At 36.8% G+C, this 72,089-nt stretch overlaps 2 protein-coding genes and 2 pseudogenes across 2 annotated transcripts; 3 read left to right on the top strand and 1 right to left on the bottom strand.

Annotated features, from left to right (window-relative positions):
• Positions 1–1,607, top strand: part of LOC148691230 (uncharacterized) — a 2,821-nt pseudogene extending 1,214 nt beyond the window's left edge.
• Positions 1,608–27,330: 25,723 nt separating this feature from the next.
• LOC148691231 (uncharacterized) lies at positions 27,331–28,158 on the top strand (annotated as a pseudogene).
• Positions 28,159–36,919: 8,761 nt separating this feature from the next.
• On the top strand, positions 36,920–39,194 carry LOC137712237 (uncharacterized). Its single transcript, XM_088684786.1, has 4 exons — positions 36,920–37,735; positions 37,860–38,015; positions 38,134–38,265; positions 38,814–39,194. Exons 1-4 carry the CDS (start codon positions 37,151–37,153, stop codon positions 38,928–38,930), a joined length of 990 nt encoding a protein of 329 aa, XP_088540912.1. The 5' UTR covers positions 36,920–37,150; the 3' UTR covers positions 38,931–39,194.
• A 9,554-nt stretch (positions 39,195–48,748) lies between these two features.
• On the bottom strand, positions 48,749–49,402 carry LOC137712236 (uncharacterized). The gene is made up of 2 exons (XM_088683953.1): positions 49,268–49,402; positions 48,749–49,102 (listed from the first exon to the last, which is right to left on the bottom strand). Exons 1-2 carry the CDS (start codon positions 49,400–49,402, stop codon positions 48,749–48,751), a joined length of 489 nt encoding a protein of 162 aa, XP_088540079.1.
• Positions 49,403–72,089: the final 22,687 nt, after the last annotated feature.

Consider the following 72,089-nt stretch of genomic DNA (forward strand, 5'->3'; position numbering starts at 1 on the left):
TTTGACTTTTTCTAAAAAGTGATTCCTCTTATTCAAGAAAGAGGAAAAGGAATGGATGCTGCGAAGGTAGGAAAAATGAAGGAATCCATCAGCAAATGTGAGAGAGAAGAATAGATGCTGCAAAGGTAAGAAAAATGAAGGAGACCATTAGCAAATGCAACTCAAACCCTTCAATTATCCACACCCCCTCTCTCGCCTTCTTCAAGTCCTATCTCCAAAGATATGATCAACTTTGTTATCTTTGTATACGATTGTATACAATGGTATATTGATTGCATATTGAGAGGATGGGGTGGGTGGCTGAGACGCTAGAAGGAAGGAATGATGGGTTTCTTGGAGAAAATAGAGATTGAGAAATAAAGCTCGAGTTGCAATGTGGGGAGAGAGAAATAGAAAGTGTGGGGTTGAAAAGAAATCCTAGGGGTAGAGGTAGGATTTTGTTATGCTTACCTTTCATTCTCAAATCCTACAAAATCTCTTATTGAAGGAAATCTTTCTAAATGTATTTATTTTTGAATACCTATAGATTTGCATGGTCTCTATAAAAATCTTTTAAAATCCTAGTTGACTACATCAAGATTTTAAAGTCTTTTAAAATCCTTTAATTGATTACCCTTGTATTTGAATGGACTCTTTTAAAATATTGTAAAATTCTAGTTAACTACACCAAGATTCTAAAATCTTTTAAAATTGTTTAAAATCATTCTAAATTAAGATAATTAAACATAATATTATTGCATAAATACATTAACTTTTAGGTGTTAAATTAGATTATTACTGTGTTTAAATCGGTGGGTTGTTGGCTACTCTATGTACATGAAGAGTATGCATGTCGAAAAACACTAGCAGACAACTGACCCCGCACACGTGGCAGATTTGCACGCAATGACGAGACCGGCGAGATTCTCAAAGCCGCATGTTCAAGTACCAGAGAAGAAGACGAAGATGAGCTCTGGGTAAAAATATTTTGTTTTCACATTTCAGTATTTGTTAAATTTCCTCGGTTAACTAGTACCAACAAGTTTGAACAGCTAAATTTATTTTTTCTTTTAGCTATTAGACAATGACATGGTACTATCCATGTTGTGAGATTGAGAATTTAGACACATTTGGTTCAAATGTATGGTATTCAGCAAATTTATTTGACAACGCAGGTCTGGCAATATAATATTACCTTGTGTATACTTGTTTAAGCTATATTATGACAACATGCTAAAAGTTTGACCATATAAACTACTAAGGTAATTAATCATAAACTTACATGATAATATAATGTTGATTATTTAGCTTAAATTATAATTTGTGTGACTAAGAATTTGAACACATTGGTCATGTTACTCTTGCATGAATGTGTGATTTATGTTTATTGTTCACGGTCTGACAACTACATGTCTAGTAAGAATATTACTCTATATATACGATTTCATTACTTTTTTGTATGTTAAATTATACAATTCATGTTATTGCGATAACGTAGAGTTAGTGAGGTTAATTTTGTGCAGGTTGAAGGGTTCAATGTAGAAGAGGAAGAGATGAATGCAACAGTAGAAGGAGGACAGTTTATGAACAATTTTGGAGCTACCCAGTTTCAGTACTATGGATTTTGAGTTTTGATAAGTTGAATACAACAAAAGGATTTTTAGTAGGAGCTTTTCTAGAATATTTAGGTTTGGACCACAACATGACTAAAAAGCCTTTTTGTGTAAAAGCAAAAGAAGAATCAAAGAGTTTCTTTTGCTTTTCCTTCTTTTATATAGTGAAATAAAACACGTTTTAAGCTTAACGTTGCAGTTGGGTAGTTGTAGGTGTGATGCGAATTATATAAGCACACAAATTAAAATCTTCTTTTGATAATTGTAGTATATGTATAAGTAGGGATCGTTCTAAACCGGAGATTAGGAGGGATTGCTAAATCACTTGAAAATTGAATCAAAAGCGTAAAACAAAGGTTAAAACACTAAACTAGACTCAAAGAATGCAAAACTAAACACTTAAAACACTAAAACAAACCAAAAGACTCAAAACAGCACCAAAACACTCAAAACTGCCTTAAAAACACAATCTGGGCAGTTTTGAGCGCTTACACTAATTTGGACGAATTTGGGTGATAAATTGAATCGAAACACTTAGAAACACAAACTAAGACACTTTCTTACTAAATTGAACACTAAAGTAAAGGGGGATTTAGTTTTTGACGAAATTAAACAAAATTCACAGATTGTAATAAAGACAGAATGTAAATACGAATTTGATGAAAATATGGATGGAATGCTAGCTAGAAGGTTCTTCTCCACACATGTCACACTTGCATACAAGATGATTTTCAGTTGGTCTTTCGATGAATCATGAAACTCAACACCCCGGGTTAATTAGGTTCGCTTAAATTAACCTTCAAGTTCTCCTTAAGTTAATGAATTGGATGGGACAGCGCATACACAATTCAAAACATTCTCCAAAAGTCCTTTACGTGAAAAGCACAATAAAGATACAATCAAAGGTCATTAAGCAACATGAAAACTATAAGTGTTGACGAGGCATTCGTTACTATGATGAGCATGAAACTAGTGCCAAGAATTCATTTAACGCGATCGTTTATAAGCGACCTCCACTACTTGTGAATATAAGATTGTAACTATTAGGTGAAACTCACTTATATTCTAGCATCATATTCATGCATGAAAACTAAGTGTGCACTCTCAATAAACATACACAAATAACTTATCAATCAAGCAGTTAAACAAATTGAATCCACAACTCATGAAATTCCAACCGAAGGTAATCAATTTATATTGCAAGCATAAACATGGTTTCAAATCACCCCCTAGCTAACTAGGGGTTTAGCCTCTCATGTTCATAGAAAGAGAAAAATTGAAATTAAACATAGAGAACAAAAGATTGATTACACCTAGAACGCCCAACGAATCCACTTTGAATTTCTGCACGTTTCAAGCTCCTCTTTCTTCTTCTTCTTGCTGCGGCAGAGAGGGTTTTAGGGTGAGTTTGGATGATTTTCTGGGTTGTAGATGGGTTTAGGAAGGTGAAGGGTTGCGGCAAGGTTTGTGGAAGGTGTATGGAGGTTTGAATGGTGGTTGCAATGGTGGGAATGGTTGCGGCAGAGATGGGAGGTGGCTGGAATGGAGGAGTTGCGGCAAGGGGTTTTTTTGGGTGATGGTGGCTGCGGCAAAGGGAGAGAATGTGGCTGAATGATGAAAAAAATGAATGAAGAGAGAGCTAGGGTGCGGCTAGGCTTTAGTTTATATAGGGTTTCAGAAAATAAAACCCTAGCTTATTTTTATTAACTAAAATTTAATCAAAGGCTTCTAGAATTAGGGAAATCAAATCAGAAAATTAAAAGGAAATTGGTTAATAGGTGCGGCTAGGGTTTTATTTGAAAGGGAAATAGGTTTAAGTTCAGAAATTAAAGGGAAAGGTGCGGCCAAGAAAAGAGTTAGGGTTTAGGTGCGGCTTAGGGTTTAGTTTAGGCAGGAGCATGTGTTTTAAGTGCATAACCTAGGACAAAATTGCCCCCCTTTGCACAGCAAAGGAAGGGAAGAAGGGGAAACCCACGACAAAGGTTTGAAAGTGGGCTACGGCCTTTGTTTTGTGTCCTAAAGTGCATATAAGGCCTTCAAAGTGGCTGAAAAATACGGACGTTTAAGATTAGGAAAGGTTACCAAAATGGGAAACCTAGGGTTAACTTTCCTACTTCAAGTAGGAATCCTTGTTGAAGCAGAATCCATCGTTGTTCAAGTCTTCAACTCATTCATTCCTCTTTTGCTCCAAAAGACTCCAATTTGCATCTTCTTGCACACTTTGGCTTTATAATCTGAAAATACACAAAAATGACTTTAAACACTAAAATAACTAAGGAAACACAACATAAATGCACGAGAACAAGCTAATTAAGTAGCATGAATATGCTCCTATCAAATTCCCCCACACTTAGCTTTTGCTAGTCCTCGAGCAAAACAAAACAACTAAAGAAAACAAGACGAAACAAAACAAACAAAACATAACCTAAACCTTCCAACGTTTGCCTCAGGGATTTCCAATGAAACATGACATGTCAAAGATCATTACTCACATAGCTTTTAGTCTTCCTTCCCCTTGAGCACATACTTAATCATAGTCGCCATTCACTAGTTCGCATTTAATCAATTAAAACACATTTTGAATGTAGTAACATGCCTTAGAGAATTCCCTCAATTCCTCACCAGTTATGCACTCAATTTTCACTCAGATTTTCTGACTACACACCCTACAATAGTTATATATGTGAGAAGATTGATGTAAACATGAAAGACTAGTACTCACATACGTTATAACAAAGAAAGCAATTTCTGGAGTAATTAAACATGTTTAGATATGATCTCATGAATGGAATGCTACTACTTAGATGTGAGAACCAGTGACACCATATGCTCATACCAAATTCAAACTCCACAATTGAAATGCACAACATTCAAGATAGAAGCCAAGGGTTGTAACGGGGTTTGGGGTATTGGCTAACAAGGAAAGATAGGGATAAACAAAAGTTCTTTAAGCAATAGCAAGCAAAGTAATGAATTAGGCACTTAGAATTCCCTTTAGAACGCAAAAATCAACTTTAAACACCCAAGGGGAAGTCACACAAAACTTAGGGCCATATTCAACTTTTTTGGTCCCTTTCTTCAACAACCAACACTTGTGAATTCATTCTCACTTATTTTCAATTCCTTTTCTTTCTTTCTTCTTTTTCACATTTTTTTTCTTTTTTTTTTCTTTTTCATGACTTTTTTTTTCTAGCCGTGCCTATGGCACAACAACTCACATCAATAATCCTTCCCCCACACTTATTTTCTGCAACACATTAATCAAAAGGAATTCAGTCATGCTTACTATGCTTCAAGAACAAGGGTACGGATGGTCCTAATCTAGGCTAGGTGAGGATAATATGGGATAACAAAGAACATGGGCTAACACGGCTCAATGGGGTTAAACTTAAACACATAATGAATTAAGGGCACACGGCTATTTGGCTTCGATGGTGGTCACTACACAACTTCATCTTGAATATGTGTTATGCAATTCAATAACATGCTTTGAATGAAATTGGCATGAGTTCTAGCATTTGGAACTAAGTGATGAAACGCCTTCTAAGTAGTAACCAAGCAATGAATAATGAGATCATGCAATGACTTTTAGAAAACAATGATGCATAGATTATTACTCTCCAAATAAACGTTTAGGCTCAAGTCTCACAGGGATGTAGCGTTAGTTTGAGTTCATTCCTTCAAGCATGTTACAAAAACTAATTTTTCTTTATGATTACATGTGAATTCGTAAACTATAACTACAACCAAGCATAAACCAAAGAGTATATCAAACGTCCATCCATGTTTGTAACTTTCTTTAACCATCATGCAATTAAAAACCAAATCCTCATCATTGTGTTGGAAGGTACCCTACGACACAAACAAACAGACAAAAACAACTCTTTTTGGGTTTTTTAAAACAATTTTTCAAATTTTTATGGGTTTTTCGGATTTTTAAGTCAACACACACTAAAACACTCTGAAATGGCTTAAAAACACTTAAAAACAGCTAAGAACAACATTGGAAGTTATGGGTGATAAAATCCCACGAATTTGCATCAACAACATTAGTTACCCCCCCCCTCCACACTTAAATCAAACATTGTCCTCAATGTTTCAAGCCTAAAATCACACCAAACAAAAGTAAACACACAAACAGCAACTAAACACACTAAGCATGGCAGAATGTAAATAACAAAGAGAAGAGGTTAGGGACGCAAATCTGGGTATGAAGTGTGAATGCCATCCTCTCCTTGGTGATTGCATGGGTTGCCTCCCACGAAGCGCTTGCTTTAGCATCTTGCAGTCGGACGAGCGTATGCTCATTCCCCATTGGAGCCCACGGCATGCAATGGGATCTCCTCCACAACATGCTCAACAAAGTTCTCGTAGTAGGGTTTCAACCTATGGCCATTCACCTTGAATTCTTGTCCAATTTTCAAACTTTGTATTTGGACTGCACCATGCACAAAAACATTAGTGATAACAAATGGACCAACCCACTTAGAACGTAACTTATCGGGGAATAATCGAAGACAGGAATTGAATAACAGCACTTTCTGCCCGATTGAGAAGGTTTTGCCTCTAATCATCTTGTCATGGACGGCCTTGGCCTTCTCTTTGTAAATCCGGGCATTCTCATACGCCTCATGCCTAATCTCTTCAAGCTCGCTCAATTGTAGCTTCCTATGGTTTCCAGTCGTGTCCACATCCATATCGAAGGTCTTGACCGCCCAATGTGTCTTGTGTTCAAGCTCCATGGGTAGATGGCATGGCTTTCCATAGATTAGCCGAAATGGGGACATACCAATGGGCGTTTTGTAAGCCGTTCGATAGGCCCACAGTGCATCCTCCAAACGCAAGCTCCAATCTTTTCTATTCGGCCCAACGGTCTTTTTCAGGATTTGCTTTATTTCTCGATTTGAAACTTCGGCTTGGCCACTTGTTTTGGGGTGATAAGGTGTGGAAACCTTATGCATCACGTTATACTTCTTGAGCAACGCCGCAATGGTGCGGTTGCAAAAATGAGACCCACCATCGCTTATGAGCACTCGAGGCATCCCAAATCTAGAGAAAATGTTAGATTTTACAAAATCTGCAACAACTCTAGAATCGTTAGTTCGGGTGGCTTTAGCTTCCACCCACTTTGACACATAATCAACGGCAAGTAAAATGTAAATAAAACCAAAAGATATAGGGAAAGGACCCATAAAATCAATACCCCAAACATCAAAGATTTCAACAACAAGGATTGGGGTTTGCGGCATTTGGTCTCTTTGGCCTAAACTTCCGGTCTTTTGACATCGATCACATGTTAAGCAAAAAGCCCTAGCATCTCTAAACACTGTAGGCCAATAAAAACCACTTTCAAGAACCTTAAACGCTGTGCGTTGTGTGCCAAAGTGTCCACCACATGCATATGTATGGCAAAAACTCAAAATGGAATTAAACTCAGATTCATGAACACAACGACGCACAATCTGATCCGGGCAGATTTTCCACAAATAAGGGTCGTCCCAAACATAAAAACGTGCATCCTTTTTTAGTTTATCACGTTGGGCCTTGCTTAAGGTGTTAGGAACTTGCTTAGACACCAAAAAATTGACCAAATCGGCATACCAAGGGGTACTTACCTCAACAGACAGAAGTTGTTCATCCGGAAACGTTTCTGAAATGGGAAGGTCCTCTTCTTCATGCACCATTCGACTTAGGTGGTCAGCCACCACGTTTTCACATCCCTTCTTGTCCCTAATTTCAATGTCGAATTCTTGAAGTAGGAGCATCCAACGAATGAGCCTTGGTTTGGCCTCCTTTTTGGTGAGAAGATACTTCAAGGCTGCGTGGTCAGTGAAAACAATTACTTTAGTACCAATTAGATATGATCTAAACTTATCTAACGCAAATACAACCGCCAAAAGTTCTTTTTCGGTTGTAGAATAATTCAATTGAGCATCATTTAAAGTGCGTGAAGCATAATAAATAACATGCGGCTGTTTGTTTTTCCTTTGGCCCAAAACAGCTCCAAGGGCATAATCCGATGCATCACACATCAACTCAAAGGGAATGGACCAATCTGGTGGAGTGATGATTGGTGTCGTGGTGAGAGCCTCTTTTAAGTGCTTGAATGCCGTGGAGAATGCATCATCAAACTCGAAAACCACCTCTTTTTGAAGCAATCGGCATAGTGGCTGCGCAATCTTGGAGAAATCCTTTATGAAACGCCTATAAAAACCTGTGTGACCAAGAAACGAACGAACCTCTCTAACCGAAGTTGGAGAGGGTAAGTGACGAACAAGGTCTACCTTAGATTTATCCACTTCAATGCCTTTTTCAGAAATAATATGTCCTAGAACAATACCTTGCTTAACCATGAAGTGACATTTTTCCCAATTAAGCATAAGATTTGTTTCAACACAACGTTTCAAAATTAAGGTCAGATTATTTAAACAATGATCAAAGGAATCACCAAACACACTAAAGTCATCCATGAATATCTCAATAATTCTCTCAACATAATCAGAAAATATGATAACCATACACCTTTGAAACGTGGCAGGAGCATTGCACAAACCGAATGGCATGCGTCGATATGCAAACGTTCCAAAGGGACAAGTAAAAGTGGTATTTTCTTGATCATCCGGGGCAATAACAATTTGATTATAACCAGAATATCCATCAAGAAAACAATAAAATGAATGACCCGCTAACCTCTCGAGCATTTGATCTAGGAACGGCAATGGGAAGTGGTCATTCCTTGTGGTGGCGTTTATCTTCCTATAATCAATGCATACACGCTAACTGGTTATGATTCGGGTGGGCACAAACTCATTCTCCACATTCTACACAACCGTCACTCCAGATTTCTTGGGAACACATTGGATAGGTGAAACCCATCGGCTATCGGAGATGGGGTAGATCACTCCACAATCAAGGAGTTTGATTATCTCCTTCTTCACCACTTCCATCATCGGAGGGTTGAGACGGCGTTGAGCCTCTCTAGTTGGTTTGGCCCCCTCCTCAAGAAATATGTGATGCATACATGTTGTGGGACTAATACCTTTGATATCGGCCAAGGTCCAACCTAGGGCAGATTTGTACTCCTTCAAAACACGCACTAGTTTCTCTTTTTCTTGTGCTGTGAGTGATGAAGAAATAATGGCCGGTAAGGTCTCCTTTTCCCCCAAGAAAATGTACTTCAAATGGCTAGGTAGTGGTTTGAGATCAAGGGTAAATGCCTGAACTATGGATGGAAGCAACTTGTTAGTCGAAATGGGAATTGACTCAAAGTTAGAAAACTTACCCTCGTGCTTAGGCAATGACTCAAGGGCAGCAACCAACTCAATACATTCCTCACTAGGATGCACGGCATGCAATTGAGTGTGTGTGCCGTGGGCTAGCAACAGTCCCCCTCCCTTGGTTTTGAGTTCCATGCTTCGTGTAATGACATTTTCAAGTGCATCGGCGTTCAACTCTTCAAGGTATCCCTGCGCCAAAGAGTCAATTATGTCAATGGAGAAACATGAATGATCCTCACTAGGATACTTAATAGAATCAGAAAGACTAAAATTAACAACTTCCCCATCAAATTCCATGGACAAAGTTCCATTAAACACATCAATCTTCGTCCGAGCCGTCTTCATGAATGGCCGTCCAAGGAGGATTGGCAATGAAGGAGCATGGTCAGATTCATCCATCTCGAGCACATAGAAGTCCGCCGAAAAGATTAAATGATTTACCTGCACTAACACATCTTTCAAAACTCCTTTTGGATAGACATTAGATCTATCGGCCAATTGTATGATCACACCATCATTTTTCAATACTCCTAGGTTTATAGATGCATAAATTGAATATGGCATAACATTTATAGAAGCACCTAGGTCTAGCATGGCAGATTCAAAACGAGTGTTACCTATAACACAAGGAATGGTAAAACTACCCGGATCTTTGCATTTGGGGGGTAGTTTGCGTTGCAAGATGGCGGAGACATTTTCACCTACCTTTACCACCTCTTTGGTCGACATCCTCTTCCTAGTGGTGCAAAGCTCCTTTAAAAACTTGGCGTACCTCGAGACTTGCTTGATTGCATCCAAAAGGGGTATGTTTACTTGAACTTTCCGAAATGTCTCCAAGATGTCCTTCTCGGCTTCTTCTTTCTTTGTTTGCATGAACCTACTAGGAAAAGGCATATTCGAAGGAAAAACATTAGTAGGAACCGAATTTGACACATTCTTACCCTTTTTGGACAAATTGGACATTTTTGGATCACTAGAAGCTTGCGGCAAAGGTGTTTCCACCTTTGCCGTGGGTTGGCTTGCCTCCTCCTCTTCAATTCTCATTCTTTCATACTCGTTAGGACCTGATGGTGATGGTGTAGGACCTACCCCGACTTTTTTTCCACTTCTCAAGAGTATGGCCTTTGTACTTTCGAAGCCTCCCTTTGGGTTTGGAATGGTAGAAATAGGAAGTTGGCCTTGGTCACAAAACTTCCCTACAAAATCTGCAATCTGCCTAATTTGTTTCTCCAATTGATCCACCCTCTTATCTTGGTTTTGCATGGCTTTGGCTTGATTTTCTTGCCCTTAAGACAAATTAGTTAGTAACTTAAGAAGTGTATCATTGTCTAGGGATGTACCTGATGCATTTGGGGCAGATTGTTGCGGAGCATGTGTGGGTGCGTATGGCTTAGTGAAGAAACCCGGGGGTTGTTGTCTAAAGCCTCCTTGTTGTGGTGGTTGTTGGGGCTCCCTCTACTTGAAGTTTGGGTGGTCTTTCCAACCTGGATTATATGTGTTAGAATATGGATCGTTCCTTGGTTGGTTTTGGCCTTGAAATCCAATTGCATTTGCGCTTTACCATCCACCATTTTCAATTAGTTGTGGGCACTTCTCAGAAGCATGTCCTTGGATAAAACACACTCCGCATACAATTGGTCCTTGCATCCTCATCCCTTCGGCCATCTGAGACACAATGGAAGTAAGATTAGCTAATTGTGAATGAATGTCGGGTGTGGAACTTACCTCATGAACTTGCTGCCGTGGGGGTCCTCTTTGGCCTACTCCTTCGTATTGTTGAGCGTTCAACGCTCGATTAGCAATTAAGACCTTGGCAGCCATGGATGTCTTGTCCACCAATGCTCCACTCGCTGAGGCATCAAGCATTTGACGTTCAATTGGTAGGAGCCCCTCGTAGAAGTATTGTAAAAGTAACTTCTCCTTCATCTGATGCTGTGGACAAGAAGCAACAAGTGATTTAAAACGTTCATAATTTGTAGGAAAAGACTCACCTTCTTCTTGCTGAATTCCACTTATCCTTTTACGTAAAAGGATGATTCGAGAAGTTAGGAAAAACTTCTCCAGAAATGCCCTCTTCATACTCTCCCATGATGTGACGGTTCCGGGAGCAAGTTCATACAACCAATCTTTGGCTTTGTCCATTAAAGAGAATGGAAAAGCCTTCATCTTCAAAATACTTCCATCGACGTTGACGGGAGTCATGCTTGAACACACCACCTCGAATTCTTTCAGATGCTTGTTCGAATCCTCCATGGACAACCCATGGTATTTCGGAATATGGTGGAGCAAACTTGACTTCAACTCGAACTCTTCGGTCTTCCCTTGGGTAGGTGGGGGATATTGGATACACAAAGGTGCGGCATTATCCAATCCCGAAGCAGAAAGCTCCTTGAGTGTCCGGTTGTCCATGGCCATGCCTTGTGGTTCTTCAAAAATCCTTGTTGTGGCCTCTCCTTCCTCTTCTAGAACTTGTTCTTCAAGGTCAGGTTCCGGGCTTGGTGGATTTGATTCGTGTTGCTTCCTCTTTCGTCTCAAAGTCCTCTCGAAATCGCTGTCAAAGTCCAAGATATGCTCACGAATCGATTGAGAACTCCGAGTCATACACTAGTACCTAAAACAAGAAAAAAAAAAACAAGGTCAGAAACTTTAACAAACTAAACTAAACAGAAAGTAACGATGCAAGGGATTAGCTAAGTTGCTAATCCCCGGTAATGGCGCCAAAAATTTGATGCGAATTATATAAGCACACAAATTAAAACCCTCTTTTGACAATTGTAATATATGTATAAGTAGGGATCGTTCTAAACCGGGGATTAGGAGGGATTGCTAAATCACTTGAAAATTGAATCAAAAGCGTAAAACAAAGGTTAAAACACTAAACTAGACTCAAAGAATGCAAAACTAAACACTTAAAACACTAAAACAAACCAAAAGACTCAAAACAGCACCAAAACACTCAAAACTGCCTTAAAAACACAATCTGGGCAGTTTTGAGCACTTACACTAATTTGGACGAATTTGGGTGATAAATTGAATCGAAACACTTAGAAACACAAACTAAGACACCTTCTAACTAAATTGAACACTAAAGTAAAGGGGGATTTAGTTTTTGACGAAATTAAACAAAATGCACAAATTGTAATAAAGACAGAATGTAAATACGAATTTGATGAAAATATGGATGGAATGCTAGCTAGAAGGTTCTTCTCCACACATGTCACAATTGCATACAAGATGATTTTCAGTTGGTCTTTCGATGAATCATGAAACTCAACACCCCAGGTTAATTAGGTTCGCTTAAATTAACCTTCAAGTTTTCCTTAAGTTAATGAATTGGATGGGACAGCGCATACACAATTCAAAACATTCTCCAAAAGTCCTTTACGTGAAAAGCACAATAAAGATACAATCAAAGATCATTAAGCAACATGAAAACTATAAGTGTTGACGAGGCATTCGTTACTATGATGAGCATGAAACTAGTGCCAAGAATTCATTTAACGCGATCGTTTATAAGCGACCTCCACTACTTGTGAATATAAGATTGTAAATATTAGGTGAAACTCACTTATATTCTAGCATCATATTCATGCATGAAAACTAAGCGTGCACTCTCAATAAACATACACAAATAAGTTATCAATCAAGCAGTTAAACAAATTGAATCCACAACTCATGAAATTCCAACCGAAGGTAATCAATTTATATTGCAAGCATAAACATGGTTTCGAATCACCCCCTAGCTAACTAGGGGTTTAACCTCTCATGTTCACAGAAAGAGAAACAAAATTGAAATTAAACATAGAGAACAAAAGATTGATTACACCTAGAACGCCCAACGAATCCACTTTGAATTTCTGCACGTTTCAAGCTCCTCTTTCGTCTTCTTCTTGCTGCGGCAGAGAGGGTTTTAGGGTGAGTTTGGATGATTTTCTGGGTTGTAGATGAGTTTAGGAAGGTGAAGGGTTGCGGCAAGGTTTGTGGAAGGTGTATGGAGGTTTGAATGGTGGGAATGGTTGCGGTAGTGATGGGAGGTGGCTGGAATGGAAGAGTTGTGGCAAGGGGTTTTTTTGGGTGATGGTGGCTGCGGCAAAGGGAGAGAATGTGGCTGAATGATGAAAAAAATGAATGAAGAGAGAGCTAGGGTGCGGCTAGGCTTTAGTTTATATAGGGTTTCAGAAAATAAAACCCTAGCTTATTTTTATTAACTAAAATTTAATCAAAGGCTTCTAGAATTAGGGAAATCAAATTAGAAAATTAAAAGGAAATTGGTTAATAGGTGCGGCTAGGGTTTTATTTGAAAGGGAAATAGGTTTAAGTTCAGAAATTAAAGGGAAAGGTGCGGCCAAGAAAAGAGTTAGGGTTTAGGTGCGGCTTAGGGTTTAGTTTAGGCAGGAGCATGTGTTTTAAGTGCATAACCTAGGACAAAATTGCCCCCCTTGCACGGCAAAGGAAGGGAAGAAGGGGAAACCCACGGCAAAGGTTTGAAAGTGGGCTAGGGCCTTTGTTTTGTGTCCTAAAGTGCATATAAGGCCTTCAAAGTGGCTGGAAAATACGGACGTTTAAGATTAGGAAATGTTACCAAAATGGGAAACCTAGGGTTAACTTTCCTACTTCAAGTAGGAATCCTTGTTGAAGTAGGAATCCATCGTTGTTCAAGTCTTCAACTCATTCATTCCTCTTTTGCTCCAAAAGACTCCAATTTGCATCTTCTTGCACACTTTGGCTTTATAATCTGAAAATACACAAAAATGACTTTAAACACTAAAATAACTAAGGAAACACAACATAAATGCACGAGAACAAGCTAATTAAGTCGCATGAATATGCTCCTATCAAGGTGGTATAATATTTCGGTTCGAATCATTTCAAACTCCTCTCTATACATGTGGTAATGAATAATATAATCTAATTGTTTCTGTCAATGTTATGGTAGTTTGCATTCACATGCATGCATATCGTTCTTGTAATCGCTTATTTTTAGCTATACCACCTGAAACTCAATGTTGATCCTCATTTTGTGCCCTGTAATTCAAAAGTCATTATTTTACTCATTGAAATTTAAAATTCGTTCAACTTTGACTTGTGGACTCTCTCTTCTCCCTGAAACTTATAGGTCATCTCTTAAAACATATGTGAGACCCAACAACCAATAAGAATATGCCACATTTGTAATAAATTTGATTACAAATCTTCCTTATGCATTAGTATCCAACAATTAGAGAATATTAAGCTTAAAAGAAATTGAATAGATGAAAAAAAATAAAAAAGAATTGTTTAGCTTGGTGCACCCAAATCAAACCCACATTAGAGAATAACATATCTAAGACAACGTAGGGCGAGTTTTGAGTTTTATAAAGATGACTTTCAAGTTTCAGGGATCAAAATGGAAGCAAAATCGATTTCCAAGAGGCTAAGTGAAGCGAACTTTGAGTTCTAAGGAGTAAAGTGACGACGTCTGAGTTATAGGGACTAAAGTGAGATTAAAATTAAGTTATAGGGGGCATAGCTAAACATAAACTGTCTATATTTGTATACTACTTTTTTTTTTTTTAATTATTTTTTTTTACAAACAATATTATCCACACTATAGAAGAAAAAAAAAAGGGGGGGGGGGGCTTAGCCTTACAATGGGTTAGCATTTGTTCACTACTTTTTAAGTGATGATGAGAAACACTATAGTGTTGATTATCATCATATGAGTGTGATTTAATTTTTCTATGAACAAAGATATCCAAATTTTAACTCATTCAACAATATGTGGCCACAAGTCACCACCATCTTCACCGTCCAAAAAGAAGAACTGCAAGCTTTAAGATACCATTTTCAATTCAATTCAATACCCTTTTGATAATGGATTTCCATATTATATAATATATGTTTGAATTTTAGATTCAGAGACAACTAATCTTAATGTTGACCTTGAAAACCCCAGTTGACTGGTGAGAGCTGTTGAGAGGTTCCATATTGCTGTGATAACCCGTCCCGAATTATAATATATTTTGTCCTCGATAGCATGGAAATGACTTTTATGCCCTTGAACGTTGATTATGTTGTCTGAATGAGCTTAGGGTTTGGGACCAATTCTTTTCCTTCTTAAATATTTGGACCCAATTGGAAGTTAAGATTTTTGTTTGTTTTGTTTGGTTGCCAACCTGGACCACACACACACACACACCTATTAACCTTTTTTCTCTCTCTCCCTCTCGGATTTTTCTTCCATTTTCGTACAACTGTATAAACGACCTCTCAACCAACTTCATCACTCACGAATTGAAGTTGTGGAAGTCGTTTACATGCTCCTTGCAAGCTCAGGAGTCGAGCTATAGTTTTGATTGGACCTGAGGACTTGTACAACTCGAGTTATCTGATCTCCGGTGAAGGGTGAAAATTTCTCTGACGTGATCGCGAAGGTTTTAGGTAGTTTTGAGACTTAAGAAGGTTCTATTCTTTCTTTTCTAGCACTTTGGATCAATTTTAGAATAGTTTTGACTTACGAACACTTGGGTTTATCGAGTTGGAGGGTTTGGCCGGTTTTCACAAATTTTTTCGGTGAGATTCCATTCGTTTTAGGTCCTAAAAGTGGTAAGGATGTGTTCATCTCATCCTAAGCTTCGTTTTGGTACGAATTTCAGGAATTTTGGTTGAGAAATGGATGAGATATTAAGGTTTGAAATTTTCCCAGAATCCAGCGATAACAGCGGTGGCCGGTGCCAGAATCCAACGAACCATCAAAGAAGGAGAATATTCATTCAATTTTGATGGAATATGCTAACGGCATCAGGTAAAATTAACGGTATATGTGTTATTTAACGGAATTTTCCTTAACGCCTTTAGGAATTTCGTCTAGTGTGCCAGGCACTTGCCTGCACATGGCCGCGTGTGTGGCCGTGCCTTGGATGGTGCGTGGGAACTTAGAAAATTATTCTAAAAATACGGGGATGTTCGTGGGGTTGAGTAGGTCATGTTGGTATGTTTAATCACCCCAATTGAGAAATGTACGATAAGTTATTACCTAGTTTTGTATATGTGCTTAAAAATAACGTTAAAATAGTTGTTTCGCATATAAGTGAGACTTTTCCAGAGGACAAGCGCAGTCAAGCGAAACTCAGGGGTTACGACCCTTCCACATATCAGTGAGTGGGCTTTTGGTTTTCAGTCTGTATATATATATGCTTGGTATTTTTCCCAGAAACTCATTTAAATGGACTTATGTTTTGAAATGCCATGCCAAATATTTTATACTTAAAATATGCATTTATTAGTTGCACATATTTATGTTTGATGCTGCAGAAGCTCAGGTAAATGCCAGGTGAGTTTATAGATTGTGGATGTGAGTTGCATGATTATGTTGAGATGTATTATAGCTCATAAACCTGCACCCTAGTGTTAGTGCTCCCGCCCATGGTCAGGGCACAGTCCTTCATGTGATGTTCACCTCCCGCACTACACGCTCACCTTAGATCCAAGTTAGGTGCACAGTCCTGTCGTACAAACCACTATAGGTGGTTTCGACTCGTAGGTGACCCGTGATCATTTGCACAGTCTTCACATGATTGTAGGACTTGGGCATATTTATTTACACCTAGTCCTATCGTACATACCACTTTAGGTGGTTCCGACTCATGTGCAGGCATACTTGTTGAGCTATTAGTTGAGCCATACATGTCATATTACATGACTCTGGCTAGATGGATGAACTATAGATTCAGCCGTACAGGTCATATTTAGTGACTCCGGCTGACATACCATTTGCATTGATTTATATTACTTGGCTTACATATATTATGCTGAGATATTTGACATGGCATATATGTGGATTTTGCTATTTCGAGCATGGTTTTGACATACGTATGTATTCTATTTTCTAGGAAATTATACAGGTTTTATAGTGAGGGTTTATTACCTTTGACAAGTGAAATGGTTTTGAAAAGCTTTGTTTTTGCCCACTCACACTTTCTGTTTTGCGCCCCTCCACATTTTAGGTAGGAGTGCTTGTTGGCTTACGAGGAATTGATGGCGGTTCTGACATATTATCACTAATGTAGGACCACCTCTGGTATTGTATAATTAGTACTTGTCCTGCTGGACTACACTTAGGCTATCTATGCTCTGATTATGGTATATCACACTTAATTATCAGGATTGCACTTTTATTTGTTTAGTGTAAATTAGTTAGCTTGGTTCTTAGTTATTCACATTTCTTTATATCATTATCATTTCTACAGTGCGCACATGGCTATGTCATCCTCACGTGATGGCCAGCACGCCTTGATTTTGGTCGGGGTGTGTCAGTTTGGTATCAGAGCCTAGGTTTGGCAGTCTTGCATATCTTATGAATATTCTAATTATTTTGGTGTCTTCTGTCAGAACTATGCCGCCTCGTAGAGAGCCACGTTCCTCGGCCGAGTCTAGTTTCCCCGATATTGCTCAATGAGGGGAAGCTATAGCCAATGTTATTCAGTCTTTGCTTCACCCTCCCCAGAAGACTCATTTAAAGACTATGTCTAATCTGAAATTGGATAAAGTTCATGGGTAATGAAGGACATAAGGGAATTGAGCAGTGGCTTAATCATCTTGAAAAAACTCTCGATGCAGAGACAGGGAAATCTCCCTAAGGATAAGTGGGCTGAGACGACTACCTGGTTTTTAGGTCAGGAGTCTGCATCTTGGTGGAGACAAGAGTCTCATCTGTTATCACTAGAGGAAGCTGCTAATTGGGAAGTTTTTAAATGGTTATTTCAAAAGAGATTCATTTCTCAAGAGCATATAGATCGCAAGAAGCAAGAATTCACGCACCTGAAACAAGGAAAGATGACAGCTAATGAGTATTATAGGAGGTTTATTGATTTGTCTCGCTATCACCCGGAGATTGTTGCTGATCCGGTGGAGATGCTCCGTCGTTTTAGGTTGGGTACTCAAAATAAGTGGTGTTCTATGGCGACCACAACTCCCTGTGCTACTTACCAGGAGTTTTATGAGATTTTGCTTCGAATTGAAGATTCAAAGAACATGCCCAGTGATAGCGAGGAGGAAGAAGAAAAAGATGGTAACCATAAGAAAAATGATAAAGGTAAGAGTCAAACGTCTCAGGGACCTCGTCAGACTCAAAGGTTTAAGAGAAGTGGTGCCAATTCCAATTCTTCTAGCGGGGTTTTGAGTTCCACCGGGCAGAGAAGGGGTGGTAGATTTTATGGAGGTTCTCGTTTTCTGAGACAAAGGGATTCTGGTAGCATAAGTGATAGGAGCATATTTAGGCGACTTACTTAGCTTGTTTTCGTGCATTTATATTGTTAATTCATAGTTGTTTTAGTAGTTTAAGCCATTTTCGTGTGTTTTTAGGTTCATATGGCTAAGGAAGCAAAAAGATGCATTTTGGAGCATTTTGGAGCAAAATTGGACTTGGAATGGATAGCTTATGTTTGGAGCAAAAGGAATGGATGAAATTTAAGGATTCCTAATCCATTGCAGCCACATGCACCCATAATCATTCACACCTTGCAGCCACATGCATTCACTCTTCATAAATCAGCCACATGTACATTCAATCATTCACACCAAAACCTTGCACATGCAATCCCTTTAATTAATTCAACCTAGCTGTCATTGCACATGCATTCACTCTTTAACCCACATGCATTTCCACCCACATGCACTCCCATTCTTTAATCCATTCAGCCACAAGACATTATCATTGCACCACATTCAGCCATTCCACATGCTATTTCAGCCACATGCACTCATAATCATTCAACCAACTTTGCACATGCATTCATCATCATAACCTAGCTGTCATGTTCCCTCTTTTTCACCTATAAATAAGCATCCATTGCAGCCACAATTCATACACTCTTCCATATTCGAAAACACCACAGAAATTGGTCCCTTGGGGCCGTGCCCATCACACCATAATTCCATCCATTCCATCCATATTTCAGCCATCAATCCATTGCATCCATAATCTCCAAAACTCACCTTAGACCTTGTACTACAACAACGAGGAAGAGAAGAGTGCCTAAACGTTCATACAATTCAAGTTTGAGTTGTTGGAATGTTTAGGTGTTTCTTTGATTTCAATGTTTAAATTCAATTCTCTTTGTTTTGTACGTATGAGGAATGGAAGATAAGAGTACCTAAACGTTCATACAATTCAAGTTTGAGTTGTTGGAATGTTTAGGTGTTTCTTTGATTTCAAAGTTATGAGGAACTAAACCCCCCTTGGCTAGGGGGGGATTCGAAATATATGTTTATGCTTGCATTTTGATTTGATTACTTCTAATTGCGTTTCATAAGTTGTGGATTCAATTTGTTTAACCGTTTGATTGATAACTTATTTATGTATGTTTATTGAGAATGCGCGCTTAATTTTCATGCATGAATATGACGCTAGAATATAAGTGAGTTTCACCTAATCGTTACGAACTTATATTCACAAGTAGTGGAGGTTGCTTATAAACAATCGCGTTAAACGAATTCTTGGCATAAGTTTCATGCGTATTCCATAGTAACGAATGCCTCGTCAACACTTATAATTTTCATAGAACGTAATGATTCTTGCTTGTATCTCTATTATGCAATCATGTAGGGGACTTGTGGGGAATGTTTTGGGTTGTCGTATGCAATCATCCAATTCAATAACGTTAGGAAGATTTGAAGGTTAATTAGTGCATCACGGTTAACTTGGGGTGTTGAGAATTAATGGTTTATTGAAATGCATTTGGAAATCATTTTATTATGCAAGTGTAATATGTATGGAGATGAACCCCTTAGCTATTCTATCATCCATTCATTCCATTTCATCAATTTCATATTTACATTCTGTTTTAATTGCAATTTGTTCATTTAATTTAATTTCGTATAAACCTAAATCCCCCTTTACTTTAATGTCAAATTAGTTAGAAATCAATTTAGTTTGTGTTTTTAAGAGTCTTGAGTCAAGTTACAACTTAATTTCGTCCAAATTTGTGTTTATACTCAAAACTGCCCAGAAAGTGGTTTTTAGGCAGATTTGAGTGTGTTTGTGCTGTTTTGAGTCTTTTAGTTTGTTTGAGTGTTTTAAAGTTTAGTTTTGCATTCTTTGAGTCTAGTTTAGTGTTTTATATTGTGTTTTTACGTTTTTGAGTCAAATCCAAGTGATTAACAATCCCTCCTAATCCCCGGTCCAGAACGATCCCTACTTATACTTATACTACAATTGACAAAAAGAGGGTTTAATTTGTGTGCGTATAATTCTCGCATCAATAGGTGCTCCCTTATGCTGCAGATGTAATAATAGACATTTTGGGGAGTGTAAGCGAGGCAGCAACGAATGCTATACTTGTGGTCAAATGGGGCATAGGGCTACTCATTGTCCACAGAATTAGTAGAAGCCCCAGTTGCCTTCCTTATCACAGCCAGTTCTGATCCAGCAGGTTTCAGGACTTAGTAGTTATGCCTAGACTGGTCGTGGGGGCATTTATCATTATCAGGGTGATGTAGCTCCTTATTCCACACGGCAGTATTAGTATCCACATAATGCATATTATAAGAGTGGTTACACTTAGTATCCTAGAGGTTATACATCATGTCCTCCCTATTCAGCTGGTGGGTCTCAATGGTATCCTAGATGACAGTCCAAGCACATGGAGGTTGCTTCTAGTACTGCAAGACCATCGAGACAACCTAGTCAGCCAGGTCAGGGGCGTAGTGTGCAGGGACGTGGTAATTGGGCTAGCAGGGGTTAAGAAGGATGACCACAGGCTTAGGGGACGTATTCACCACATTACACTGCAGGATGCTCAAAATAATCCTGATTTGATCATGGGTACGTTGAATATTCTTGGCCATTATGCTAGAGTATTAATTGATTGTGGTGCTACGCATTCTGTTATTATTGATGTGATATCTAATAGCACTTAAATTAAACCCTCTTATTGACAATTGTAGTAAAGATGTAAGTAGGGATCGTTCTAGGCCGGGGATTATGAGGGATTGCCAATCTACTCTAAACTGACTTAAAAATACAAATCTAAACTTAAAAACATAAAATTAGGCTCGAAAATAGTTAACTAGACTCAAAGAACTCAAAACAAACTAAAAGGACTCAAAACAACACAAAACAAGAAAATTGACTCAAAACAGAAACTAAAGAACGATTTGGACGAATTCTAACTTTAACTTGACTCAAAACACTTAAAAACACAAATTGGACAGATTCTAACTAATTTGACACAACAAAGTAAAGGGGATTATGTTTTTGACAAATTTGAAGTAAAAACAAATAACTTAAAGACTTAAACAAGTTTGACACGAAATTGGGTGAATGGATGGGTGATAGGCTAGCTAGAAGGATGGGTGATAGGCTAGCTAGAGGGTCCTTCTCCACACATGACACACTTTCATACAAATTGATTTCCAGTTGCTTTTTCAATAAACCATGAACCTCAACACCCCAGATTAACTGTGAACATCACTAATTAACCCTCAGATTTTCCTTAAGTTGGATGGGATACGCATCGGCAACCAAATTATTCTTCAATAGTTCCTACATGAACAACAAAATAAAGATACAATCAAAGATCATTAAGCTTTGTGAAAATCATAAGCATTGGCAAGACATTCATAACTATGAACAGCATGATACTCCTGCCAGGAATTTACTTAACACGATTGTGACTAGCAACCTCCACTACTTATGAATATAAGTTCATAACGATTACGTGAAACTCCCTTATATTCTAGCATCAAATTCATGCATGCAAATTAAGTGTGCACCCTCAATCAACATACAAGAATAAGTTATCACTCAAGCAGTTAAGTAAATTGCATTCACGATTTATGAAATCACAACTGGAGGTAATCAATTCATATTGCAAATATATTCATGGCTTTGAATTCTCCTCTAGCCAAAACAAGTTTAGCTCCCCATGTTTGCAATTAAACAAAGAAAACTTAAATTAAACATTGAAAACAAAAGATTGAAGAAACGCTCCAACAATCCAATAACCTTGAATGGCAGGCATGTCTCCAACGGGTCTTTTCTCCTTCTTCTTTGCTGTGGCACAAGGTGGTTATGGTGTGAAATTGGGTTGTGAAGGATGGATGGTTGAATGGTGAATGGTTGAATGATGAGGAAATTGTTTTTGTGCGGCAGATTCTATATATTTTAGGGAAAGGATCATGGCTTTAATTAAATGTTTTAGGAAAGATTTGGACCCCAAATCCTGAAGGAAAAAGGGTAATTAAAGTCAGAATCCAAGAGAGAAAAGGGAATAAGGGTGCAGCAAGGCATAAGAAATAGGAAAGGTGGTGCCTTGCATGGCAAGGGAAAGGGAAAGGGAGAATTGGTGCGGCAAGGACTAGGAAAAGGATTAGGCATTCTAGAACATATATTTAAGTGTCCCAATATATTTAGGAATCCCTTTGGCAGCTGGAACATAAGTAGGAAAAGATTAGGATTGACTAAGTCAAAATAAGGAAATTTGACTCATGTTTCCTTCTTTGTTGCTGATTCCTTGTCTTCCATGTCTTGAATTAATTTCTTCAACTCTTTAGCATATTCCTAGCCCTTCTTGAACTTCAATTTCGTCCATCCACCTAACTCCACGCATATGTTATCCATTCCAAGCCCAAAACTGCTCCAAATTGCACTTTCTTGCCACTTTAGCCAATTGGACCTATAAACACACGAAAATAGCTTAAAATACTAAAATAATTAGGAACTAACAACATAAATGCAAGAAAACAAGCTAACTAACCCACATAAATATGCTCCTATTGATTTCCCCCACACTTAGCTTTTGCTAGTCCTCGAGCAAAGCAAAACAAACAAAACAAACAAAACACAATCTAGACCTTCCAACATTTGCCTAAGGGATTTCCAATGAACATGACATGTTATATCTGCCCAAAGTATTCAGGTGGACCCTCAAAAGGTAGCAGCTGTTGAGAATTGGGAGCGACCACAAACCATCATGGAAGTACGGAGTTTCCTTGGTCTAGCAGGTTATTATAAATGGTTTGTTAAAGAATTTTCTATTATTGCATTACCACTAACGAGGTTGACAAGAAAAGATGTTCGATTTGAGTGGGACGATAATTGTGAGCAGAGTTTCCAGCAGTTGAAGTATTGTCTCACTTATGCACTTGTTTTGGCGCTCCCAGATGATAGTGGTAATTTTGAGATTTACAGTGATGTTTCCTTGAATGGTCTGGGTTGTGTGTTGATGCAGCATGGTAGGATGATTGCTTATACTTCGCGACAGTTGAAGCCTCATGAGATGAATTATCTTACTCATGATCTTAAATTAGCAGCCATTATCTTTGCCTTGAAGATTTGGAGACATAATCTTTTTGGTGAAAAATGTAAGATTTTAACAGATCATAAAAGTCTTCAGTATCTTTTCACTTAAAGGGATCTTAATCTTCGACAACGAAGATGGATTAAATTGCTCAGTGATTATGATTGCACGATTGAGTATCACCCTGGTTGTACAAATGTGGTGGCAAACGCACTTAGTAGGAAGTCCCAAGGCTAAATTAATGCTTTATATGCTTGTTGTATCCCTCTTTTTGTAGATTTGAGATCCACTGGAGTGAAGTTAGGGGTGGAAGATCGGGAAGAAGCTTTGCTTGCTAGTTTCCAGGTTAGACCATTTTTAATTGATCGTGTGCTCGAGGCTCAGATGAATGATGAAGAAACCCAGGAGTTAATTCAGGCTTTATCACGGGGGAAAAAGAAAGATCTTAGAGTTCGGGAGTCTGATGGTATGCTTATGCAAGAGAGACGAATGTACGTGCCGAATAATGCTGAATTAAAGAAAGAAATTCTTGATAACGTGCATATATCGGCATATGCAATGCATCCTGGAGGTACTAAAATGTATCATACCATTCGACCATTTTATTACTAGTCTGGCATAAAAAGAGAAATTGCTGAATATGTGAGTCGTTGTGTAATTTGCCAGCAGGTCAAGGCTGAGAGGAAAAAGCCATTTGGATTGATGCAGCCACTTCCCGTTCCACAGTGGAAATGGGAAAATATTACCATGGATTTCGTGTATAAACTTCCTCGTACAAAAAATGGTTATAATGGTATTTGGGTGATTGTGGATCGGCTTACTAAATTAGCGCACTTTATTCCAGCAAGGGAGAAATATTCTTTAAGTTGAGTAGCTGAGTTATTCATATCAAAGATTGTTAAATACCACGGGGTTCTAGTTAGTATTATTTCTGATGGGGATCCTAGGTTCACTTCTAATTCTGGGTGGCATTTCAGGAGGCTGTAGGTTCGAGGTTACTTTATAGTAGGACATATCATCCTCAGACAGACGGGCAATTTGAGAGGACTATTCAGACGTTGAAGGATATGTTAAGATATTCTGTATTACAGTTTGGCGACTCCTAGCATCATTGGTTAGATTTGATGGAGTTTGTCTACAATAACAGCTACCATTCGAGCATTGGTATGTTATTTTTTGAGGCACTTTATGGTAAGTCTTGTCGTACGCCATTGTGCTGGTCGGAGGTTGATGAAAGAGTATTGGTGGGCCCTGAGATTGTAGATGAGACTACTCATAATATTCAGGTAATTAAGTCTAACCTGAAAGCGGCCCAGGATCAACAAAAGAGTCTAGCAGAAGCATGCCACTGACCAGGTGTATAAAGTTAGTGATTGGGTATTTTTGAAGCTATCACCATGGAAGGGTGTAGTACGGTTCGGGAAAAAAGGTAAGCTAGGTCGTAGGTACATCGGACCGTATCAAATCACCGAGCAAGTCGGTGAAGTTGCTTATAGGCTTGGGTTGCCTCCAAAGTTATCTAAAGTGCACGATGTTTTTCATGTTTCCTTGCTTCGTCATTATGTCTGAGATCTATCACATGTGATATCTCCTCAACCATTGGAAATTAATCCAGATTTGACTTATGACGATGAGCTAGTGACGATTTCGGATTAGAAAGACAAGGTTTTGAAGAATAAGATCGTGCACTTAGTGAAAGTTTTGTGGAGAAATCACTCGGTGGAGGAAGCTACCTGGGAGATAGAGAATCGTATAAAGGATTTGTATCGACGCTTGTTTTATGATTATTAGTGGATTGTTATGTTATAGTACGAAATTTCGGGGATCAAATTTTCTTAAGGGGGTAGGTTGTAACAACCCGTCCCGAATTATAATATATTTTGTCCTCGATAGCGTGGAAATGACTTTTATGCCCTTGAATGTTGAGTGTGTTGTGTAAATGAGCTAAGGGTTTGGGACCAATTCTTCTTCTTCCTAAATATTTGGACCCAATTAAAAGTTAAGATTTTTGTTTGTTTTGTTTGGTTGCTAACCTGGACCACACACACGCACCCGTTGACTATTTTTCTCTCTTTCCCTCTCAAAATTTTCTTCCATTTCTGTACAACTGCATGTACAACCTCTCAACTAACTTCATCACTCATGGATTGAAGTTGTGGAAGTCGTTTTCATGCTCCTTATGAGCTCAGGAGTTGAGCTATAGTTTTGATTGGACGTGAGGACTTGTATAACTCGAGTTATCCGATCTCCGATGTAGGGTGAAAACTTCTCCGACGTGATCACGAAGGTTTCAAGTAGTTTTGAGACTTAAGAAGATTCTATTCTTGCTTTTCTAGCATTTTGGATCAATTTTAGAATAGTTTTGACATAGGAACACTTGGGTTTATCGAGTTGCAGGGTTTGTTCGGTTTTCACAAATTTTTCAGGCGAGATTCCATTGGTTTTAGGTCCAAAAAGTGGTAAAGATGTGTTCCTTTCGTCCTAAGTTTCATTTTGGTACAAATTTCATGAATTTTGGTTGAGAAATGGATGAGATATTAAGGTTTAAAATTTTCCCAGAATTTGGCGATAGCAGCGGTAGCCGACGCCAGAATATGGCGAACCATTGGAAAAGAAAGAGAATATTCCGTCAATTTTGACGGAATATGTTAACGGCGTCAGGTAAAATTAACAGTGTATGCTGTTATTCAACAGAATATTCCCAGACGCCGTTAGGGATTCCGTCCAGCGTGCCAGGCACCTGCCTGCGCGTGTGGCCGTGCCTTGGCCGGCGCGTGAGGGCCCGTGGGAACTTAGAAAATTATTCTAAAAATATGGTGATGTTCATAGGGTTGAGTAGGCCATGTTGGTTTGTTTAATCACCTCAATTGAGCAACTTATGAGAAGTTATTACCTAGTTTTGTATATGTGCTTAAAAATAACGTTAAAATTGTTGTTTCGCATATAGGTGAGACTTTTCCAGAGGACGAGCCCAGTCAAGCGAGACTCGGGGGCTACGACCCTTCCACATATCAATGAGTGGGCTTTTGGTTTTCAATATATATATATATATATATATATATATATATGCTTGGTATTTGTCCCAGAAACTCATTTAAATGGACTTATGTTTTGAAATGCCATGCCAAATATTTTATACTTAGAATATGCATTTAGTAGTTGCACATATTTATGTTTAATGCTGCAGAAGCTCAGGTAAGTGCCAGGTGAGTTTATAGATTGTGGATGTAAGTTGCATGATTATGTTGAGATGTATTATAGCTCATAAACCTGCACCCCAGTGTTAGTGCTCCCGCTCGTGGTTAGGGCACAGTCCACGTGATGTTCAACTCCAGCACTATACACTCACCTTGGATCCAAGTTAAGTGCACAATCCTGTCGTACAGACCACTATAAGTGGTTCCGACTCGTAGATGACCCGTGATCATTCGTACAATCTTCACGTGATAGTAGCACTTGAGCGTATTTATTTACACCCAGTCCTGTCGTACAGACCACTTTAGGTGGTTCTGACTCGTGTGCAGGGCATACTTGTTGAGCTATTTGTTGAGCCGTACAAGTCATATTACATGACTATAGCTAGATGGATGAGCTATAAATTCAGCCATACAGGTCATATTCAGTGATTTCGGCTGTCATACCATTTGCATTGATTTATATCATCTGGCTTACATATTTTATGCTGAGATATTTGAAATGGCATATTTGTGGATTTTGCTATTCCGAGCATAGTTTTGACATACGTATGTATTCTATTTTCTGGGAAATTATACAGGTTTTATAGTGAGGGTTTATTACCTTTGACAAGGGAAAGGGTTTTGAAAAACTTTGTTTTTACCCACTCACACTTTCTGTTTTGCGTCCCTCCAGGTTTTAGGTAGGAGTGCTTGTTGGTGGCTTATGAGGAATTGACGGCGGTTCTGGCAGATTATCACTAATGTAAGACCACCTCTGGTATTGTATAATTAATACATGTCCTGCTGGACTGCACTTAGGCTATCTATGTTCTAATTATAGTGTATCACACTTAAATATCGGGATTGCACTTTTATTTGCCTAGTGTAAATTAGTTAGCTTGGTTCTTAGTTATTCACATTTCTTTATATCATTATCATTTCTGCAGTGCGGATATGGTTACGTCATCCTCATGTGACGGCCAGCATGCCTTGATTTTGGTCGGGGTGTGTCAGTTTGGTATCAGAGCCTAGGTTTGGCAGTCTTGCATATCTTGTGAATATTCTAATTATTTTGGTGTCTTCTGTCAGAACTATGCTGCCTTATAGAGAGCCACGTTCCTCGGCTGAGTCTAGTTTCCTCGATATTGCTCAATTAAGGGAAGCTATAGCTAATGATATTCAGTCTTCGCTTCGCTCTCCCCAGAGGACTCATTTAGAGACTATGTATAATCTGAAGATGGATAAGTTTATGGGTAATAAAGGATATGAGGGAGTTGAGCGGTGGCTCAATCATCTTGAGAAGACTTTCCGTTTGATGCAGAGATAGGGAAATCTCCCTGAGGATAAGTGGGTTAACACGACCACCTGGTTTTTAGGTCAGGAGCCTGCATCCTGGTGGTGACAGGAGTCTTATCAGTTATCACCAGAGGAAGCTGCTGATTGGGAAGTTTTTAAACGATTATTTCTGAAGAGATTCATTCCTCCAAAGCATATAGATCGCAAGAAGCAAGAATTCACGCACCTGAAATAGGGAAAGATGATAGCTAATAAGTACTATAGGAGCTTTACTGATTTATCTCGCTATTACCCGGAGATTGGTGCTGATCCGGTGGAGATGCTCCATCGTTTTACGTTAGGTACTCGAAAGAAGTGGCGTTCTATGGCGACCACGACTTCCTGTGCTACTTACCAGGAGTTTTATGAGATTCTGCTTCGAATTAAAGATTCAGAGAACATGCCCAGTGATAGCGAGGAGGAAGAAGAAAATGATGGTAACCAGAAGAAAAGTGATAAAGATAAGGGTCAATCGTCTCAGGGACCTCTTAAGACTTAAAGTTTTAAGAAAAGTGATGCTAATTCCAGTTCTTCTAGCGGGGGTTTGAGTTCCACCGGGCAAAGAAAGGGTGGTAAATTTTCTGGGGGTCCTCGTTTTCTGAGACTGAGGGATTTTGGTGGCACAGGTGCTCCCTTATGCCGCAGATGTAATAATAGACATTTTGGGGAGTGTAAGTGAGGCAGCAGTGGATGCTATACTTGTGGTCAGATGGGGTATAGGGCTATTCATTATCCACAGAATCAGCAGAAGCCCCAGCCGCCTTCCTTACCACCGCCAGTTCCGATCTAGCAGGTTGCAGGACCTAGTAGTTACGCCTAGATTGGTCGTGGGGGCGCTTATCATTATCAGGGCAATGTAGCATCCGCAGGATCCATATTATCAAAGTGGTTTCCCTTAGTATCTTGGAGGTTATACGTCGTATCCTCTCTATTCAGCTAGTGGGTCTCAATGGTATCCTAGATGACAGTCCCAGCACATGGAGGTTGCTTCTAATAGTGCAGGACCATCGAGACAGCCTAGTCAACCAAGTCATGGGCATAATGTGCAGGGATGTGGTAATCAGGCTAGTAGAGGTCGAGGAGGACGACATCATGCTTTTCAAAATCTTGAACTTTATAAGTCATGACCATCCTTCATCCTTTTCTTTTTTAGAATAACATAAAAATAAAAAAAAACTGTGTAAAAAATGATACTTATATAAAAAATAAAACTATAAATGATTAAAATAATTTTTTTATCAGAAAAGTTGATTTTCTAAAATTCTAATTAGAATGTTAACGTCCTTGACCAAAATATTGAACAGAAATTTGGGGCCAAAACAACCCCATAAATAAGCCACCTTATTTAAATATGTATGAAGCCACAGAGTATGTTGCTCGATTACCATATTGAGGAACAATCAAAAACTTCACAAATTTAGGTGTAAGATATGTTCATATAACATCCATAAATAAGGCACCTTATTTGAATATGTATGAAGCCACAAAGTATGCTGCTCGATTACCATATTGAGGGACAAATGTGAGAGTTCCTTCTTTCTTCTTAAGAGTCTTTCACACCATCTATGTGTGAGTGATTTCCCCACCGTCTAACATTGTTGTCGACGACCCTCGCTGTGGCGGGGGTCGGCAGAAAGCTTTTCATTTCACTGTCTGTTTCTTAGTTTTTCAATTTTTCTCCCCAGTTATTCCTGATTCAACCCAAATGTCTCTACCAAAGCCTGTCTTCCCCAACTACTTTCAATTTGATATGCAGTCTAATGTCAACGCAAATTCTTGTGATCTTTTGAGAGGGTGCATAGAGCTCCAGTGGATTCATCGGCTTAGGTGTTTACAACACCACCTCCTTCTCTTTGTCTGTCTTCGATGGCACTGTCGTTCGGGTGTTCCCTCGGACTTCTTCCACTTTTTGGCTGAGATCGGGGCGATCGGGACAGCTTTTGTGGTTGGGTTCTGTGGAGTTGCTCAATTGGATTTAGCATTGGCTGGCAGATTAGTTCTGGGTTGATCGGGAAAACTTTGAAGGCGGTGGATGCTGGGGTCAAGAGACATCTTTTGTTTTGTCTCTAGTGTTGGGCTTGTTGGGAGGTCCCTTTGTGTGACTGGTACTTTTTGTATGTGGGCCTCTCTTTGTAATCTAGTGTTTGAAATAAAATTGTCTCCTTTCTTAGGAAAGGTTTTCCCAAAAAAAATAATAATAATAAATTAAAAAAAAAAAATCACAAATTTAGGTTTAAGATATGTTCACATAACATCCACTAAGTGGGAAAGGCAAAGGAAGGAAGACAAGTGGAGAATGTCACTAGCATTCCTCATAATCATGTTTTCAAAAGAAATATTAAATGCTCTTCTTCATTAAACACAATACAATAGCGAAAGAGTATTAAAACATTAGATTGTATAATAATCAAGGTTTTAAAAGGCACGCGGCAGGCAAGGGTCTAGGATTTTTTTAATATTAATTATTATATAGTATTAGAACATATTGAAAACATGAAGAACAAACATATAATGAATATTCATCTAAGTATTCTACAAGTCTCTTACAATTTATCAAAAAAAAAAAAAAAAAAAGGCAAAATAAAAGTTATCAATTTTCTGTCTAAGTGAAAGTTGCGACCTATATGAATGCCTAGATGGGTCTAGACGGGCGCTAGGCAGGTCTAGGTGTTCATTGTTAATTCAAATTCCTAGGAATTAATCAAAAGCGAAGCCTAGACGGAGGTATTTTTAAAACTGTGGTAATAATTGAACATGATTGTCACTTCTAAATGACATATGTAATTACGGTGGACACATTTTTATGAATCTTGTATGCCAAATGACCAAAAGTTTCTACTAGTGGCCCATAATTTCACTATCCATATATATATATATATATATATATATATATATCACATGGCATAGATGCCCTAACCTTGGCCTTTATCCTCACAGTGAGATTTGTTTAAAACTGTCGAAGGGACGAGGAACCCAAATAACTTTACAACTCGTTTACTAATCTGTAATCAAAATAAGAAGCATTGAATTGAGGATGAATTGAATTCAGAGGGAATTAGAATGAGAAGGAGTCAGAATTGAATTCCTGTCAAAATTATTTACTATAATATCTTGGAATTGGAGTTGAAATGATATAAGTTGTTTACCAGTTTACCTGAATTGAAACGTAAATTAATATGATTACTAAAATACCCTTAATCTAAATAATAGAAAAATTCATAACTTTTTAATAGAACTTCACACAAACACACACACACACACACACAGATATATATATAGTTTTATTAAAATCTTAACAATTCCCATATGTTTTAATAAAACTTGAACCTTTATTTATTTATTTCTTAAAGAGTAAAAACCTAATTCAACAAGGAAAAGAAGTAAAAAACTCGGAAAAAAAAAAAAAAAAAAAAAAAAAAGGTTCGGGAACCTCTACGGTTCCATGACAACTCTCTCTACTCTCCCCGTCTGCATCCGTACATTGTTTTTGTGATCATCCTCAAGCGCCAACTCTTGCCCATCCTTACCTTGTCGGGTTCTATCGGCCTGAAGATCTCCTTTCGGTGGTAAATCATGAACTCGTTGCCTGCGACCATTCTCAGATTTCTCAACCATTTGCCAGCCGCTCGATGCTTTATGTTATGCTCTCTGCAAACACGTCTGCAATCGAAATTCTATCGGCAGTGGGTAAGTCGCAAAGTTTTTCTTTTATCTATAATCATCTGCATCTCTCTTTCCCCATCCGAATTTGGATCTGTGGTGTCCGGAGTTTGTTTGTAGAACTGTTGGGGTGGGTTGGTGATAGGTCATGCCAGTCTGGGAGGTGGTGTGGTGGTTTGCGTTGGTTAAGGATGGGGATGGGTGTGTGCTTTGGTGGTTGAATCGTGGGAGGCAGATGGGAGGGGCAGGGCAATTTCCGTAGAGAAGTTTGATTCCCGATGTTGGCTTTCTCCCTGAATTCAATTACCACTTTCAAGTCAATATTTGGATTCCGGGGATATTAGGAATCCAATTACTGATTTTGGGTGGAGCTCACTAATTTTTTCATTCCCAAAATTTGTTAAACGCCGGAATCACTTGGAGAGGAATTCAATTCCCTTTCTTCTACCTTCATTCATTTTTGGTAAACACGCCCTTAAAGGTGAAAAATACTTTTTTTGTTGTCTTTCCCTTCATATTCCACTTTAATTCTACTTGCTTATGCAACAATTTAGAAGGAATTCTGCTAAGTCATTGGCAGCCATAAAAACCAAGATACCGTTGAATAAGAGTCATCTTTCAACTCTACGAATACTTTTTACAGTCATGCTAAATATTATGAAATTATTCACTTTATCTTTAAAATATTAGAAAAATGAATGGCCTAACCGATCCACCCACAACTGTGGCTGGTTTGGTCAGTTCGACCTTAACCAGTCTAGCTAGTCAGCCATGGCTAGCCAATGTCTTACACTCGTCCAGGTTTCAAAAGGAGAAGAGAACGACAATGTTTACAAAAGAGGAGGGACATTATAGGGACACAGAAGTTTATCTTTATGATAGAAGTTGGTAACGTCCGAAAGATTTAGAGAGAAAAGTTTAAGAGCGTATTTGATAATCATTTTGTATTCAAGTTTTTTTTTTTTTTTTTTTTAATAAATCTAAATCTAATTTAGTGACCTATTTAAAAAATGTGGACCATTCATTTCTATCTTAAATCATATTTCTTTAATTTGAAATTTTTTGTAGTTTGGTTATGATATAGGTATATGTTACAGTTGGATTAAATCTAAAAAACAGCTTAAGTTTTTGGACTTAGATCTATCTCCGTTTTTTGTGTGTGTTAAGATTAGAGAGGAACAAAAAAGGAGCAAACGTGACTAGTTCCACATCGGAAAAAAAATCTAAAAAATATAAATAATCTTGAGCATCTCCCTCCTAATTGTCTCCCTACCCTTAATATTTTAGTTTAAAAGCGAGGGACTAAGCAACTGTTGGGGTCACCCTTTTGGATTAACATTGTGCATTATACATAGCTTCCTTCACTTCACTAAAAGATAGTGGACTTCTCGTTCATGTGCTTTAGTTATACCTCAAGCAGCTGTTAAAAACTATACTTTCAATAATTTGGCCGCATGTTTGCAAAATCGGTTTCTTTGGAACTTTTTATTTTTATCGAAAAAAAAACTTAGGTTGATAATTTAATTCACAACTTGCCACTTGGTCCATGAAGGAATAAGAAATCTGCCTATATATATATATATATATATATATATATATATATATATATATATTCAGCTCATCGCGAACATGATATTGAGCACTATCACCTTAGAATTATGCAACTTTAAATTTGTGTTTATTCCCAAAACATAATCAAAGCAATAGATTCTTTTTCCCTTGAACCTTGCAGGCATAATACGCATACATTAATTCCAAAATTCATTATTATCTCTTTTTATATATATGATCTTCATATTACATAATTTGATCGCGACACATGTAAAGCTACACATGCGTCAAGCTGCTGGTTGCTTGGTAGCTCGGTATGCCCACAGAGGGAACCTAATGTTTGCACCTAAGAGAACCCATGTATACTAACTTCAATTGAAAATTTGGAATGAATATCTTGAAGATTTAGCACTGAAGAGGATAGATTTCAGGAGTAGTACTATATTATATATAAAAATGGAATTTTCAGGAGTAGTACTATATTATATAAAAATATGGAATCAACATGGCATTGACGTCCTTTAATTAATTAATTAACTAGCAACAGATAGAGAGATGCTTAATCAGGATGCTTAACTTGGTCATAAAGCGGAACATAGAAATATATACATACATTTATATATAATTATACATAATAAATATACATATATATCTGCATGTCATAATAATGATTATTTTTTTCCCAAGTTATAACCCTCATCAAGTTGGGCATCTAAAATGTTTGGGAAATTTTATTTAAATCCATCTAACATCTTTCTACACCCAACTTAAATTTTAAATGTTATTTGTCTATTTTACCCTATTGCATAATTACTATTAAGTACAAATGAAAGTAATAATAAAAATCAAATTTATCAATAGACCTACATACTATAATTAAACCCTAGCATCATCTTTTGTTTATCCTACTTTCATTCTGACTAAAGCCCTAGTAGCTCTGATAGAGAAAAACAAGCTTTTGTATTGATGGATGGTGATTTTGAAGTTTTTAATCCTCCAACTAAAGTATGACTCGATTTATGGATATTTTGTTTGCTTGCTTCTTCTTTGGATTAAATTTCATACTTTTTATATTATATTATATTTTTTTTTTCTCTGCTATCTGTATTCACCCCAAAACATCAGTGCAAGGACTTTTGATTTGTACTACAAAGACATAAAACTGGATTCTTGGTGCAAATAAAGATTGCTCAATGTTAACCACGAACTAGCTGGTCTCATGTCTTGCACCTTTTTTATTCGAAATAGCTCCAATTTGTTTATTTGTTTATTAACATAGCAGTAAAACACCCAGCCCTATGTCACTTCAAAGTTTCTTAAAAAGTACATGAAAATGCTCAATTTGTACTACAAAGACATAAAACTGGATTCTTGGTTCAAATAAAGATTGCTCAATGCTAACCACGAACTAGCTGGTCGCATGTCTTGCACCCTTTTTATTCGAAATAGCTCCAATTTGTTTATTTGTTTATTAACATAGCAGCAAAACACCCAGCCCTATGTCACTTCAAAGTTTCTTAAAAAGTACATGAAAATGCTCGATTTAAAAAGGACTGAACTAGAGCTTGCATAACATTCTCTTCGAAAATTCAAGTCTATGGAATGATCTCTTGGATCCCAAGTCCATGGATGGGTTGTGGTAGAAAAAAAGCAACCACGGAAATGCTAGATAGTTCTATACGGCATAAGCAATTATAGAGGGGCAAATGACTCCTCTTTGAAAAGAAAAAAAAAATTCAATTAACGATGTTATTTTATAAAAGGAATGAGTGTAAAGATAATTTTACATTTTTAATTGGGTTTGAGAGGGTAGTTTAGATAATAAATTTGGGTTTAAAGATATATTAATTCTTTAATAAAAATAATATGGGTGAAGATAGTAAGTTGGGTGTAAAAAGATGTTAAATGGATTCAAATAAAATTTCCCAAAATGTTTCCTTACAAAAAAAGATGAACATTTTATTACCAATAAAAGCACCTAAGAACCCTAATTTTCAAGTTCAGAATGATAACATATAACCAAAAATGTGAATGAAAACTCAAAAAGAAAGGATGGAGCATCTAATAAGAGTAGTCGCAAAATGAGATATACAAAAACATAATCTCTTATCAAATAATAAGCCACAGCACTCCATTTGGGTGCTTTTTCCTTCTCAAGAAGTCTATCATTTGTGCAATTAGCTACCTAGGCTAAGCTAGTTGATTATACATCATTCTCCCATATCCTTTTCTTGCTGTGATCAAATGTACACGAGAGAATGGGGAGAGCAGTACAGGAAAGAATTCTTACTAAAATTGATCATAAACCACAATAATGATTCCAAAGACTCCCTTTTTGACCATCACAATATGACAAGAACTTGTATTTTAAACTAAATATTTCCTATTATTACATTCCTATACTGATTAAGAAGCGGGTTGAAAAGTTTCTGCACCAGTTTGAAAATCCAACTTCTAAGCATTACCATTTTTTTATTTATCAAATCATCTATCATCATATATATATATATATATATATGTGTGTGTGTGTTACTGTTAACCTATTATTTGATACATATAAAAAAAAGAAAAAGAAAATTTACCGTAGTGAAATTGCATTCATAATTCAATTGCAAAAAGCCAAAACAACTTCCTTAAGGTTCAACAATCACATTCACAAAGAGACTATATACAGATATATGCAGCAACCATCAAGCTCGGCTGAGCCGAATGCATCAAATAGAAAGTAATTTTAAATTACACCCTCAAATGGAATAAAATAGGCTTTGACTAAAAGAGGTACACATTTGAAATTTTGAATAAAGTGTTTTGATGAACAAAGCTTCGTAAATAAATTCGATCAATGTAGCACTACTGTTTGAAAGATATTAGAGAATAACCAACTTTGTAGAGGTAGAAGAGAAGATGTTGATAAAAAAAAATGAGTGATGATCGAAAGGACGATCATTTAGCTCTCCTATTGGTGGTCCAAGAAAAGAGTCCTTGCTGGTACATAGAAAATTCCATGTTCCAAACAACTTTACTGGTTAATTTTCTGGCAAATGATTGAACAGAAAATCATATAATAAGAAGTATGTGCACGAATGGTATATGTTTATTAAGTGGACCGACTTTATTCATAAACTATTGTCCAAATAGCAGACAAGAAACAGCCCTATGTCAGTTAAGGCTAGAATAAAATTCCGAAAATTCCGAACCAAACCAAAACAAATTTCAATCCTAAATCAAAATTTCTGAAATTTTCGGGTTGAAATTCAGAACCGATCCCGAAATTTTGGTATCGTGTACTTAAATCTTTCGGTAATCCCATACCGAACCGAAAATAAATAATATATATTATTATATATTTATATATATTATTATACATTTGAATTGTTGCTAACTACTAGTAGCAATATAATTGGTGTGGTCTAAGATAGCAACCATAGCTTTTATCACCACATTTGCCGGTACGAACCTCCGACAAATGTGTCTATTTCAACACGAAATCAAAAAATTGTATTGTTAGGTTTGTAACTTATTTTTTTTAACTTTTGGGTTTGTTACTTATTTTAATTTGATTGTATGTTAATTTAACTTGGTATGAACAATTGTTATTTCAATTTGTATGAGATTTGGAAATATCAAACTATCCTCAAATACCGAAAATTGGGAATACCAAAATTTTAATTTGGGATTGATTCGATTTGGGATTCAAGATCCCATTTTCAATTTGAAATTCTATACCCAACCACCCCTTATGTTGGTGGTGATGGAACTTTTGGTTCAAAAGAAGGCAAAAGAGAAAAGAAAAATAAGGCTTTTCTGTAACTTGGGAAATTGATGTGATTCTTAATATTTTAATCTAAAAGTTTGGCCGACAAGAAAAGAGGGGAAGTGTTGCGATTTTTAACTAAATGATTTTTTTTTTATTTTTATGGAGAACCCTTTTAATTCTAACAAACAATGGGGGCCAACGTGCAAAATCCAGTCCTATTTATAGCATAGCAGAGAAGTGGACTGGTCTCTTCCTGTGATGTTTGAAATCATCTTTCAAAAGTTTTAGACAGAGAGAGAGAGAAGTGTGAGAGAGACGAGAAATGGCTTTTGCTTGTCTCTTTGCTCGGTAACTCCCAAAAGGCTTTTAATAAAACCATCCCAAATTTGTCAGTACATATTGGCCGTTTCACGACCAAATTACGCAAAAAGCAAAGCAAAACGTAACTGCTTTTGCTTCTTCCTACTTCTAACTTTCCCGGTCAGTTTTCAACATTTTTCATTTTCTTTTGGGGTCTCCAATAATGTCCTCCTCCGATCTCTACGTCGTCAACGACTCCTTCTACCACCACTTCACCACCTTAGAAATGGCGGACCTGCAGTTCTTCTCCGAGCCATTCTCTCCCTTCTCGGACATTGACCTCCTCCAACTCCAAGCAATCTCCGACCAGCAAAGCCATCAAAACGCAACTGACCATAACTCTCCATCTCTCCTCTCTTCTTCTACCCCAAGTTACCAGCTCGAAACTCTAAGCCTTTACCAGCAAACCCAGTTGCACCAAACGGAACAAAATTGTCCAAATTTGCCAATTGGGTGGCCGAATTTATCTCTTTTTGATGCTCAGGAGGTTAAAACTGAAGAATTTTATCAAGCTCTTGAGCCTCATAGCTATGGCGGGGCGGAGAATGTCGCAAAGTTTATTCAGAGGAGCTACAGCAGCAACTGCTTTGATGGAAATAATAACAAGCCTGGTTTTTACTTCCAGCCGAGCTTTGATTCTCTCATGGAGTCCCCAAGTTTTCAGAACCAAGCTTTGAGCTTGAGCTCTCAGGAAAGCAGCTTTTTGCCTGGTCAAATGAGAAGGGTATCCAGCACTGGTGATTTGCAAGTCAGATTACTCACCAGAATTTTAATTAATTTGCTCTGCGTTTGTTTTGATTTAATCCATGTTTAATTAAAATCAAAACCCATGTCTTATTTTTTTTTTTTGTTTTCTCCAATTTTTTTGGTAGAATTTGCGAACAAATCGTGCTCCCAGAGAGCGCTCAGTGATGGAAATAGCAGCTGCAAACTTCAAAACGGGGAGGTACAGTGCAGAAGAGAGGAAAGAGAGAATCTCAAAGTACAGAGCCAAAAGGTCACAGAGAAACTTCAACAAAACAATTAAGGTAATTAAACATAATATTATTACATAAATCCACTAATTTTTGGGTGTTAAATTAGATTATTATTGTGTTTAAATCTTAATGCGGGTTGTTTGTTACTCTTCTCTATCTATATGAAAAGTATGCATGTCGAAAAACACTAGCAGACAAACGACTCCGCATACGTGGCAGATTTGCACGCAACGACGAGACCGGTGAGATTCTCAAAGCTGCATGTTCAAGTACCAGAGAAGAAGACGTAGATAAGCTCTGGGTAAAAATATTTTCTATTCACATTTCAGTATTTGTTAAATTTCCTCTGTTAAACTTGTACCAACAAGTTTGAACAGCCAAAGCTTTTTTTTTCCTTTAGCCATTAGACAACGGCATGGTACTATCTATGCTGTGAGACTGCGAATTCTGACGCATTTAGTTCAGATTTATAGTATTTAGCAATTTATCTGACAACGCAAGTCTAGCAATATAATATTATCTTGTGTATACTTGTTAAGCGATATTATGACAACGAGTTAAAAATTTGACCATATAAATTATTAAGGTAATTAATCACAAACTTACATAGTAACATAATATTGATCAATTACCTTAAAATATAATTTGCAAGACTATGAATCTGGACACAATGGTCATGTTACTCTTGCATGAATGTGTGATTTACGTTTATTGTTCACAGTTTGATAACTATAAGTCTAATAAGAAAATATTACTCTGTATATACAATTTCGTTACTTTTTTGTTTGTTTAATTATACAATTTCTGTTATTGCAATAACGTAGAGTTAATGAGGTTAATTTTGTGCAGGTTGAAGGGTTCAATGTAGAAAAGGAAGAGATGAATGCAACAGTAAGAGGAGGAGGAGGAGGAGGACAGTTTATGAGCAATTTTGGAGCTGCTCAGTTTCAGCACTATGGATTTTGAGTTTTGATAAGTTGAGCAAACAACAAAAGGTGGTTTTGGGGAGGGTGGTTGGGGGGGGTCTTTTCTAGAATATTTACGTTTAGACCACAACGTGACCAAAAAGTCTTTTTGTATAAAAGCAAAAGAAGAATCAAAGAGTTTCTTTTGCTCTTCTTTTTTCTATTTAGTGAAATAAAACACCTTTTGGTAAGCTTAATGTTGCAGTTGGGTTTTGGTAGGTGGTAGAATATTTAGGTTCGAATCATTGATAACTCCTCTGTATATGCGTGGTAATGCATAATATAATCTAATTTTTTATGTCACTGTCAATGTTATGGTTGTTTCAATTTCACTTGCATGCATATCTTCCTTGTAATTCTTATCATCAAAACAAAGTGGGTGTATATTGGGTTACTTTTAACTGCGCTTTTGGAACTTAATTTTTATCTTATTTTGTCCCTTGTAAGAAAACTCACCATTTTATTTTCTAAAATTCAAAATTTCTTTCACTCGAACTTGTGGACTCTTCTTCTTGAAACTTATAGATTATCTCCTAAAACATATATGTCACATGTGCAATAAATTTGATTATAAATCTCGTTTATGCGTTAATATTCAACAATTAGAAAATATTAAATTAAAAAAAAATTGAAGAGATGAAAAAAATAAAAAAGCATTGATTAGCCTAGTGCACCCAAATCGAAACCACATAAGAGATTAACAGATATAAGGTAATGTGGAGTAAATTTTGAGTTTTATAGAGACAATTTTCAAGTTTCAGGGCCAAAATGGGATCAAAATCGAGTTCTAGAGGGCAAAGTGTAGTGAACTTTGAGTTCTAAGGAGTAAAGTGACGACTTTTGAGTTAAAATCGAGTTTCAGAGGGCGTAGCTAAAAATAAACCGTGTATTTGTTCACTACTTTTAAGTGATGATGAGAATCACTATAGTGTTCATTATTGTCATATGAGTATGATTTAATTTTTTTCTTTTTTTCTACGGCAAAGATATCCAAATTTTAACTCATTCAACAATAATTAATATAGGGAGAATGCTAGCTGCCTTCCCCACTTGTTTTTCCCACTCAATCGATGCCATGTGGATTTATCTTACATCTAAATTTATGTATTAATTATGTTTGAAACTTTTTTAATCTCTTTCCACTAATGCCCTAAATTAATTCCACATGTCAGCCAAATTATTAAATTATCCACTAAAATTTGACAAATCTAATTAATTTAATTATGGATTAAGTACCTAAAAATTCTCAATCTTCTAATATCATTCCAAATTGGTCTCAATCTTTCTAAACAATCCAAATGAGTACCCAACTTATTGAAAATATCACATCTATTAAGCCTCCGTTAAATTTTCCGCTAAATTAACTAGGATTTACTTTGTCTAAAAAATAAGTAGAAGGTCATAGAGGCATGGCCTTTACCCACTAATGGTCACCGCCACCCCCATCAAGCCATCACCTCAAAACAAATGTACAACCACTAACTTCCCCCTATAACTCAAGCCGCCAACTTCGAGAAGAAGGTCATGAAGGTTGTTGAAATGGTATGAACTTCCATGATGTGGCCACATACCACCACCATCTTCACCACCCACAAAGAAGAACTGCAAGCTTCACGAGCCGCAAATCGACAAATGAGGAAATCGCATTAGTAGAAACAGGCTCCTTGAAAACTTATATGAATTCTTAACCCCTTCTTTGTAGGAGATTGCCCTCCTAATGTAAATCAATTGGGATCCATTTTCAATTCAATTCAATACCCTTTTGATCATAGGTTTCCATATTATATAATCTATGTTTGAATTTTAGATTCAAAGGCAACTAATATTAATGTTGACCATGAAAAATCCAGTTGACCAGTGGGTTTTGAATATAAAGGTTGTGTTAGGGTTTCAGTGGTGGTTGGTTGAGCTTGGAGGTGTTAGGGCTTGATTTTTTTTTCTAATCTTCATAGTTGTTTTCATTTTTAAGTTATTAATATTTATTATTAGTTTAGTGTCCAAGTAAGCTAAAAAGTGGGACTCATTGTTGCCACATGTACATTTGACAGAAAAATTATATGAGGGATAACAAATGTGACATTTTTAATAAGTTGGGTACTTATTTGGAATGTTTAAAAATATTAAGACCAATTTGGAATAACACTAAAAAATTATGAGGTTTTAGATATTTAATCCTTTAATTCTTGATATTATTTTTTTGTACAAATTTCTTTTTTTTTTTGGAATCTCATTTTTATTTTTGTTTATTTATTTTTTCCTTCAAACATTATATTATTCAACAAGAAACATTTTATTCAAACTTAAGACATACACAGGAAACTCATTCTTCTATCGAACTCGACCAACATATCTACTTATTTTTCAAAATCTTGAACTTTGTAAGTATGACCATCCCTTCATCCTTTTCTTTTTTAGAATAACAAGTTTATACTCTCAAAATCTCTACTTCCAAAAAGAAAAAAAAAAAAAAAAGTTTTTTTTAATTTTTTTAATTTTTATAATGAGAAATGTAGATTTATAAAATTCTAATCGGAATGTTAACGTCCTCCGCCAAAATTTTGAACAGAAATTCGGAGCCAATACAACCCCATAAACGAGCCACCTTGTTTAAATATGTATGAAGTCACATAGTGTGCTGCTCGATTACCATATCGAGGGACAAACAAAAACTACATAGATTTAGGTGTAAAATATGTCCACATAACATCCATTAAGTGGAAAAGGCAAGTGAGGAATGTAGTTAGCATTCCTCATAATCATGTTTTCAAAGAAATATCAAATGCACATCTTCATTAAACACAATACAATTGCGAAAGAGTATTAAAACAATAGACTGTATAATGACCAATGTTTCAAAAGGCGGTAGTTGAGTGGCAGGCAAGGGCCTAGTCCAGGCGCCTAGGGGACCTTTACTTTTTTTTTTTTTTTTTTTTTTCCTTTTTCTTTTAAGTTTTAATTAAATTTATTATATAACATATAAATAAATGTCTACTTATACTTAAAAATATACATAATTGCATTGGGATACAAAAGTTGCAAAAGAGAATGATATATACATTATAAAGTCTTAGAACATATTGAAAACATGGGGAACAAACATATAATGAGTGTTCATCTAAGTATTCAACAAGTCTTACAATTTATTTAAAAAAATAAAAGGAAAAATGAAAGTTATTTATTTTCTGTCTAAATGAGAGCTGTGACCTAGGTGGTTGCCTAGGCGGCTCTCAGTGGCCGCCTAAGCAGGTCTAAGCGTTATTTCTTAATTCAAATTCCTAAGAATCAATCAAGGTAGAGTCTAGGCGGTGCTAGGCGGAGATTTTTTGAAATGTGGTAATAGTTGAACATGGTTGTCATATTTTGTTGTCTTTCCCTTGATATTCCAATTTAATTCTACTTGCTTATCCAACAAAATGCTCTTACTTTAGAAGGAGTTCTACTAATTCATTCGCAGCCATAAAAGCAAAATTTTGTGATCTTCGCTGGAATATGACATTACAAATTTACACACGCCAAGATACCGTTGAATAGGAGTGATCTTTCAACTCTACGAATACTCTTTATAGTCATTCTAAATATTATGAAATTTTTCACTTTATTTTTAAATATTAGAAAAAAGGGTCCCGACTATGAATGGCCTAACCGATCGACCCACAACTGTGGCTGGTTTGGTCAGTTCGACCTTAACCAGTCTAGCTAGTCAGCCATGGTTAGCCAATGTCTTACACTCGTCCAAGTTTCAAAAGGAGAAAAGAACAATAATGTTTACAAAAGAGGAGGAGGGACATTGGAGGGGAACAAATGTTTATCCTTATGTTAAAATAGGTAAGCTCTAAAAAAATTTGAGAGAAAAGTTTAAGAGTGTATTTGATAATCATTTCGTATTTAATTTTTTTAATTCAATTTCATGACCTTTTTTTTTTTTTTTAAGTGAACTATTCATTTCTATCTTAAATCATATTTCTTTAATTTGAAATTTTTTGTAGTTTGGTTATGATATAGGTATGTTACAGTTGGATTAAATCTAAAAAACAGCTTAGGTTTTTGGACCTAGATCTAACTGGGTTTTTGTGTGTGTTAAGATTAGAGAGGAAATGCAGGAGAGAAACAAAAGATGAGCAAACGTGACCAGTCCCAGATCGGAAAAAATAATAATTTTTTTTCTTCTGAATAATATATAATCTTGAGCATCTCCCTCCTAATTGTCTCTCTACCCTTAATATTTTAGTTTAAAAGCGAGGGATTAAGCAACTGTTGGGGTCACACTTTGGATTAACATTGTACATTATACATAGCTTGCTTCACTTCACTAAAAGATAGTGGACTTCTCGTTCATGTGCTTTAGATATGCCTCAAGCAGCTGTTAAAAACTATTCTTTCAATAATTTGGCCGCACGTTTGCAAAAGTTGGTTTCTTTAGAACTTTTTATTTTAACGAAAAAAACTTAGGTTGATAATTTAATTCACAACTTGCCACTAGGTCCACGAAAGAATAAGAAATCTACCCATATATATTTTCACAGGCATGATGTTCTTAACCCTACCCCGTGTTTTCTCTGTCAGTAGGGCAATCGATTAAGTTGATATAAAATTGCAAGCATTAGTAACCACCTCAGATGGTCAATACCGTACGGAATGTTGCACTAAGTTAATGGTAAAATGGCCTTCTTTTAATAATTCATTTATCTCCTAGTACCTAGTCAAATCTTGTTTGACAACAACTTCTATAGGGCTTAAATTATAAATTCCATATTAATAATGTGCTTAATTATGATTAAAATGAAACATTTTTCAGACTTTTATTTAGTTTTCTTTAATTGATGTATTATAGGAGAAAAAATTCGGACTCAAAATCTTAATTTTAAGAAAAATTCTCTAAACTAATTGATTTAACAAGCTCATGATTATATATATTTTTTTAAACAACGATATTATCTACACTAAGGGAAGAGAGTGAGCTTAACCTCACAATGAGTTAGCAATAATGTGATTCAAATTTACCTTTGGCAAGAATCGAACTTAAAATCTCATACTTACAAGTGAAGAAAAATATCACTAGATTGTATTACTAAGTGACAATATTATTTATTAGTTCCTTTGTTTTTCTCTTTATTAAAACACCTTCACCCATACCAAATTGGGCAAGTGCAAAAAGCCTTTTGAAATGATATACTATATACTTTTCCAATAGTCTTTAGGTTGATAGATAATTAGGGCAGGACTTTCATCTTCCAATCAAACGGCCGGTCAAAGAATTTTCTAGGCTAGTAATGAATATATAAACTGTCATAAATAGGCACAAGTTAAAAAAAATAACTTTTACTAGGGATAAGAGTGAGTCTGTTGCAAAATATTACGCAAAATATTACACAAAATGATTGCAGATTAGAGAGAGAAAAGAGGATACTAAAAATATTCTAACTTATCTTTCTTTTCTTATTGCTTTTGTATCATATCTTTTCAACACTCGTAGTGCTCTATTTATAGAGTAAGTACTTTGAAAACTTACAAAAACTTCACTATTTAGCATATGAATCTTTATTGTATACATGTGGGCAAACATACCCACTATTTACAACACTCTCCCTTGGATGCCCACATATCAACATCAGTTGCCTCGTTAAAACCTTGCTTGGAAAAACCTCGTGGGAAAAAACCATAGCGAAGGAAAAAGAGTACAACTTTTACCTGGATTGTTGATATGGTGTTAAGCATGCTTGTGTTGCCTCGTTAAAACCTTGATAGGAAAAACCCAGTGGGAAAAATCCTAATAGAAGGAAAAAGAGTACAACATGCATGTATTATGGATGCTCCCCTTGAATTGTATCTCCCCCCGATTCCGCATTCTTCAAATTTGTAAGCCGACGTAATCCGATTCCCTGCACTAACTTCTGAAATGTGCACTTTGGTAGAGATTTGGTGAACAAGTTTGCCAAATTTTCATTGGAACGGATTTTTCTGACCTTAATCACTTTGGCCTTCTGAAGCTCATGTGCACTGAAAAATCTTGGAGATATATGTTTAGTTTTATCGCCCTTGATAAATCCTTCCTTCATTTGGGCAACACAGGTTGCATTATCTTCATGGATGACAGTTGGATTGTCTGTCTTTGAAGGTAGACCACATGAATTCTGGATGTGATGGATCATTGATCTTAACCAAGAACATTCACGACTTGCTTCATGTAAAGCAATTATTTCCGAGTGATTGGAAGATATAGCAACTAATGTTTGCTTTGTTGACTGCCATGAAATTGCAGTATCTCCATTAGTGAACACATATCCATTTTGTAAACAGGCTTTGTGTGGATCAGAGAGGAAAACAGCATCTGCATATCCAACAAGAATCTGGTCATTTGTGGATTTCTTTGAGTAGAAGAGACCCATGTCTGTTGTTCCACGAAGGTATCGCAATACATCTTTGATTCCCTTCCAATGACGAATTGTTGGAGCAGAGCTATACCTTGCTAACAAGTTAGCTGAAAAAGCTATATCTGGTCTAGTGCATTGTGCTAAATACAATAAAGCACCTATTGAACTGAAATATGATACTTCTGGACCAAGGACCAATTGATCATCTTCCTTTGGACGAAATGGATCTTTCTTAATGTCCAAAGAACGAACGACCATTGAGGTGATAAGTGGATAAGCCTTGTCCATGCCAAATCGCTTTAGTATTTTTGTCAATGTAAGTTGATTGATGGACCAAAATTCTATTAACACAATGCTCGATCTGCAGGCCGAGACAATATTTTGTTTTCCCAAGGTCTTTTATTTCAAATTCGCTTTTCAGATATTCAGCAGTTTTATTGAGCTCTTCAGGGATTCTAACGAGGTTCATATCATCGACATATACTGCCACTATAGCAAATCCAATATTTGATTTCTTAATGAACACACAAAAGTAGATGACATCGTTGGTATATCCTTCTTTAATCAAATACTCACTGAGACAATTATACCACATTCGTCTAGTTTGTTTCAGCCCATATAATGATCACCTTATTTTGATTGAGAACATACCTCGTGGTTGTTAGTTGCTTCAGGCAACTTAAGTCCTTCTGAGACTTTCATATATATCTCAGTATCTAATTCTTGCATCCATAAGTCGCATGTCAAGTTTTTCTGAAACCACCAAACTTATTAAGTAACGGAACGTAATTGCGTTAATTACAGGAGAGTATGTATCTTCATAATCAATTCCAGGTTTTTGTGAAAAACCTTGTGCAACGTGTCGTGCTTTATATCTTGCAATCTTGTTTTTCTCGTTGCGTTTTCTTGTGAATACCCATTTGTAACCCATAGGGTTTACACCAGGCGGGGTTTGGACTACCGGTCGAAAAACACTTCGCCTTTCCAAGGAATTTAATTCTGCCTAGATTGCATCTTTCCACTTAGGCTAATCTTATCTCTGTTTGCATTCTTCAACAGAGCGGGGCTCAATGTCATCGCTTAATATAATTTCAGTGGCTATTGCAAATGCAAACATGTCGTCGATGATTATTTCATTTCGATCCCACAATTCATTAGTACATGCATAATTTATGGATATTTCATTGCTTTCATGTACTTCTGTCTTTTCAGGGACAGATATCTCATCAATGACATTTTCTTTTTCTGGAAGTACAAAATTATGAATTGTGGATTTATCATTCATTTTCTTTTCTAGAATGATTGCATTTGGTTTCAACTGTGCCCTCATCTTTCTCTTTCGAGAGGTTGAATCTTTTGAACCTGGGGGTCTACCACGCTTCAAGCGTGCACTAGATGAATTATTCGCTGCCACTTTATTTTGTCCAATAGGGACATCAATTCTTGCAGGTGCATTTGCAGCTGGTATATGTGACTTTGTCACATTCGAAGCATCATTAAATGCATCTGACATTTGATTAGCAATACTTTGAAGATGAACGATCATTTTCACTTCATTTTCACATTGAATGCTTCGCAGATCAAACTGAGACAAGGTGGGAACAACCTCTGTCAGCTCTTGCCGTTTTTCTGGAACGGTCTTTTCTCCCCTTAACGACGGGAAGACTGTCTCATCAAAATGACAATCAGCAAAACGACTATAAACATATCACCTGTCAAGGGTTCCAAATATCTAATGATAGATGGTGAATCAAAACCCACATAAATTCTCAGTCTACGCTGAGGTCCCATTTTAGTACATTGTGGCGGTGCAACAGGCACATAAACAGCACAACCAAAAACTCGTAGATGTGAAATATTTGGTTGATGTTCAAACATGAGTTGTATTGATGAATATTGGTGGTTGGTTATGGGTCTCAATCTAACCAGTGATGCAGTATGTAAGATGGCATGTCCCTATGCAGAAACTGGCAATTTCATTTTCATGAGCAGAGTGCGGGTTATTAATTGAAGCTGCTTGATAAATGCCTTTGCTAAACCATTTTGAGTATGGACATGAGGAACATGGTGTTCAACGTCAATGCCCAGTGCCATACAGTAATCATCAAAGGTTTAAGACGTAAATTCACCAGCGTTATCAAGTCAGATTTACTTAATAGGATGATCTGGGAACTGTGCTCGCAACTTAATTATTTGAGCAAGAAGTCTCGCAAAAGCTACATTTTGAGTAGACAATAGGTAAACATGTGACCATCGAGTAGATGCATCAACCAGAACCATAAAATATCGAAATGGTCCTCAAGGTGGTTGAATAGGCCCACAGATATCCCTTGGAATTCTTTGCAAAAATGATGGGGATTCAGCATCAACCTTTAGTTGTGATGATCTAGTTACCAACTTCCCTTGAGAACAAGCCTTGCAAGGGATATCATTTGAGGTAGTAATGTGTCTGCTCAATAATGGATGTCCATTAGAGTTGGCAATGATCCTACGCATCATGGTAGATCCTAGATGACCCAGACGGTCATGCCAAAGCTTGTAAACTTTTGAATCTATGAACTTCTGGTTCATGACAGCATGTACCTCAATTATCTTTATGATGTATAATATAATCCACTCGATAAACCATGCAACTTCTCCAATATACGCTTTTGGGTATCATTAGAGGTAATGCATAAATATTCCACATTTTCTACACTTTTCGTTTCAATGTGGTATCCATTTAGACATATATCTTTAAAACTCAACAAATTTCGAGTGGATTGAGTAGCGTACAACGCATTCTGTATGAACAATATTGTTCCATTTGGTAACATAATGGGGGCTTTTCTTGAGCCTTCAATTACATCTGAATGCCCTGATATTGTTGTTACCTTTGCTTTTGCAAGTACCAAGTTCTAGAAATACTTTCGATCTCGAAGTATTAAATGCGTGGTTGCATAGTCTGCAAGACAAAAATCTCGGCCATTGCTCTTGTTTTGAGAATAATCATAATTTTTATCCATGTTCTCTGAGTAAAGAAATTACAGTTAAAAAGCAGTTTATTCATACTAGAATACTACTTTTATTGAATTGAAAATGCAAGCATTAAACCACAAGTACAAATAACAAGAGTACACATAAATGATTCAATCGGACCCATAAACTTCATTTCCTCTTTCAATAATAAAGTATGAAACATTCAGGTAGGTTGTGTTCAATTGTCGTGATAAATTGGACTTTCCATTGGTTGAGCCTGGTCGTGGAAATTGGTCTCGACACCCTTCTCCTTGGGGGAGGATTAATATAGATCTAGCAGATGTTTTAGGGTACGACAAGTATGCGCCCAGTGCCCATTACCACCACACCTATGGAAAACTCCTTCAGGATTTCTAGGAGTGTTTATATGAGCTTGGCCTTTCTGGCGATTTGCATTCTTAAAGCTTGGGCCTATATTATGCCTTGGAACCTAGTTGTGAAAATGGACACCATGGTTCTTGCCTTTCCCATTCCACCATCCTCGCTTGTGGCCATGTCCTTCTTTGTAATTATTGTCACGAGAGGATGTGGTATTCCCTTCAAGGGAAACAACATTCACTTCTGGGAATGGTGCAGATCCAGTAGGCTCAGACTGATGATTCTTCATCAGAAGCTCATTGTTTTGCTTGTCTACAAAGAGTACGGATATCAGCTGGTTGTACTCAGTAAAGCCTATTTCTCTATATTGTTGTTGTAGGAGCACATTAGAGGCATGAAATGTACTGAAAGTATTTTCCAGCATATCTTCCTCAGTTATTCTTTCTTCACAGAGCTTCAACTGGGACTAATTCTGAACATTGCAGAATTGTATTTAGCCATCGTCTTGAAATCCTGGATCCTTAGGTGAGCCCACTCATAACAAGCCCTTGGAAGAATCATCGTTTTTTGGTGATTATATCTATTTTTTAGTGCCTTCCAGAGGGTTAATGGATCTTCAACTGTGAGGTACTCGCTCTTTTAGTCCCTTATCAAGGTGGCGACGGATAAAGATCATGGCATTCGCCCGATCTTGAAAGGATGCACTGGTATCCTCCTTGATGGTATCCCCAAGATTTCCTACCTCCAGATGGATCTTGGCATTCATTACCTAGGTAAGGTAGTTCTTTCCAGGAATATCCAGGGCAACAAAATCAAGATTTGCCAAGTTTGTCATTTTCTTTTCTGAAAGAAAAATGAGGTGTGTAAGAACTTGCAATAATATGTATTCTGGAGGAATATATTGTGAGAACTTCTGGTTCTTACAAATTTTGATATTCAGGCCAAAATGATAAGTACTCGAAACTTCAAGCTCGAGATATACATGATTAATGAGAAGGGCGATTGTACTGCACCATTCTCATCTAAACAAATATAGGATGAGCGATTATTTTGCACGACTTTAAACAGCAGGAAAATTTAAATATGCAGAGTAAGGTGGACGATTATACCGCACCACCTAAAATTACGATAAAATTTAAATATGCAGAGCAGGGTGGGTGATTATTCCACACCACCTAAAATTGCAATAAAATTAAATATGCAAAGTAGGGTGGGTGATTATTCCACACCACCTAAAATTGCAATAAAATTAAATAGCAGGAAAATTTAAATATGCAGGATAGGGTGAGCGATTATACCGCTTCACCTAAAATTTGCAGTAAAATTAAATATATAGTCCAAGATAGGTGATGATACCGCACCATTTTGGATTGCATAAATAAACATTGGGTTAGTAGTCAAGAGTTACACCAAACAAGAAATCAAAGATATAAGTAATTGTTAGGTTGAGAACTAGAAGTAAACATGGTGCAAACAGTTCTTCGCGAGGGTATATCCAACAATTGAGGCAGAGAAAGAAGAAGAATAATAAAAACCTTAGAGGAAACATTTTTTTTTTCTTTCGGCGAAGAGAATTGAGAAAATGTTTTAGGGTTAGAGAGTCGTGCTGATAACGTGTTATAAATAGACAAAAGTTAAAGAAATAACCTTTGCTAAGGATAGGAGCGAGTCTGTTGCAAAATATTATACAAAATGATTGCAGATTAGGGAGAGAAAAGAGGATACTGAAAATATTCTAACAGATTAGGGAGAGAAAAGAGGATACTGAAAATATTCTAACTTATCTTTCTTTTCTTATTGCTTTTGTATCATATCTTTTGAACACTCGTAGTGCTTTATTTATAGAGTAACTACTTAAAAAACTTACAAAAATTTCACTATTTAGCATATGAATCTTTACTGTACACATGTGGGCAAACATACCCACTGTTTACAACATAAACTTATGTTTCAACCCTTTTTAGTGTTGTCAAATCATTAGCCACTGCCCCAGCCAGTGGCAAATAACTTCCAGTATAGGTAGAACCTCCCTTCTTATGTGGTAACAATTCTTGTAAAATATGTATTATATGTAGATACATACATTTTGACTAATGTTTTTTATCCAATAAATTGGCATGCTGTATATTGTCAAATTGTGAATATGAATTATAAATTTACTTGACTCATATCTAAATAATATGTTCAACAATTGATAATTAATCAAACAACTTAAATAACTTGCAAAATTGTATAACAAGAAATTGTTCCGGACATTATTGTGATTGTGGTTGTGATGATTTTGAACTTAGTTTGAAAAAAGTGAAGATCATATAGTTGTAGTGAGGACGATAGCAGTCAAACTATTACGATTGGAAAGTAGTACAAACTATATGATAAAAAACTGAAAACAAAGGCCGAACTGAATCTGCATTTGGAATACAGTCAGCTCATCACGAACATGAAGCTGTATCACCTTAAAATTATGCAACATAATCAAAGAAATAGATCCTTTTTCCTTTGAACCTTCCAGGCATAATATGCATACATTAATTCCAAAATCCATTTTACATCTTTATACATATGATGTTCATATTACATAACTTGATCGCGACACATGTAAAGCAAAGCACACATGCGTCAAGCAGCTGGTTGCTTGGTATCTCTGTAGCAAAGTACACATGCGTCAAGCAGCTGGTTGCAAAGTACACTTGCCGTGTTTCTTGTCATTTTCATGTAACATCTGTTATCTTAACAGGTCGTGTCGTGTCACATCTTTTATTTTAAGGGATCCTTAACAGGTCGGGCTACTTTACCCAATAGGTAAAATGACCGGACCCTTTATAACCTGTTAAGAAAAAAAAAATTTCTTAAATTTGTGCATACCACATTGCCATCTAAATATTACTTCAAAACATAAAACAACATTTGTTGTTAAGTACTTTACACTCGAAGATAAGAGCCAAATAAAAAAGCACCAATACACTACTAGTCTACTACAAGATATCAAATATGCAAGGATATGCAAATGAATGAGTTTTTTTTTTCACGGTTGTGAAGCCTTTCTCAGAAGTTAAAACCTTGTCAATGAAATTCAAAACTTGCATGTTATTCCTGTATAAAATTCTTCAATTTTCATCGATCATCATGGGGAAATTGTATTGAAACTTTGACTTTATCTATTACCTTCAAGAGTTATGTTGATGATATTTTCAGTAAGGTTTTTCACATCAGAACTCTCTTCAGCATAAACTAAGTATAGAAAAATCAAATATTATAAACCATTCAAAGTATGAGAAGTCACCAAAATAATTATGAAAATAAATAAAACAATAATACTATACTATATAAAAATATATTACCTCATTTTTTAAATTTAATTTAACATATATATATATTATATAATTATATATATAATTATTATTGCATTTTTAGGGATATAAAATTTTAAATTAATATTTTGATTATCGTGTATCGGGTTATCCATGTGTATAGACCAACTCTTTATCATATTAGGTGCTTATTGGGTTACCCGATAACGACATGATTCGTTATCGTGTCAACCCGATAACCTGTTAATTTCGTGTCGTTTCATGTCAGATTAATAGGTCGTGTCAGAAATTATCAAGCCTACATGGCATTGATGTCCTTTAATTAATTAATTAATTAACTAGCAACAGATAGAGAGATGCTTAATCAGGATGCTTAACTTGGTCATAAAGGGGCACATACAAATATATACGTACATTTATATATATAATTCATAATAATGATATTTTCCCCAAGTTATAACCCTCGTCAAGCTTGGCATCTTCAATGTTTCTTTACAGAAAAGGATGAACTTTTTATACCAAGCACCTGAGATTCCTCATTTTCAAGTTCAGGATGACAGCCCATAATCAGAAATTTGAATGAAAACTCAAAAAGAAAGGTGGAGCATCTAATAAGAGTAATCGCAAAAGGAGAGATATGGGTCTATCATTTGGGTGCTTTTTCCTGCTCACAAAGTTTTATCATTTGTGCAATTAGCTAGCTAGGCTAAGTTAGTTGGTTATTTTTTATTTTTTTGGTGAATTGAAAATATTTATAATCAGGGTAAGAGATGCCAAAGATTACAACGAGGGCCCACAGTGAGGCAAACAACCTAAAAAATAAAAAAAACCAAGAAGTACAAGGGGATAGAAGAAACCCGACACTGCAAGCAAAGCTTTGAGCGTCCCCCCTTACACAACCAGTACAAAATTAAGGCGGGCAAGGTAATCCATCATTGTTAAATACATGCACAAGTGAAAATGGGGGTCGATCAACCCAAGACAAGTCTCACATCTTTGCGACGCCAAGAGGTCAGCCGCCATATTGGCTGATCTTGGAACCCAAGACCAGTGACAATCATGAAAGGATTCCCCGACTTTCTTGCACCTCGCTAAAGTTGGAAAAGCCTCCCATCTGCCATTTGATATCTTTCCCCGTAGGCAAGATATGGACTCCATATAATCAGATTCGATAACAACGTGGTTCAAACCCAACGATAAACCCAATCACATCCACACATATATCATTCTCCCATACCATTATCTTGCTGTGATCAAATGTACATGAGAGAGTGCGGAGAGCAGTAAAGAAAAGAATTCTTATTAAAATTGATCATAAACCACAATAATGATTCCAAAGACTCCCTTTTTGACCATCACAATATGATAAGAATTTGTATTTTAAACTGCTTAATATTTCCTATCATTACATTCCTATACTGATTAAGAAATAGGTTGATAAGTTTTTGCACTAGTTTGAAAATCCAACTTCTAAGCATTACCATTTTTTATTTATCAAATCATCTGTCAGCATATATGTTATTGTAACTTACTGTTTGATACATACAAAAATAACTTTTTACCGAAGTGAAATTGCATTCATAATTCAATTGCAAAAAGCCAACACAACTTCCTTAAGGGTTAACAATCAAATTCACAAAGAGACTATATACAGATGTGTAGCAACCATCAAGCTCGGCTGAGCCGAATGCATCAAACAGAAAGTAAATTTAAATTACACCATCAAATAGAAAAAAATAGGCTTTGACTTAAAAAGGTACACATTTGAATTTTGAATAATAAAGCGTTTTGATGAATAAAGCTTCGTAAACAAACATATCACTACTGTTTGAAAGATATTAGAGACGAATCAACTTTGTAGAGGTAGAAGAGAAGATGTAGAGAAAAAAAAAGAGTGATGATCGAAAAAGTTGTTGATCGTTTAGCTGTCCTATTGGTGGTCCAAGAAAAGAGTCCTTGCTGGTACATAGAAAATTCCATGTTCCAAACAACTTTACTGGTTAATTTTCTTGCAAATGATTGAACAAGAAATCATATAGTACGAAGTATGTGGACGAATGGTTCATGTTTATTAAGTGGACCGACTTTATTCCTAGACTATTGCCCAATTAGTAGACAAGAAACAGCCCCATGTCAGTGGTGATGGTGATGGAACTTTTGGTTGAAAAGAAGGGAAGAGAGAAAAGAACAATAAAAAAAAGGCTTTTCTGTAGCTTAGGAAATTGAAGATAGAAGGGGTAATACAATGAAATCTAATATACCAAGAAGAAAAAATGACATGATTATTGTATGATTGTTCAGACCCCAAAACTAATCCTATGTATATACTTCGCATATATATGTTTTGATGAAATTAATGCTTTGAAACTAATTAAATTGGCTTCCGTGACATAAAACAAACATTTAAGATCGAAAGAAACGAGGAATATCATTTACAGATTCATTTGAGGAATGAACAAATTTGTCATATAAAAAAAATGATGCTCATGACTCGCGTGGTGTTACAAAGACCCAATGTTACAGTATTTCATAAAAAAGACTATTTAACCTAGAAATTTGTGGAGATGATAGTTGAAGTTAAGTGATTAAGATATATAGAAGGATATGAGTTAAGATCGCTCGATTGAAATAACTAGTTAAGTTGAGGTGAATATTTTTTTTTTTTTTTTTGAACAAACGATATTATCTAAACTAATGTTTGACTAAAGCATAGACAGTAGACAATTTTTTAATAATTACTGATACAACATATGTGTATAAATTTTCTATTTAACTCAACTTTCTTATGAATTGTCCAGTCAGTAGTAGGCCTCGTTTACGGCAAATAATTGTTTTATTCTCCTTGTCTCCCCACTAATTGAGAGTAGGAGTTATGTCCATTTCGAGCTATAGCTTAGCTAAAAGTGTTGTTGTTGGCTTTGGACAAGTGTATATATCTGTTACTTTTTGTTTGTACCCGTTGCATTAAGCTCGATCTTTCTCGAACGTGAATTTTTAACCGCAGTAATGAGCATCTTAATCAGTTGGCTTGATGAAGTGAATATTTTCCCTGCCGGAATTCTTTTCTTGTTTAAGAAATATGTATACGTGCATAAACATAAAGAATTTCCACTTGTATAATTAGTCAAATAAAGTGCAGAAGAATGTCACAAAAGCAGTCAAAATAATATTGGCTAGGGTTTCCTATTAGGTCTTTGCAGGTCTGAAGAAGCTTCATCTTACGTGTCAGTGTAAATTGTAAAGAATCCATAAAAGGCAGTCATCGGCTCAATTAGTTTTTTGTAGGGTCTCTCACCAACTTCCTGATGTTGACACCAGGCTTCTGTAGTGAGTTTGCAGAGCCACCAAAAGAAAAGCTTCAACTGGAAGGCAGAAAACTGAAATCTTAGAAGTCCGGTCCCAACACTCGGTTTGGTTCGATTTTAGGTCTAAATCGTAAATTAAACCGAATATGTTGGTAATAATTTGGTCATTCGACATTGAAATTTAGCACTATAGCTTAGAGGTATTTTTTTTTTTTTAATTTGTAGGCGAAATGTTTTAAGTTCGACTCATATAAATTGCAATTTGATTTCTAATTTTAGCAAATAAGCATGAAAACATAAGAATTCAAGCTACCACTAAATTTGAAGATCACAAAATGTGGCATGTGAATGCAAATTTCGTACACGGTTGATATGACGAAATTTCACCTACAAAAGAATAAACGTTGTTAGCCTAATTGACGAACACCTTGAACTGGGAGGATGTTCGCTAGAGGGCCTTCGATGCCTAAGTCTGAAAAGTAGTAGAGATAAAAAGAGAACTTGAGAGAGTTTTGTGTAGTAAGTAACGATTACCGTTTCCTTTGCTAACCTGACTAATTCATTGGGAAAAACCCTAGCATGTAGCTGGGAGGGGAGGCTCTAGAGCATATTAGACAGTCCTTGAGGATGTAGACCAGTCACCATAGTCCTAGCTGAAGTAGTTCTAAATAGGGCTGGGCACGGGCCGGGCTGGGCCCAATTTTGAAGGGACCGGACCGGACCTAGGTTCAAAGAAAACGGGACGGGCCGGGCCGGGGATTACATTTTCTAATATAAGAACCGGACATTACCCGGCCCGGTTGAAACGGGCCGGTTCGAGCCGGGTCTACGGGTCCTTTATTTTTTTTATTATTATTATTTTTTTTGGTTGTTTGAAAAAAAAAAAAAAATTTGTGCGGATTGCAGATTGCAATCTGCACAAAAACTGCACAGAATCACAGATTGCAATCAATAAACTATGGTAATCAAATACTCTTAAATTTCTGCAAATTTAATTACCAAACAACTTAAAATCTACAATCTATAAGCAGATCCATAAAATTCAAAACCAATAAACAGTATTGGAAAAATCAACATTTAGAGTCTTCCAGGAATTAGAGGCAGGGGAAAGGGATACAAATTCGCACAAAAACCCTAAATCGCATGTGAATCCAATTTCACAGGGAGATTAATTAACCCTTAATCTCAACCCTTAATCCGCCATGAATTTACACTAACAGCCCAGAAATTCTAATCCTAATTTCTCATTTTTTCCAGTCTCTGCAAATCTCCCAATTTTTCCAGTTTCCAGTCTCTGCAAATCTGAGCTTGGCGTAGGAGTGGGGACGGCGGGTTCTGGTTGTTTTTGAGTGACGGCGCCTCCTCCTTCAAGTTCCCACCACCCTCAACACCCAATTGGATCTCCTCCCTATGATACTTTCCCTCTTCTCCCACTTCAAACCCAAACCTACAAAAAACAATAGATCTACCAAAATCACAAGAACAGAGTGAGAGAAAGTAAAGAGCGAACCTTGCTTGTTCTTCTTGAAGGTGCCTTTAGAGTGAAAGCCAAAACCTTCAAGCCGCTCTCTTTTACGAGTATCCATAATTCCAGAATCCAGATCGAGATCCGAAACGCATCCAACCCACTTCAAAACGACAACGGAAAAAGCACTGAAACGATGAAAGTATCCGTAATTGGTGCCTGGGTCCGATTGGGCGTTGAGGGCGGTGGGATCTTGCGAGATTTGGATTCGGTGGGTGAGGGCATCGTGGGTTTGAGTCTGGGTCTGGGTCTGCGTTGGGGTGCAGGATAAGGAGGACGAAGAAGACGGTGGGTGTTAGGAGAGGAATGGTGGAGAAGGTGGTGGTTGTGTAGAAAATGGGGTAGCCCTATCGAGCGAGGTCTGAGACGAAAGAGGAGAGGAGATTTGGGGAGTGGGGTGTCGACTGTGGGAGTCTGGCAGGCAGAGTCTGAGACTCTTACTTGAGTGCGATCAGATTAAACCAACGGATCAGATTAAATCTCAAATTTTTGGAAGGTGGAAACGGTTCGGGTCGGGGACCCGTTTCCTCAGCAATTAAGACCCGTCCCGCCCCGCAAATGACATGGACCCGCCCCGCCCCGCCCCGTTTCAGGATTTTAAAAACAGGACCCGCCCCGTACCCGCCCCGAATCGCTCGGACCCGCCCCTACCCGCGGGTCCAGGCCCCGTTTGCCCAGCCCTAGTTCTAAAGGTTCCAATTTTTTTTTTTTTTGAAGAACTTCTGAAGGTTCCTATTGGTAAGAGTGCAAATGCGCAGATCATTCTATTGAGAGAGAGATCGCATGTAGTAAACGAGTGCCTAAAAATAACACTTTTTGGAAGACTATTTAAGGAGGCTCCCCTTATAAAATTTGGACATGGCCCTTGGAAAGACTTGGATTCAAAGATTGCGTAAGGAAAAAACAAAAGGGAGTTTTAATGAAAAGGGCTTGGACTAAGTTTAATTTAACCAAAAACCACCCTATACTATTATTTAACCAAAATGGCTTCATATTTAATCATAAGGACACAACTATTCTATATTAGGCCTTATGAACATTGAACACAATGGGCTGAGCTAAAAGCCCAACAGAAATAAGCTCTTTTTTTTTCAGCCCTTGCCCCTAACGGAAACCCCATTCCGTTAGAAATTAACTTCCCTTTATTCCAAGTATGCAACTTGAAACTGGATTTCAGATGAAGCATCCTATTCAGAGGGACCCCGTGGCAGATTTCAAATGAGGATCAAAGTAAGCCAATGGGAATGAAAATTGGGACCCTCTGGAGGATCAATGGCAGGAGAGAAGGATCGAGTTTGTAGTATGTTGTGGATCTCCCGCAATTAAGCTACTTGTTCACTCTGTTCTCACCGACGTTTGCATAGACATTCCCGTTTCTGCTTGAAGGAAAGGAGACCGCTTTGTTGAGTGTCTCTGCTTCAAATGCCGTTATGCAGTGGGTGTGGTGGAATTGAGGTTCTCAAAGGAGATGACTAGATTTTAAGTGAGAAGAGAGGGATGATTGGATTTTTGTTTTTATTTTTTTATTCATTTTTTTATTGTTACAGCTTTGAAGTTATAACTAAAATTTTGTGTGGAGCTTCCAACCATATATAGGTATTACATTCCGCATTGGTTAATTCCAAAACAACGTTAAAATTACAACTAGAATTTTGATACTTATGCAATTTTTCAAGTTCAAGTAAAACAAAAAATCAATTAGCTAAAAATATATTTTCACAAGTAAAAAAATTATCAACTATAAATTTAACACTTATTATTTCTACAATTGAACACGGAGCTATCATTATTTCTTAAATTGAACATTGGTCCTATCACTGTTTCTTAAACTGAACACTGATTATTTCTAACACGGTTTCTTAAACTGAACATTGATTATTTCTAACATGGGTACCACCACTATTTTTAAACTGAAAATTGATTATTTCTAACATGGGTACCATCACTATTTTTAAACTGAACACTGAATATTTGTCACATACGCCCTGGACCTGGAATCAGTGGCAAAATGGACCATGCACCTGACGCATGGGTAAAAGAAACTTAATAAAACTCTTTTTCTTTAGACATATATTTTTAAAATACGGGGTCTCACACTATTTCTTAAACTGACTATTTATGAAACTGAACACAAGTATTAAACTATTTTTGAAACTGAACACTAACTATTTATAGAACTGAAGATGGGTACTATCACTATTTCTGAAACTGAACACTGATAATTTCTTAAGCTAAACACAAGTACTACACTATTTATGAAACTGAGCACGAGAACTATTTATGAAAATGGACACGAGAACTATTTATAAAACTGAACACGAATACTATTTATGAAACTAAACACGAAAACTATTTATGAAACTGAACATAGATACTATTTATGAAACGGAACACGAAAACTATTTATGAAACTGAACATGAAAACTATTTTTCATGGTCAGATCATAAACACAAGTGATGTAAGAAACATTAAGTTTTAGTATGACACGGAAAATTAGTCACTCAAAATCCCTATGAACTTGTTGATACATTTCAATAAGACAAATTGATCTTCTTTTAATGAAAATGAACACTGACTATTACTATTTCTTAAAGTGAACACCGACTATTTCTTAAACTGAACACTGATACTATCACTATTTCATGAATTGAACACTAGTACTATCACTATTTCGTAAACTAAACAAAAACTATTTCTAGAATTGAACATTCACTATTTCTTAAACTAACACTGATATTATCACTATTTTGTAAACTGACCATAAACTATTTGTAGAACTAAACACGATAATATTACTATTTCTTAAAGTGAGCACTGATTATTTCTTAAATTGAACACGGGCACTATCATGATTTCTTAAACTGAAAACAGACTATTTCTAGAATTGCACATTCACTATTTCTTAAATTGAACACTGATAGTGATAACACTGATACTATCACTATTTTGTAAATTGACCACAAACTATTTCTAGAACTAAACACGATACTATCATTATTTCTTTAAGTGAGCATTGACTATTTCTTAAATTGAACACTGGTACTATCACTTTTTCGTAAACTGAACACTGGTACTATTGCTATTTCTTAAACTGAACACAAACTATTTATAGAAAGGAAAACTAATGAAAGGGCTTGAAAACTTTGAGTTTTAATGATAAGGACAAAATAAAAGGTAAAATGAATAGTACCATGATTGACTTTTTAGTGTCAAAATGTAATTTTTCGTTAAAGTGAACAGTACCATGGGTTTTTCGTTAAAACTCCCTTTATAGAATTGAACATTGACTATTTCTTAAATTGAACACCGGTACTATCACTATTTTGTGAACTGACCACAAACTATTTCTAAAACTAAACACGATAATATCACTATTTGTTAAAGTGAGCACTGACTATTTCTTAAACTGAACACTGGTACTATCACTATTTCATAAACTAAACACTGGTACTATCACTATTTCTTAAATTGAACACAGACTGTTTCTAGAATTGAACATTGACTATTTCTTAAACTGAACACTGGTACTATCACTATTTCGTAAATTGACCACTAATTATTTCCAGAACTAAACATGACAATATCATTATTTCTTAAAGTGAGTGTTGACTATTTCTTAAACTGAACACTGGTACTATCACTATTTCGTAAACTGAACACTGGTACATCACTATTTCTTAAATTGAACACAGACTATTTCTAGAATTGAACATTGCCTATTTCTTAAACTGAAACTATTTCGTAAATTGACCACTAACTATTTCCAAAACTAAACACGATAATATCACTATTTCTTAAAGTGAGCATTGTGTATTTCTTAAATTGAATACTGGTATTATCAGTATTTCGTAAACTAAACGCTAACTATTTCTAGAATTAAATATGGGTACTATCACTATTTTTTAAACTGAACACTGATTATTTCTTAAACTGAACATTTGTACTATCATTATTTGTTAAACTGAAACCATAAAAACTATTTGGCTTTCTACTCACGAATTTTCGCAAGCATGCTTGTTCTTTAAAAGTTTCCATATATTTAATCCAATATTTAAGATAGTTTAAGCTTTGAAAATTCCATTAAACTCCTAAAATTTTCATGTGTAGAAAATAGTCGAAAACAACCACGCGGTATATATCATTTAGTAGCATTACCAATCTCTTACCAAATATTTGCTCAATACCATACCATAAGGCTAACAAAAAAGAAAAAAAAAATCCAAATTTGAAGTCTGTATATCTTAACTTGAAGGATCCCTCCATAGGAGGCCTCTTCAGCTTCAGTCCGAGTGGTACAAACTTCTCCTTCTTGGGCTAAGTCTTCAAAGGTATAACTCTCTTTCATTCTTTAGACTTTCCCAATCTCAGAGCTTTAGCACTTGTCTTTCACTTTCGTAGGCTAAGGCTGGAGAGTCCGCTTCTCAGGTCGGGCAAAGTTCTTTTCCTATTCCTTCAACCTCTCCTCCTTTAGTAGTGGCTCCTACTTCTCAATCTGACCCATCAAATGGGGAGATGTTGCACTTTGCGAAAGAGGATAGCAATCCGGTAAGCACTTCTATCTTGAATCTCTCCGTCTTAATATCTTTTTATTTATACTTATTTTATGTTCTTATTTTCCCCAGCCATCTCTAGGACATGAGTCACAGCAACCAATAGCAACATCAATTGGGTAGCCTATAATCTCTAAGATCCCCATGGTCTCAACGGTGACTAGTCCGCGGGCTTCCCAATCTGTGGTTCGGGCTAGCTCGCCCGCTCCTTCTCAAGAACCTGCTAAGGTATGGAGGCTTTTCTTATTCTGTTTTTCTTTTCTGCACAAGTCAGTCTATTGATACTTGTCTTTTATAATTTCATAGGCTTCTGGTGAAGGCTCGGGCACATCTCTCCTCTCTTAGCAAGCAAGGATAATTCTTTACATCAGACAAAGGATGCAACTCTTCCTTCTTCTAAGGCTTCAGACTTAGCTCAGGTATATTAACTTTTCCCTATTTGCCTTCCTTTAGTCTGAATTGTAAACTCTTTTAATCAATTTGTCTATTTTGGTTTGCAGGGCCCTGGAGAGGACTAAGGCAATTCACGCCCCACCCCCCCCCCCCCAGCGTCTGGTGCGCAAGAAAAAACTTCCTTGTCCTCCTTTGGCTTTTGGGGTCACAGGGACGCCTATCCCTAGGCCTAAGAAGAAAGCAAAGACCGTTGCTGCTGCTTCTATTCCTGCTTCTCTACCTTCTTTACCCACCGAGGCATCTTCTTTTACTATTATTGAAGGTGCGAGAGAAATGCCCCTAACTCCACCGATATTGTCTTTGCCCGACGTGGTAAAAAAATTTGGGCATATCAAGACCAAACTGCATTCTCCCCCATTTGCTTCTGAGTCTCATCTTCTTCTAAACGCCAGTCAAATCTTCAAAGATTGGATGAAGAAAGACTTCTCAGCTTCCTTCAGCCTTAAGGTTTTTTATGATGCAGAAAAGGCACTGACCGAACTTTACAAGTCACAGTCCTTGTCTAAGGTTCAGTACGAGTCTTTCTTAAACTTTTTTGAGAACTTGTGGGCATTAAGGGACCAACATCAAAAGGCAGAGCAAGCTTCCAATATAGTGAAGTGCTATTAAGAAAAACATGTGAAGAGCTTAGCTACTATCCATCAGTTGGTGGAGGTAGGATTAGTGATGGAAGACAGGATTGCAGTTGTTGACTGAGATCTAGAGATTGGAAAAGCAGCTTTCTTCACTCAAGGCCGAGAAGATGAGCTTAACCAATCATCTTTCCAAGAAAGTAGAGGATATGGAGAAGATTTCTCAAGAAGTGGAGGACTCAAAGAACCAACTCGCCAATAACAACATGTATCTTGGAGAACCAGGTAGAATTTTCACTATTATGCAAACTTACTTTTCTAGAATAGTTGCCCTGGCCAAGGATGCAAAGTTGTTAGGCTAGAATCAATTGTAACCCTTTTTACATGAAATAAACATATACTTCTTCTTCATCTTCACTTGTTAATCCTTGTGGATAACGACCTTGTTAGAGACTTCTATACTACAATTATCTTGTACGCTTGCAAGTATTTAAAGTGTTTTTATCCCTACTTGGTAAAATTCCTATCATCAAACAGATACCCCGTCGTCGAGTCACACACAGGGTACACTCCAGCTCCATGGAACTCATCATTTACAAATATGTATACCTCGGAGGTGTTTCTTGTACCTGGCTAAAGTTAGCGATGGTGGTGGCAAAGGGTAATAAGAAGAAAAACAAGGGGAAAAAAGTGAATGCCAATGCTGATGAGGATAAAGGTGAACAATGTGATGATGCTCTTCCACCAAGCAGTGAGTCACCAATTCAAGAGAACTGACAATATGAAAATTTAAAGTGATGTACCTCTGTAATAGAGTTATTGGTCTCGAGTTCAATTCGATAGTCTTGAGAATCTCCAATCGAGTTCTCGAAATGCATCCAAGATATATATACCAATATGGAGGTTGACCTAATTCAATGATGCACGTGAACGAACGGTTTGTAAAAAGTTATTTTAATTTTTAATTTGCCACAATGAATCCATTTATCGGTCAATCACATCATTATTTGGTTTGAAATTCTCCTAACCCGACTACAAAAATTTGAATCAATGCAACCTTAAAAGAATTCATATGTCTATATAGATATACATAGAAAGTCTATTTTCAATTTTACTATCCGTCAAATAAAAAATGAAGCGTACCCACTAGGAGGCCTATCACCAACTATCTTCATAACGGACTATGGATAGTTTTACTATGCCATAGTTGGGTGGAATTGTTGCCGTGAGTAATCTTTAGAAATAGGAATGTAAATATTGTGTAAATATTAGAGTCCTTTATTAGGAAGGATATCTCTTGTGTCCTTTTTTGTTTTTCCTTTAAGAATAAGGATGTATGTACTTATATACAAAACTATGCAATACATGAAAATTAAGCCGTAAATTTCTATTTGGCATCGGAGCCTAACCGTAACCCTAAAAAAAGTTCTATTATGCTACTGCTGCGTGTTCAAGACAGTAGACTCCTATTCTTGTTGCGTTCATTGTAGCAAACCGAAAGCTACGGGAGTATTGTCTGCGATGCTCTGCAGGTGTAACTGTGCGTGATCCATGACAGGTGTGAAGGAAGGATCAAGGCTAAAATTGAAGGGTGGGTTGCATGGCTCGGCCAACAACTCAATTTTGAGTCCGGTTGTAATTCAAAGTGATGCTTCTAACATACCAAATACCGTAAAACTCAATGGATCAAATTATCTTCTTTGGTCCAAAATATTGGAGATGCATATCTCTGGGCATGGTAAGAAAGGGTTCGTGACAGGAAGTATTAAGGAGCCAAAGGAAGACAGTGTCAAGTATGAAACTTAGGAGACTATGAATGCAATTGTGAAAGGGTGGTTGATTAATTCCATGGATCCTACCATCATGGGGTTTTTCATCCATCTTCATACCGCTAAAGAAGTTGTTGTAATGTATTATGATGGGTCTAATATCTCTCAGATTTATGAGTTGAAGGTAAAGTCATTCTGACTTCGACTACAAGGGCGGCCTATTAATGTATACTATGTCGATCTCAAAGCTGTCTCGCAAAAACTGGATCAATGAAGACCAATCAAGATGGAATGTGCTATTGACTTGAAGACACTTCGAGAAGAAATCCAACTGGACCATGTGTATGCTTTTCTAGCAGAACTTAATGATATATTTGATAAGGTACGTAGTGATATTTTGAGAACTCAACCTTTACCATCCATCAACGAAGTGTTTTCTATTGTTAGGTGGGAAGCACAACGCCATGCTATTGTGATGGGAGGTAGTGTTGTTGGGAATCAAGGAAGAACATCCCCCGTGGCTATGGTTTCACGGCCACCATCATTTGGCCGGTCCTATAGCTCGTCGTTATCAACAAATTCTCGTCCATTTACTCAAGAAAATAAAGATGATTTGAAGTGTACTTTCTGTGGGCAAACCTGTCATACGGAAGATAAATGTTTTCAAAAACATGGAGTACCTGAATCGTTCCTGGAATTGAAGAAAAAATTGCATGCAAAAGAGCGAGCTTCTAATGGAGCCAGTAAGAGTCGTGCATCTGTAGCCACCGCAACACCTGGTAACAAGAAGGCCATGCATCCTCAAGGGGATCCAACTAGGACCAATCCTAGTGAATCCTCATACAATACAGGTACTGTTGGATGTGTTCTGTTAGCCTCCGGTACTGAGCACCATATAGGTTATATTATGGACTCTGGTGCAACTAATCATATGGCATTCGATAAAAAGTTATTTACGTGTATGGCAACAACTCATCAAAAGTGTGTAGCAACAGCGAATATAACCATCGTCGTGGTGACTGGGGTCAACACGGTGGACCTCACGTCGTCTTTCTCTCTTCACCATTGCTTGCTTGTTTCGTCATTGTCTCATCATTTATTATCTATTACCTAAGTTACTGAGCAATTGGATTGTGTTGTACTTATGTATCCGTTTTTCTTGTTTACTTCAGGATATTCAAGCCAAGGAGATGATTGGGTGTGGCACTAAGAGAGAGGGGTTTTATTAGGTGGATGATGTCGTTCCTAGCAGAGCTAATGCAATTCAGCCATCCCGTACTAATAATCTGTAAGAAGTTTGGTTATTGCATCATCGGTTAGGACATGTTTCTTTTGGTTATTTAAGGTGTATGTTGCCTGGTTTGTTTCATGAAATCATACTTACATTGTGAAGTATGTATTCTTGATAAGAGCCATTGTGCTTTTTTTCTCCTAGTATGAATAAAAGATTGCTTCCACTTGGACTTGTGCATTCAGATGTTTGAGGGCCTTCGCCTGTTAATACCATTTCAGGGGTTAAGTGGTTTGTTACGTTTGTTGATGATTGCATTAGTATGACATGGGTATATGTGTTGAAACATAAAAGTGATGTTAGTATGATTATTCAGACTTTTTCTCAGATGGTGGCTATACAATATTCCTCCGTTATTAAGGTTCTCCATTTGATAACAAGGGTGAATGTGTTAACTTTAAGCTATTTCTTTTTTCAGTGATCAAGGAATCCTCCATGAGGCAATTTGTCCTTATACCCCACAACAAAATAGGGTTGCTGAGAGAAAAAATCGTCATATTTTGGAAATTGTTCATGCATTGCTTATTGGTGCGTCTGTACCTAAGAGTTTTTGACCAAATACCGTCACCTATGCAGTGTATGTAATTAATCGCATGCCATCACGGGTTGTAGAATTCCGTACTCTACTCCAAGTATTGATGGAACATGTTCCTGTTGTCTCTACCAACACTCTTACTCCTCGGGTGTTTGGATGTGTTACTTATGTTCATATTTGCAAGATTCATCGTAGCAAATTGGATCTGTGTGCTCTTTGGTGTGTCTTTGTTGGATTTGCATCCCAACAGAAAAGTTATAAGTGCTACCACCCTAAAACTCGCCACATGTATGTAACCATGGATATGACTTTTTCTGAATCAGAATATCTTTATACTCCAGCATTGTCACCTTCCAATCACAGGGGAAACATGTTAGTATTTGTGATCTTGATGGTATTTTTTGGGTGGTTGGATGTCCAAGACGTAATTGCTTCAGGGGAAGTGCATCGTGACCAATTGATGTAGTAGAGCCTCGGTCTGCAGAGGTTCAACCATTGATTGCCAAAGAAGGGTGTGATGAGAGTCCCTATGTTGGCGTTTAGCCAGCTACTGCAAAAGCTGAGCTAGCTTCACAGCAAGTTTCTGCTAAAGCTAGCAGCCCCAAGACTTGTACTGAAGATGTTTCCTCTTCTTTAGCTCGATAGTGCCATCGTCCAATACGTCTTCTCTGAATATCCCTAAGGTAAGTACTGTTGATGCTCATGTAACTAATGATGTTATAAGTACATATAAGTTGCCACCAAGGAAAAATCATGGTGTACCCCCTGACTAGTTTTCTTCGGAAGGAAAAGTGAAGTATCCAATAGCCAATTATTTGTCATGTAAAAATCTTCACCCGAACGTCAAGCTTAGGTGAACAATGTAGAGTCAATTCAAGTACCAACTCAAGTAGGGAATGCTTTGAAGAATAGATAATTTGCTGAAGTAATGGATAAAGAGATGAAGGCACTACAGAAAAATAATACATGGGAAGTAGTGGAACTACCGAAAGGGAAAAAACCAGTTGGGTGCCGATGGGTTTTTACAGTTAAATACAAGGCTAACGGATCACTCAACAGGTACAAAGCAAGGTTGGTAGCAAAAGTATATACTCAAACGTGTAGTGTTAATTATTAGGAAACTTTTTCTCCGATAGCTAAGATGAATACGGTATGAGTTCTCATCTCATTAGCTGCAAATTTGGATTAGCCATTGAAACAGTTTGATGTAAAAAATGCTTTTCTTCATGGACATTTGGAGGAGGAAGTGTATATGGATTTTCCTCCACGATATAATACTAGAGGAAAAATGGGAGTGTGCCGATTACGGAAGTCACTTTATGGGCTTAAGCAGTCACCTCATTCATGGGAGATTCAGTCAAGCCATGAGGAAGAATGAGTATTATCAAAGTCCTTTTGTGTCATACTTTATTTGTGAAACGGAGAAACAATAAAGTAACAGCCTTAATTATTTATGTGGATGATATGATAATAACAGGTGATGATTCATATAAGATTGTCAAACTTGAAAAAAACCTTGCTGCCGAGTTTGAGATGAAGAGTTTGGGTGATTAAAAGTATTTTCTTGGAGTCAAGGTTGCTCATTCATCCAAAGGTATTTTCTTGTCTTAACAGAAATATGTTCTAGATTTGTTAAAGTAAACATGTATGCTTAGGTGTAAGCCTATGGATACTCCTACTGTGGAGAAACATCACTTGATAATTTATTCGGATCAAGAACCAGTAGATAAAGGCATATATTATTGATTGGTAGGAAGACTAATTTATTTAGCTCATACCTGTTCGGATATAATCTACGTAGTGAGTGTGGTGAGTCAATTTATGCACTCACAATGTGTGGATCATATGGCTACTGTTATGCGGATTTTAGCTCATTTAAAGTTGGCCCCGGGGAAAGGTCATTTAAAAATTGAAGGGTTTATTGATGCTAATTGGAAGGTGATGTGACTGATATGCGTTCTACTTCTAGATACTTTACGTTCATTAGTGGAAATTTAGTTACTTGGAGGAGCAAGAAACAAAAGGTGGTGTCTAGGTCTTCTGCAGAGGCCGAATTCAGAGGTATGGCGCATAGAACGTGTGAAGTTCTTTGGTTACATAAATTGCTTTGGGGTCTTGGTTTCAAACCGAAGAAGGTCACAAATTTGTACTGTGACAATAAGTCGGCATGAGAGATTGCAAAGAACCCAGTACAACATGACAGAACGAAGCATGTGGAGGTTGATCAACACTTCATTAAGGAAAAGCTTGAGAAGAAGATTGTGTCAATACTATTTGTGAACTCGGAAGAACAACTTGCGAATATTCATACTCATGTCGTGTGTAGTAGGAATTTTGGTGACTCACTTTTCAAGTTGGGCATGTGTCACGCCCCGGACCCAGGTTGGTAATAACAACTCAAACCCGAATCCGAAACATGAGTTAAAAGCTAAATAAATAAAAGGGAAATTGGCACGGGTTGGAAAATGAACTCCTCTTATTAAAAATAACTCCAAAATCCTTACAAGGTGTACAAAAGTAATAAATTAAAAATCCTTAAACTTCTCCTCAATCATAACCTCAACTCTTCCAACACTTGTCTTACCAAAATAACTCATCTGTAAAATAATAGGTGAAGGGTGAGCAACAACCAACGTCGCACAGTAGAGACATATCCTTATCACAGTAATTGACAATACTAAATTAAGTGTCATAAAATCATGTAATCAAGTACCAAATCATTATCAATAACCATGCATGAGTGCAATGCAATACTCTTCATCTCTACCCATTAATTCATATAATAAAACATGCGAACCTGCACGTCCCATACCGTGCATTTTACCTCTACAGTGGTGGTTCGAATGTTCTAATATACAAATTAACCCCCTGTAACTCAATCATCCCAATTTCCCCTTTTGTTAGTCATCTGCCAAAACCTTTTGTCGCCAATCCCGAATTACCCAAAAAAAAACTGTGCACTGTGGGCTCGCCTGAGACTTGGTACCTACTAAGAGTTTGGCTCAACTACACAAAAGATCATCTCTAACTACCTTCATTTCCAATTCCTTATCACCACTGAAACTCCAACCACACGACCAATTATGAATGATTCACAAATACTTTCATTTATCATTCACATATACCATAGTATATTCTCAACCAATAACATTTCACCAATAATTCCATAACCAATAACAAGTAAACACGCAAGAGCAATATTTATCCAATTAGCAACCCAGATCACATTAATCAACCAACAAGATCGATAATAATAATATAATGCTTCACGAAATTTAATAAAGCCAATCTCCGTAAAGGTCTGCCATATTTCCCCTACCCGAATTCCAAAGCATTGCTCCAAGTGAGCAATTTTCAAAGCTTCGTAACTCAATCGTTTCTTAACTAAATTCGACCCATAATATATCAAAATGAAGATAGGAAAGTGTTGAACAAGATTATACTTTTTGGGAAGCCCAATGGTTGCTGGAGATGGCCGGAAAATAGCCTGAAAGGTGATTGGTCGCGGGAAAACTGGAGAACTCACCGGAAACTGGGTAAACTTTAAATGTTCATAACTTCTTCAATACTCAACGAAATCAAATGATTCAAAACTGAAAATCATACTCCTCGATGAGACAAAGAGAATGGTAGCTTTCTCGATGACTAACTCACCATGGTTTGGTTGGAAAATGGTTCAAAAGTGGCTGTCTTGGTCTCATCGATATATGGGAAATGTAGCTTCATATCTTATCTTTCCAACCATATATCGCATGCCACTAGGAAAATCAGGAAAGCCTTCAAATCTTCATTCTTCTACAGTTGCGCAATTCTGATGGGAAAACAACTTCTGTGGGATTGATTTGTAAAACTGGAATGAATGACTCCATGGAAAATTATGAAATTCGAACACAACGATCTTCAACCTCTTAGCTTCCTTCTCCAATTGGCCTTGCATCAAAAGTCCTCTAGAAAGTTGAATTATCACCAAAAACATTCTGAGTGCGCGGATTGGCTGAAAATAAGAAAAAGAAAGTAATAAGGCTCTTTTATAATCAATTTCTTAACAAAACTTAGAGATAGTTAACATGAAAATATGATAAATAATGCACTTATCACTTGCCACCTAAAAAAAATAGCATGCACCACCTCAACCCTCCACGTTGCACCATTAATTACCAATAAAATTGGCATCCAAAACTCAAAATAAATATTTCGAAAAAAATTGTGGAACTTTTATGGTATCACACATGTGCAACTGTTTCAGAGGTGCATAGCATTGGAGAAACCGAAGTGAAATTGCAAGCAACCCAACCGGTATGGATTTGATCAAGATCAAATCAATTATGCTTCAAGCGTTAGTCAAGAAGATCAAACCATGTATCAAGAAGCTATAACAAGTAACGATCAGGAAAGTTGGATGGTTGCAACGACTAAAGAGATGGAATCTCCTTATAAGAATTCTGTTTAGGAGCTAGTTTCTAAACCAAAGGATTGAAAGATTGCAAATTGTAAGTGGGTGTTTAGAAAGATGGAAGACACACATGAAGACGATGCCATGAGATATGAAGCTTGGCTAGTGGCAAAAGAGTATTCGCAAAAGGAATGAGTTGATTATGATGAGGTATTATCTCCAGTGGTTAAGCACAGTCATATAGAAATTATGTTATCCATAGGAGATAAGTGGGATATGGTGATATACCATATAACTTTGAGACTTTTCTATGGTGATTTGGATGAAGTCATTTATATGTCCTAATCGGAAGGTTTTTCTCAAAACAGGAAAAGAAAACATGGTATGTCGATTGAAGAAGTGTCGTTATGGGCTAAAGCAATTTCCAAGGGAGTCATATAGGTGTTTTACCTCATACATGTTGAAGATTAATTTTAGAAGATGCTTATATGATTGGAATGAAATTAGGAGGGATAGAGAAGACGGTAAGATATAGCTATCACAGGCAAAATATATTCAGAATATATTGGAGCGTTTCAATATGGATTGAGAGAAGCCATGTCTGCTCGTGTCTACTCCATTGGCAACTCACTATCAGTTGAGTGCGTTGAAAAATCTGACTACAAAAAAAAAGAGTTGGAAGAGATGAGAAATCCCTTATGCAAGAGCAATAAAAGTCTCATGTGTGCAATTGTTTTGCACAAGACCTGACATAGCTAAAGCATTAAGTGTTGTTTCAAAGTATATGGCGAATTCAGGAAGGGAGCATTTGTTTGCAGTTAAATGGATTCTTGGTTACTTGAAAGGTACAAAGAGTCTAAGGATTTTGTTTGAAAAACAAGAAGGGGAAGCATGAAGCATGTGTGATGGGTTATGTAGATGCTAACTATGTAGGAGACATAGACAAGAGAAAGTCCACTACGTGTTACGTTTTCGTTTGTGGGTGAGGACCGATCAGTTGGAGAGCTAGACTACAGTCAAGTACAACATTGTCCACTACAAAATCGGAGTATATTGCATTGTAGAAGCTGGAAAGGAAACACCTTGGTTTAATGGTTTAACAAGAGAGTTTGGAATTGCTCAAAGTTCCATGGTGAATAGATATGTGAATCAGAATACTATTTACTTAGCAAAGAATCAAGTGTTTCAGGAGAAATTGAAGCGTATTAAAGCTTGTTACTAAGGGTGAGTTTAAAAAATCGAAAAAAACCCGAGACAAACACCGAATCGAAGCCAAAAAAATCGAACCAAAACTAAAAGAACTAAACTGAACTGAACCAAAATTGGCTGGTTCAGTTTCGATTTTGGTAGTCCAGAAATCGGACCAGACCGAACCAGAACCGAGATATATTTAATATACAAATACTCAAAATCTGGAGCCACTTGGTATTATGGTCTAGTGGTATTCCTCTTCACTTGTAAGTGAGAGGTCTTAAGTTTGATTCTCATCAAAGACGAATTTGAACCACATTATTGAGCCTATTGTGAGGATAAGTCCACCCCAAATTTGGATGCATGAAGGTTTGAACGTTTGAACCCCTTCTCTCCAGGTTGAGAATATTTGCTACAAGCCAACTTGACAACAAGTTTTGCGTTGCTATTATTGTATCCGTAAAATATTTATAGATATTCTGGATATTAAATACTTTATAGGATTTCTAAAGTACACAAAACTCTGGCCGTCCCATCTATATTCCCATTTCATCTCC

This window comes from Pyrus communis, chromosome 14, assembly GCF_041283825.1.
Source record: "Pyrus communis isolate YQ-2024b chromosome 14, ASM4128382v1, whole genome shotgun sequence".
Classification (NCBI taxonomy): Eukaryota; Viridiplantae; Streptophyta; class Magnoliopsida; order Rosales; family Rosaceae; genus Pyrus; species Pyrus communis.

What these genes read in the sequence shown, in the direction of transcription:
- LOC137712237 (XM_088684786.1), top strand. Translation starts at nt 37,151, where the DNA reads ATGTCCTCCTCCGATCTCTACGTCGTCAACGACTCCTTCTACCACCAC. An exon ending in CCAGCACTGGTGATTTGCAA is followed by an intron (nt 37,736 to 37,859) that starts GTCAGATTACTC and finishes TTTTTTTGGTAG; the next exon opens with AATTTGCGAACAAATCGTGC. An exon ending in ACTTCAACAAAACAATTAAG is followed by an intron (nt 38,016 to 38,133) that starts GTAATTAAACAT and finishes CTATATGAAAAG; the next exon opens with TATGCATGTCGAAAAACACT.
- LOC137712236 (XM_088683953.1), bottom strand. Translation starts at nt 49,402, where the DNA reads ATGAATGCCAAGATCCATCTGGAGGTAGGAAATCTTGGGGATACCATC. An exon ending in ATAAGGGACTAAAAGAGCGA is followed by an intron (nt 49,103 to 49,267) that starts GTACCTCACAGT and finishes GTTCAGAATTAG; the next exon opens with TCCCAGTTGAAGCTCTGTGA.